At 41.5% G+C, this 60,948-nt stretch overlaps 1 protein-coding gene across 1 annotated transcript; it reads right to left on the reverse strand.

The window, feature by feature from the left end:
* Positions 1 to 15,684: 15,684 nt before the first annotated feature.
* Positions 15,685 to 60,728, reverse strand: Panx1 (pannexin 1). The gene is made up of 5 exons (XM_003468542.5): positions 60,148 to 60,728; positions 36,807 to 36,946; positions 22,585 to 22,808; positions 20,907 to 21,565; positions 15,685 to 20,373 (listed from the first exon to the last, which is right to left on the reverse strand). The coding sequence occupies exons 1-5, from the start codon at positions 60,326 to 60,328 to the stop codon at positions 20,294 to 20,296; spliced, it is 1,284 nt and encodes a 427-aa protein (XP_003468590.1). The 5' UTR covers positions 60,329 to 60,728; the 3' UTR covers positions 15,685 to 20,293.
* Between the last annotated feature and the right edge of the window lie 220 nt (positions 60,729 to 60,948).

The raw sequence follows: 60,948 nt of genomic DNA on the forward strand, positions 1-60,948 counted from the left end.
GCTGGATTTTTTTACATACTCCAATTCTTTTTGACTCCCTATATCTTTTTGTAGTTGGAATGTTTACTCCATGTCGTTGTATGTTGAAAACATTTAATTCTATTTTTCCTAGGGGCTCAGATTTAAGAGTTTGCCTTGATTCTCAGAGAAGACTTTGGACTTGCACTTTAAAGCAATAAGGGAACTCTTAAGACTTTGGTGATTCTTGGACATAGACTAAATCCCTTTTGCATAATGAGATGGGCATGAGCGTTTTTGGAATCAGGGGCAGAGTTTAGATATGAGATGTCTACTAAAGTCTCATACTTTCAGAGGCAAGGCTTTGGGAAGTTGATTGGATCATGGGGGAGCTAAGTTCAACAATGGATTGCTGTGTTTATAACTAGATGTGCTTTGGGGGGTCAGGTTGGAGGAGGAGTCACTGGGGGCACCAGAGGGTCTAGCACCCGCCCTGGCCCTTCTTCTTTCTCTGCTTCAGTCCCAGCTTTCCTCTGCCAGACTCCTCTGTGGTGATTGTGCCTAGGAGCCGGATGACCTTGGACTGAACCTCTCAAACTGTGAGCTCTTCAGCCAGAGATTCTCTTTTAGTTGAGAGATGTTGGGCATTTTGCCTAAGCAGTGAGAATTCTGACCAACAGAGTGCCTTATTTAGTCAACTTTACTGTTTTATAAAACTTCATACACTCTTCTGTTATAGATAACTAAAGCCTAGAAGAATTAGGGCGTGAAGGGCACAGAGCAGTCAGTGGGAAGCCAGGGACCAGAACTTGAACTTGGGCAGCTTGTCTTGAGAAGACACTCAAGTAGCTTAGTTAGTGCCCCTTACCTCAAAACTAAGGGGGCAGCTCTGAATGGGAAAGTAAGGATTTAATTGTAATTCTAGAGCTCAAAGTGGTATGCTTTTCTCTCTACATGGGGCCTCAGGTATGAAAAAGTGCTAGACCTGGCCTATACAGTCTCAAATCCTTTCCCACTTCTAGCTTAAAGTTTTCTGAAGTTTTCCAATGCTCAATCCTGCCAGGGTAGCATGGGGAGTATGCCTTTTATTACTATCTGGGCAGTAGGAATCTAAACAGCCTGCCTGTCTGAGAGGCATTGTTCTACAGCGTGATCTTAGTACACGTCAAACTCTGTCTCCATCAAAGCTCTGGATGGACTGAGAATGACTGAACTCTTGCAAGTTTGCATTCAGGGAAGTAAAACACACCTCATTGGTCACACATGGCTTTCCCTTAGCTTCCTCTAATCAACCTTCAGTTTGCTTTGTGCTCTGTGAGTGACTAGCCTAGATTTGGAATGGAATAGCTGACAAAGATTCTTCACTGAATTAAATTTTAGTCAGGCTCCTGAACCTCCTCCTAGACCCATCTGTGAACATCTTTGTAAACTCTATTTAGCAAGAATCCTGCTAACTCAATTTATTGACAACCCTCCAAATACCTTAATAAGATTTCTCATCCTCCATCATCTCCACCTATCTGATGACTCTGGCTCTTCCTCAGTAGGAATCTTGTTAGGTCAATTGAGCCAGAATTCCACTTTCTCTGATGAGCCCACTTAGTAATTTTTCACTATTGACCCCAACCCTGCTCCTTGGCTGTATATTCCTACTTATCTATACTGTATCTGGAATTGATCCCAGTCTCTCTCTGTCTCTGTCTCTCTGTCTCTCTCTCTCACTGCAAAATTCCACTGCTGTGGTCCTCATACCTATTGCAGTGGTCCTAAATAAAGTTTGCAATACAAAAGTTTAACAAAGTACATAAGATGCCTGAACTTAGCAGAGCTTACAACCTGTTTGAGGCTGTAGCAGGAACAAATAGCAGACAGACAAATCGAAGACACTATGGGGGTTGGCGAAGCAGCTGCCAGCTCTTACAATCTCTTATCCAGATTAAAACTGCTGCAGGGGCAGGAGGTATTTAATGTGCATCTCTGTGAGAAGATGGTAAGTACAGATTGCTGAATTTCAAGGTAGCAGAAAATATGCACCCATTAATTAATTCTGCAAAGAGGGACAAATAATCTTTTAGAAAGAAAATACCCTTTATGGGTAAAGAATCTCAGCCAAAAGAAAGCCACTGGCCAGAACACAGGGACATTACGATGCATGTCATCAGGTGGGAGATGATATGCATACAGCAATAACAATACGCTGTTTTGACCTGCATTAGCAATACAGTAGCCACACGTAACCACTAGGCAGTTTAATGAGGTTAGTCTGAAATGAGATGTGCTATAAGCAAAACATACATACTAAATTTTAAAAATTTAGTACGAAGTTTAGTATGTAAAATGTTTCAATATTTTTATATTGATTACATGTTGAAATCTTCTGGACATATTAGGCTAGTTAAAATAGTTAACGAAGTTTCATTTAGTCTCTTGTCACTGGGACACAATACTTGACACCCTTAATTTAGAGGAGGAGAGATTTATTTTGGCTGTTTGAGAAGTTTCAGTCCATGTTTCACCAGCCCAAATGCTGACGCGGCTGCTACCGCAGAGAGCTGTTCACATTGCGGCAGGGCAGCGGAGCAGCAGAGAGCAGAGGGAGAGCTGGGAGGAGACTACCCTCCCAGGCACCCGCCATCCTGGGTGACAGCCTCCTTAGAGCTGGGCGCACTTCCCAGCAGCACACTCAGCTGCAGAACTCATCAGTGGCTGAACCCATAGATACCATAATATCATTTTTATGTGGTTAGAAAATTTTAAATTGCTAAATGTCTGGCTTTATATTCTACTGGAAAGACTTTCCAGCCCACCCTAATTCTTTCCACGAATTAGTCTTTTTTCCTGTTCCATTTTGCAGTAGCCAATGCAATCTTTCCTCCCTTCCCCTCTCTTTCTCTATCTCTCTCCTTTCTTTCATTTTTTTTTTCTTTTCCTGAAATGAAGCTTCCCTGCCTACAAGAGGGTGACATTAATTACAAACTACTTAGTAAGATGGGAGAAAAGCCTCAAGGGCCTCTGAATGTAACAATGTTTTCTTTGTAGCAGACAGTTTTGATATTATTCAAAATGAACAAATGAGATGACTGTTAAAATCTTTGAGTCTTCTTAGCTCTGAAATTATACTCAGAACATTCGCTTTTATATTCCTGAAGTTTCCATGGAAGCATGAGTTCTATTAGATAATCTTTGCTTTCTTAAGTAATGCAAATTTCATTCTGAAGATCTAGAAGTGATTTTTGATACCACTTTAGTTTCTCTTGTTTTTCATTTCTTTCTGACCAAGAAAAGGCACACTGAAATAGGGCTGTTAGAAAATGTACTTGTGTTTTCCTTCATTTGACCTAGCTTGGCTTCTCATTTCCCAGAGTAAACGGGTTCCATTTCTTCCACCACATTTTCAGGGCGAGGCCCCCAGAACACTGGTGTTATTGGAGGGGGGTAGGATTTGAATCAGCAAATTTTCAGTTTTGCAGTATAGCTATTGTAATTCAGTTTCCCCAAGAGAGCCTGGGGAGCTATGGGTGCTCCCTCCTCCCCTGCCCACACACATGCGTAATGGTGGAAGGAGGCACAAGAATGGGGACCATTATAGAATAAGTCTTGCTTTTTCTGGATGGATACAAATTATGCACCGAAAAATTATGCACAGAAAAACTGTTCTCACTATAAAGGCATCAATATATCTAATCAGTGGTTCACCTGAGATAAGATAGAAGAAAAAAATAGAGAGGAAACAGGGCTACCATATTTTTAAAATTGTACTTTTAAGAAAAAGCATAGTTACAGTACACAAAGGTACCCACAGTTATAATATCTTTTACCTTCTATGAAATTCACTTCAAAAAATATTCCTAAGGGCCTTAAAGATATAATAAGGCTGTCAATTGAGCCTGCATTTTTCTTCCTATAGACTTTTATTTCAAGCAGCTATTAGGTGGGCAGTATATCACTAAACATGAAAAACATGCAAATGGTTTACATGCTAACCTAGACCACCAAATAGGTAAGATGACCATAAGATTACAGTACATATTTATTGTAGTTATTTCCTTTGTTGCTGGGATAAAATCTCTAACACCAACAATTTAGGTAAGGAATGGTTTATTTTGGCTCACATTTTAGTCCATAGTTGGCTGAGTCCAAGGCACGACACAGGCAGAGGTGCATGGCAAGGGAGAGCTGCTCCTGACAGGCATAGTGAACAGAAGAAGAGAGAATCAAGAGAAAAGATGGGAGGGAGATAAATCTTTCCAGGTCACACGCCCAGTGACCCATCTCTCTCACTAGACTCTACCCTCCAATAGCAAGCCAACTATTCTCCCTCTGTACACCAGCTGCCTTGCAATTACACAAAGTTTTGGGGACCATTTTGATCTAAACCATAACAATGTCCTATAGTCCATGATGCACCTCTGAAGGCCAACACTCATTATGGGTATGTCACTTCTTTAATTCTGCATACTAAACTCTTCTGTCATGTGAGATAGTGTCCACAGGGACTATGAAGGGGTGGCAAAAATATTTGCCAATATACAAGGAATATAAAAAGTCACACGTATATTTAGATCAGGCTATACTGCCAAGGAGAATAGCAAGCAAACTTCCAAGAAAGGAATTGTGCAGTTAAAGTGAGATATTGGGTTTTTTTTTAAGGTTTGAGATTATGTTAAAAGAATCTAGGCAGTAAATGTGCTAATCTAAAGAATGTCTTTTCCTAGATCATTTAGCCCCTTGTAGATCTTTTGGAAGCATTTGTATTATGTTTATATTTGCAGTTTTGACAAGATCATTTAGTGTTAGGTAAGAAAGTGATAAGGAGGCCTGTGTTCAAGGAAAGATGAGGTACTCCTTGGAAGGAGTGAATGAGCCTTATATTAAAAGGTTTGCTGCTGTCATATAACCATCTGCCATGTTCCTGGCTTTTCTAATTCCCTGCATTTCCACTGCACTTTTGCCTTTGCTCTCACAGCTTCACTCACTGCCCTTTTAGGGACACTGCCTGGCCTCCTAGGCCTTGCCCTAAAATCTGGCTGGAAGACTCTCTGACTCACCAATTCTTGTATATTGCACTCCTGTAAAACTAGTACCATATGAATAATGTCAAGGTCTGTTGCCAGCTGAAGTAGCCAGGCCACAAGATGCCTCTGAGTACTAAGAACTGAATACTGGGGAACAAATTCCCTAAGTAGTCTTTCTTCAGTCGAGTACCCTGGGGTTCTCTTCTCAAAACAAATCTTTCATTTTTGGATCCCTGCAGCTGTGAAGCATTGGGTCTTGGTGATTCCTCAAATGCTTTTGAGGCATCTTTCCTGTTGTCTTGATGTAAAGTACTTGGCTTCTTTATAATGCTAATCTTTTCAGCAACCAAGTTCTTCTTTGTGCCAACTTTACAGGCCCCAACTTTATTGGAATTTTCTGTGAAAGCAAAAATCTTCCAAATGGGTTTTTGGCTCCTGATTTTCAGTACAAACTTTGCTAAAAGCAGCAAACAGGATTCATGCTACAACTTGAACACTGGGCTACATTTAAATTTCCTCCATAAGGTGAGAGACCAAGATGGTGGAGAGGTAAGCAGCAGAGAAAATAGCCTCTCTGAGAGTTGCTGTCCAGACACTGGAATATAGCATCATGGGAAGACAAGAAGAGAAGTGGGTCCACTGGAGCCAGCAAAAATCTGAAGTACAAATTGAAGCTCACAGAAAGAATGAAGAGAGAAACTTCAGTGAAGAAGAAGGAGGTAGTTGGTGGCATCTTCTGAGAGGGGAATCATCGCATGAGAGAAATGGTTTGAACCTGTGGTTGCACAGTGACAGTGACAGCTGGTGACCCCAGAGGCTTCTGTAGAGAGATGTGGCAATGAAGCAGCAGACATGAAGGACTGCACTGGCTGTTGGGGAGAACTTAGTCCTCCCATGGGAGAAAGCTATTGGCCAGGAGCTATCTTGAAGACAGGCTGGCTGAGCTCAGAACTGCTGCCAGCTCCATATAGTGGTTACCAACAGGGCTCAGACCCAAGGAAACTGCTCAGACAGCAGCAAGCCCAAGTCTAGTCTTGGTGCAGGCCTGCTGAGATGATTCACTACCCTATCAAAAAGCTACGACTGCTTTGCTAGGATAGATCTGCGTAAATTTGGACTCTGTCTCCATAGGTTCTAGTAAACCAGAGAGAACTGTGGAAGTGAACTTTTTTTTTTTCTCCCCCTGCCTTTCTCCTTCATTGTTTGATTTTGTTTTTTGTATGAGTGAAATGTAGTTTCTAGCCTCCTCAATGCTGTGGGTCTTCTCTGCCCTTCCTTTTATCTCTTCCATCTCTCTTTTCCTTCAATCTGTGGGTGTGAACCCCTTTTGTTCTCCAACCTTACTTCTAAACTCTTCCTCTTCTTCTACATCTTTCTCCTTAATCCATTTTAAATTTTAATTCCGAGAGCAAAATTGATATATTAAGGACTTGTATACTGCATATAATTTTCTGGTATTTTAGATGTTGTTATATAACCATAAATCTAGTTCATATATTTAAAAGTTGCAAATTAAGGATTAGCGCATTTTGTCATTTTCTAGGCTGTGTTTGATGCTATTGGTGTCACTATAGCCAAACTGACATAACTGTTCTAAATAGCTAATCCTGTTATTCCATGGTTAATCCTGGTATTCCATGACTGACATTGATTAACAGTTACAGAAAATACTGCGGCACACTACCAAAGAACTAGGGGCCAGGCCAAATGAGCAACAACTTCTCATCTCCAACAAACTGAAGAGGTAAGATCTTCCAAGATTCAAAACCCCAAAATGAGCTGCATTAGAAGATATCTCAGAAAGTAGTTATCACCTCAGGGTCCTAAATACTGGCAACAAAAGCAATTTACAAACATCACCCCAGGAATTAAACTAAAAAAGGGAAGAAAACAAAATGAGAAGACATTTGAACAAAATGCAATTCCAGACATCCTGTTCACCAAAAGCAAATCCAGAGGGCAATGACGTGGGACAATCTGAAAGCCTCCCACCATGCCTATCTAAGGAATAACAGCAAAGCAACTGAATGAGGCTCTGGAAAACATGAAATCAGAAATAATCTCTCAGATAATGCAGAGATGCTGTCCCAAATAAAGATCATGCTTAGTGATTTTAGAGCAAATACAGACAAAAAAACAAACAAATAAATAAATAAAACCATGAGCTTAAAAAAAATTATGGAAGCTCAGCATAGGAAGGAAATGAAATCCATAAAGCAGATTCAAGAAGATATCCAGGAAAATAAAAATTCCATTGAAAGTGTTTGAAGTAGATTAGGCCAATGTAAGGACAGGATTTCAGATACTGCAGTTAGCAATCAGGATCTCAGATGTTGCAGTTAGCAATCAGGAAAAGGGAGATTTCTCAAAAATAGCAAGGGACCATGAGAAATCAATCCTGCAGCTGCTAGATGAGACAAAGAAGAATAACTTAAGATTGATTGGACTCAATTACAAAGCAGAAGATGCCATGAATGATGCTAAAAATGTTCACAGATGTGGCAGAAAACTTTCCTCATAAAGAAAAAGAATTTGACATACAAACAAGTGAGGCATATAGAACTCCAGTTAGCATGATCAAAAAATCTACAACCAGGCAAATCATAGCCAAAATTCCAGAAATTCAGCACACACAAGAATAGAATCTTAAAAGCTACCAGGAAAAAGAAACAAGTGACTTCTAAAGAAAAGCCTATCAGACACAGCTGTCTTCTCAGCACAAACCCTCAAGTCAAGGAGTGAACCTTTCAAATTCTAAAGGAAAACAACTTTCAACCCAGATTGATGTACCCCACAAAACTATATTTCAAAACTGATGGAGAAATAAGATATTTCCATGAAAAAGAACATCTAAGGAAATTTACAACCACCAAACCAGCACTCCAAAATGTTCTGAAGGACATTCTAGAAAAAGATAATAAGGACTGCAGCTCCAAGAACCCCAAAGTACGGAATCCACCAGGCAAAGCAAACAATTAGAGGGAGGGGGAAAAAGGAGGAGTCAACAACAGGAAAATAACATGACATAGATAAGTTAATACCTATCAGTTATAACCATCAATGTTAATGCTCTCAATTCACCAATCAAAAGACATAGACTGGCAGACTGTATAACGAAGCAAGATCCAATGATATGCTGCATACAAGAAACACATTTAATTCAAAATGAAATTCATAGACTGAAAGTCAAAGGATAGAAAATAATATTTCATGTGACAGTAACTCACAAAAAAAGCCAGTCTATTTGCAGACAAAGTTAATTTTAAGCCGATACTGATTAAGAGAGATAAAGAAAGTCACTATATCCTTGTAAAGGGAATAATCATAAATTATGATTTATGAGAAGAGGAAGAGGTAACAATCATAAATATATATGCAACAGCACTGGTACACCCAACTATATAAAACAAACACTAATGGATATGAAAAATCAAATAAGCCCTAATAAAATTGTATTGGGAGATCTCTATATTCCATTGTCACAAAAAGACAGATCATTTAGACAACAAAATCAACAATGAAATATTAGAACTAAACCAAACTTTTGAGCAAATGGACTCAGTAAATGTCTAGAGTGTTTCACCCTACAACATCAGAATACACATTCTTTTCAGCTGCTCATGGGACATTTTCCCCAATAGACCACATACTTGCCTGTAGGACATGCTTAAATAAATGCACAGGAATTGAAACAATCCCATGTGTATTATCAGACCACAGTGCAATGAAATTGGAAATCCATGGCAAAAGAGAACTTCATAAGCACACAGAAATTAAATAGCACCCTCCTGAACAACCAATGGGTCACAGATGATATTAAAGAAGAAATTAGACAGTTTTTACAATTAAGTGATAATGACTATAGCATTCTGAAACTTACAGGACACAATTGAAAGCAGTTTTTTAAAAAACACATTCAAATAAAAATTTTAAATAAAATAAAAAAACAGAAAAAGCAAGCAAACAACCCCTCCCCCCTAAAAAAACAAAAGCAAAACAACAATTGTAACAACAAATAATGATAGCAATATACGTTTTCAAAACAAGATGACAGAAATTTAACAATGGTTGTTACACTGCTCTGGTTACCAGATATACGAATAAAACATAACAGTAATATGGAAGAAAACATTGGATTTCAAAAACAGGACAGAAGGAAATCCCCCACAGTTACTATAATGTATACTGTTATCTTTCCAATAGATGCTCAGACTACCAGCTTTAGGCTTACAAAGTCAATCAAACAATACAAGCACTAAATTATGATTTTTAAGATGAATTTCAATTGTTATCATCTCAGCCAGTTGCTTAGGGGTGGTTGTGGGGGGCAGTTGCTCTTGTCTCCTTCCCAATCCACAGGCTGGCTGGCTCACAGGAAAGCATGGTTTGCCTTCTTCATTCTCTTCCTGTTTTCCATGGCTGCTGCTTGCTCACAGGAAGTTGTGGTTTGGCTTCTTGATTCTCTTTCTGTTTGGCTGAAAGCAATCTTAGAGAAATTTATAGCAGTAAATACCCATATTGGGAAAACACAGCAAGCACATATAAACAATTTAATAGCAAACTCAAATTTCTAGAAAAATCAGAGCAGCTTAAATCAAAGCTCATATGAAGGAGGAAACTTATAAATAGCAGAAATGAACACACTGAAGACTAAAAAACAATACAAAGAATCAAAGAGTTGGTTCTTTGAAAGATTAAATAAACTTTACAAACTCTTAGCCAACCTTATAAAAAACAAGAAAGATTCAAATCAGGCAATTAGGAATGAAAAGGGTAAAAATCACAACAAACCTTGCAGAAATCTAGAAGATATCTATACTTTGAAAACTTGTATTCTAATAAGATAGAAAATATAGAACAAATGGACAGATTCCCAGATACATATGAATTATAAAAGCTGAATCAGGAAGATATAAATATCTTAAATAAACCAATATCAATCAATGGAATCAAACATGCAACTAAAAAACTATCAACAAAGAAAACTCCAGGCCCTGATGGATTCATTGCTGAATTTTACAAGAAACTTAGTGAAGACCTAACACCACTACTTCCCAAACTCTTTAATGAAATTGAATGGGAAGCAATACTCTCAGATTCACTCCTGGAAGCAAGTATTTCCCAGATACCGAAACTGGAGAGGGACCCAACTAAGAGAGAGAATTACAGGCTAATTTCCCTCCTGAACATTGATGCAAAACCCTCAATAAGATACTGAAACAGACTGTAGCAAATCATCAAGAAGACTGTACACCATGATAAAGTGGGATTCATGTCAAGGATGCAGGGTTGGCTCAACATATGTAAATCAGTATATGTAATATACCATATTAACAGAGCCCAAGGACAAAAATCATATGATCATCTCAATAGGTTCAGAAAAAGCTTTTGACAAAGTCCAGCACCTGTTCATAATAAAAACCCATGATAAGAAAATTGGAATAGATGATCTTTATCTCAATCTGATAAAAGCCATCCATGACAAACCAACAGCCAACATCATACTAAATAGATAAAAACTGAAAACTATCTCTCTAAAATCAGGAACAAGATAAGGATGGCCACCATCACCACTCTTATTCAACATAGTCCTGGAAACTTTAGCTGTAGCAATTAAACTAGAGAAAGAAATAAAATTAATAAAGTTATGAAAGGAAGAAGTCAAACGATCATTATTTGAAGATGACATGATCCTCTATATAGAAGACCCCCCCAAAAGCTCCACTAAAAAACAAGTAGATTTAATAAGCAACTTTAGTAGCATAGTTGGATACAAAGTCAACCAAAAACCAATAGCCTTTCTGAATAAAAATAACAAACTCATTGAGAAAGAAATCAGGGAAACAACACCTTTCACAATAGTAACCCCCAAAAAAGAAAGAAAGAAAGAAAAGAAATACCTAGGAATCAATCTAATAAGGGATGTAAAAGACCTCTACATTGAAAAAAAGAGAATATATTAGAAAGTGGAGAGATATCCTGTGCTCTTCAGTAGAAGAATCAATATCGTGAAAATGGCTATACTTACAAAACTGTTATACATTCAATGTAATTCCAGTCAAAATTCCAATAGTATATCTCACAGAATTAGAAAAAACAATCTCAAAATTCATCTGGAACCAGAAAAGACCTACAGTAGCAAAGGCAATCCTGGGCAACAAAGACCAGACAGGGGCATCACAATTCTCAACTTCAAATTATACTATAAAGCTATTGTGATAAAAGCAATATGGTACTAGAAAAAAAAAAAACCCACAACAAACCAGATTCAAAGATCTGGATTAGAAGATGCAGAAACAACTCTAGACACACTAAACTATCTTAATCATTGACAAAGGTGTCAAACACATTCTCTGGGAAAAAAAAGTCTCTTTTTCCCTGGAAAAACTGGCTTTACACATGCTGAAGATTAAAACTGGATCCTTACCTTTCAACATGTACTAAGCTAAAATCAGAATGGATTAAAGATCTAAATATTAAAACACAAACAGTATATGTACAGGAAGATACAGTAGGTAAAATTCTCAAAGACATTGGTTTAGGCAAAGACTTTATGAAAAAACCCCAGATTGCACAGGAACTATCACAAAGAATCAACAACTGGGATCTCATCTTATTGAAAAGTTTTGCACAGCAAGAGAAAACACCAATGGAGTAAAGACACAACCCACAGTATGGGAGGAAATGTTTGACAGTTATTCCTCAAAGGATTACTATCAAGAACATATAAAGAACTAAAAAACAAAAAAAAAAAACCAGTCCTCCCAGGTTTAAAGACCTAATCCAAAAATGGGAATCTGAGACGAATACACACTTCTCAGGTAAAGAAATATGAACAGCAAATAAATATATGAAGAAATGTTCAACATCACTGGTAATTTGAGATATACAAATTAAAATACTGAGATTCCACCTCACTCCAAAAAAAGTTGCTAGTATTGAGAAATCAACCAGTAACAAGTGGTGGAGGGGCTGTAGAGAAAAAGGAACCTTTTCCCACTGTTGGTGAAAGTGTAGACTGGTGCAATCATTGTGGAAATCAATGTAGAGATTGTTTAAAAAAAAAACAAAACTAGGATTGGAGGTCCCATTTGCTCCAGCTATTCTCCTTCTGATATCTTCCCTCAAGAATTAAAAACATCGTATCACGGTGATATATATACACCATGCTGTTATCTTAGAAATAGTTGTTCAGGTTACAAGATCTAGGCATAAAAAATGACCAATCAATGACAGCACAAATTATTCTTTTTGATGAACTACCAGAGAATTAGTAGTTTAGTCATTTATCTTGTACACATATACACATGTATAGACCTATATACATATCATCTTTTCCTTTCTTCCATTTCTCCTTTCCCCTATCCCTGTTGTTCTTTCCTTTTGAGGATTTTCTTTCCCTTTCACTATTACAATATCTATTGTATATTTCAAATAATAAGATCCAAAATATACAGTAGATATTGTAAACAACTATTTCTAAGATAACAACATGCAATATATTAACTATATTTCTTTTTTGAAATTCTGTATTATTTCTATCTTCTTTTGTTTTGCTTTTTTAAAATAAAAATTAAAAAAATTATAAGCACCCATGTTTATAGCAGCACAATTTATAATAGCCAGATCTTGGAAATAACCTATATGCCCATTAGCTGAGGAACGGATAAAAAAGTTGTGGTATTTTTATACAATGGTCATAAAGAAGGATAAACTTGAAAATTTTAAGTAAAAGGATGCAAATTGAGATCACGTTCATACATGAAATAAATCAGACACGTATCTGTAAACATCGTATTGTCTTACTAGTGTGAACTGAAACAATATATACATGTATATATAAATAAAACATGCATATATATCATATATATGACAGTTAACAGTTATACTGTTGATTTCTCAGAGTTCATTGAAGAGAAAGGTTTATGCTAGTGTTTTTTAGATAATTAAAGGCAAGTATCTTGTAACCTGAGTAACTGAAGATAACAATGTACAACGTATATTCCATTGTCATCCCCTAATTGGTTTTGAAATTTTAAAAATTTTTCCCTCTTTAAAATATTTATAAAAATATAAATTTCCTCCATAAGATTAATCATCCCACCACCTTTAATCTGTTTCCTGCAAAGTTGCAGGACATACGATTTTTCTGCCAGCACCTGGAGTCCGGCTGCCAATGGAGCTTTTGTTCCCAGCTGCAACCTCCTGAGCCTGGTCTTTATCTTCTGCCTTTCATCACCTTACTAGTTTTCTGAGCTCCAACCAGAATCTCCCATTGAACCCTTCCAAACGTCCCATAAGCCCATTTTAAAGGCTTCTGTATCACACAGTTAGAGTAATGACTAAATTCCTGTTACGCAAATCTTAGTCACTTTTTTCACACTGGTACAGAATACCCAACACCTACAAACCAGAAGAAAAGATTTATTTTGGCTTACACTTTCAGTCCATAGTCCACTGGCTCCAAGGCAGAACAACATGGCAAAGGGACATAGCAGAGGAAAGGGTACCTATGTCATGGCCAGGAAGCAGGGAGCGAAGGGAGAAGACAGGAGGGAGCCACACCCTACCAGGTTACTCCTCCGGTGACTGCCTCTTCCTGCCTCCCAAGATCGCATCTATCAGTAGCTTCCTATGATTCAATCGCCTTCTAAAAGCCCTGCCTGAGTTCATGAGGCTTTGGAAGACATCTAAATATACACAAAGGGCTTTAACCTGTGCCAAATAAGCAGCCACTGTACTTTTTATAACCTTTCTTTATGCATCTTGAAATTTTTTTCTCTGTGACAGGAGTTATCAAACCTACAATTACCCCATGGGTAGGATGAGTTGAGGTACCCATCTCTCTTTGAGAGACCTTCTCAGAGACCACATGGATACACATACTCACATACACATACTCAACTGCACTCAAGGTGTTGTTAGATCCTTTAGACAATGAAGTGAGGCTGCCTACTTGAATATATGTTAGTGAGGATTTAAATAGATGGGGGAAATCACTGCCAGGGAAAGCTACTCAGCAGTATCTCACAAAGGTCCCATTTAAACAATTCCTAATAGTAAGGGGAGGAATTAGAGGATGAAGTACCTGGTCACTTTGAATTGGGCAAAATGGACAGAGTGGTAAAGGTGAACAACCAACCCAGGGCAAAGTTTACTTCTACAGTGACACTCCTCTATACTGGGCATTCTCAGCCCTGCTCATTGGGCTGAAGGTGCAAGACAGTGAGGGTGAATCTTTTTAGACCTCTCGATGGTAACCTGCTGCAGCACGTGTGCCGTAGGTTCACCATTGGTATATGGAATTCCTTGGTGTCTGGGCATCACGGTGTCCAGGGAACAGGTGAAGAAGGGCCTTCCAGCCTGGTGGGAGGTACAAAGCTGGTCACTGCAATACCACAGGTGCCAACCAAAAGAGGGTAATCTATAGATGGACCAATGGCTGGGCAGGGCATGAGGATGTCCAGCAGGGGATGTTGTAGTTGATTTTGAATAGAGGGTAGGAGGAACTGGAATCAGCAAAGAACACTCGAGAAGCAGAAGTCTTCAAGAAACAGCGCCTGAGTTGTATCAGGTAGGAGACTGGTGTCCACCTTCAAGGGTGGATAGTAGGGTCTGGTGTGCTATAGACCACAAGTTTGCTATTTATCCTGAAATCCAGGGCCATGGAGGTACTTAAAAGTGATGAAGAGGGTGTCAAAGCCCTGAAAAGAACAGATTTGCTTTCTAAAAATCCAATGACATAAAATGGGAAGATGGATTAGACACAAGCAGCCTGTTGGGAGGAATTCAGGAAACAAGAGCTAAGGGACTGGAAGACAGTAGTGGGAACGGAGAGGCCTGGGGAAAATGTTGATCTGGTGTCCGCCGCACAGACTGCGATTCAGGCTAACTTCTGTGGTAGATGGAGCTTGAGGTGACGCCACAATTCCTGTGATATATGTACCCCACATAATTTTCTCCCTTTGAATGGGAACAGGACCTGACTTGCTTCTAGTTATCTAAACAAAGGTCTGAAACCAGTTGATGTTGAATTAATTTTAGAAAAAAAAGTGAATTCTACCAACAACCTGAGGCAGTTTAAAAGCAGTAGCTTCAACAGTTGAGCCTCCAGCTGAGAACATGAGCTGCCTGCATCTTGAACAGAGGACAGATCTAGGCTGTGTCCAATGTCTTGACTCAGAAAACTGTAAGCTGTGTGTTGTTTTTAGCTGCTCAGTTTGCAACAACTTGTTATGGAACAATAGAAAATAAATAAGACTATCCAAGGACACCATGGACACCAGGTGCATCATCCTAGGAAACAGGATAACTGAAAACAGCAATTATGTAATACTTATATGCTAGGAACCGTACTACAATTTTGCATGGCCCTGGTTTATAACCTACAACAGTAAATTGCATTAATTGGCCATTGTGCAAAGTTCTCTTGAGATAAGTGGGCAGGACATTCATGCCAGCATCAAGCTCAGGGAAACAACTCTCAGAAAATGTGATTTCTGCTTTAGATATCCTGAAGCATATGGATGCTTAATCAAGGACTGTGTTCCGTTGGTTATTGTTAGCTGGATTTTATCAAGTACAAGGAGCCTACTAAATTTTATTCATCCAGCAATGACAAATGTGCCTCCAGACATTTCAGGACTCATCTCCTGCTATATTTTTTTGTGAAATGACTTTTCTAAAGAGAAAGGAAAAAGTACTAACACACTTTTTATTACCCAGAGAAGTTTTATTTAGATAGACACCATGATGCAGAACAAAAACACTATCTACAGACACAGCAGCTTTAACTTGAGCCTACTTTAAATGCAGGCAGAAGAACCAGAATGCAGAGGTTGGCCAGTGACTCCTTTGGAAATATGAAATACAGTAGTGACAACTACCGAAGTACAAGGCCTTCAAAATTTTTGTTTTCTGAAAGGATCATTTCTTAACATCATCATTTGTGCTCATCTTCAGTTACAATGAAATTAAATCCAGGACGATCTTAATTTTTAAAGTCTTTCTTCACATGTTGGCAGCATTCTCAAATGGCACAGCAAAAATAACACATATTTTTCTTCAGTTTTTTTTTGAGGGGGGCAGGGTACCTGGAATCAAACTCAGGACCTTGCACTTGCCGGCAGGTGCTTAGGCTACTGAGCTATAAACCTGGCCTTCTTCAAAAGTTTGGAAGACATTTAGTCATTAAAGAGAATTTAACTTACACAGAGAGTACCACTTTGGTGAATATCATTAAATTCTAATTATAGCTTTAAAAGGCAAATTGTTAAGGAGGAGCTGATTATTTCAGGCTTTGTAGGAAATGCTTCTAACACTGTAGAATCCTACAAGGAATTTCTCCTCTGGTGGGAAGAGAAACAAGCACCTTAAGACATGAAGACAACTTACAGGAACTTGAAACACAATTACTAAGCACACCGGTTGCTTTAGTCACAAAGGATTTTTATAGATTTTTAAAAGGGGACTCACCAACACATTTAATTTAAAGCATGCAGGTAAACCAATCACAAATCAGTATGTTACATTCCACATGTGACACAACAGTATCTGTGTTAGCACCTTTTTTTAAAAAAAAGGTTTCACTGTGCTTGCAATAAAGAGAGAAGGGCACCAAAGAGTGCCCCCAAAAGAGCCATTTCATCTCACTGCCCTCAGATAAAACCTCAATTACTGGTAATTGCACATTTCAATCCACATTTCCATTCAAGAGATTTATTCTGGGGAATTACTGAGACTAAAACCTTTCAAACTTCAATTTTCTTACTGCAAGACAACAGTGAACTTTTATTGAACTTGAAAAGTAGTCATGACTCACTCCACAATAAAAAGCACAAGACTGTCACTACTTATAATGGAAAGCTGTTCATTTGCCAAAACATTCCTACCAAGAGGCTAAATGAGCTTCCCCTCTCCTCTTCCCTGCCGAGGACTACATGCCTTTTAAAATCAAACTACAGTTGCCAACACACTAGGATTTATCCTAACAGCATTTACTCAAATATTTGTGGCCTACTGTATGTTGGTCACTGTTTCAGGAATGGGTGATGCAGCAACGGATAAAAGCTCTTGCCAGGCCTGGTGGTGCAGCTGTGCATGGTGGCACACACCTGTAACCCCAGCACTTTGGAAGCACAGGCACAAAGATCACTGTGTGTGCTACACAGTAAGCTCAAGGCCAGCCTGAACTACACAGTGAGACCCCTTCACAAGAAACAAAAAACAAAAAGCAAAACCATCAAACCCCAAACCCCAAAACACTCTCATCTTTGATCTATTCTGAACAATTCTTTCAATGGAGATGATGATGAGATGTAGGCCAGAGGGAAAACAGCAGTCAGTACTGGGAGCTTCGCTATGCCCAGACCGCGGCTTCCTATCATATTACTGACTTTGTTCCGTCCTAGGAAGTGAAGGCCGTTCATTTCTGACGTTAGCTTCCTTATGGGCAGAACTCTCTGCAGAGGAGCTGCTCCTTCGCTGTTAGAATAAATCTTGCCTCATATGCACAAGCTGTAACAACCTCTGGAATACATTTAAAATGGTGTATTTCCTGAGGATACCAGTCCATAGTTTTTAAAAAATATTTATAAGGGGGAGCTGGGTATGGTGGCATATGCCTGAAATCTCAGCATTTGGGAGGCTGAAGCAGAAGGATCACTGCAAGTTCGAGACCAGCCTGGACTACAAAGTGAGTTGAAGGCCAGCCTGAATTGCACAGCAAGACCCTGTCTCAGAAAGACAGAAAAATAGGTTGGCGGGGGGACTTGTAACTGCCCAAAGGAGAAGAATTTCTATGCTAGAGGTTTCTGTTTGAACTGGTGGTAAAATTAAAGGTGTGCTGGACCACTGCTCTCAGAATATTTGTTCCCCCCACCTCCAAAAAAAATCTGTTCCACTCCCAACTGCCACACTGCGTCTGCTTCAGCAGCCTTCTCACTAGGGAGACTTGAGCCAGAAACAAGGTAGTGACCCGCAGTGGTCATGTGCATTCTATGTGTACTCTTTATAAAGCAACTAGTGCTTATAAAAGCTCTCTTCTCGACTTTGGAAACCGGTTCTCAAGAGCAGTCCTCCAAGTCAACAACCTGGGATGGAGGAATTAACTTTCCAGGCCACAGTGCATCACCAGCTGTCTACCCCAGCCTTTCGGAGTTACGTCTGTTATTCATGAGCAGGGCCCAGTCCACACAGACTTTCTTCTTCCCACCCTGTGAAAGGGAAGGACAGGAGGCAACTGAGTCCTTCTACTGTTCAAAATCATTGCCTGTGCTATCATTTTGTGTGGATTTTAACCTACAACATCTGTGGCTAAAGAACCTTAAGAAGGTCATCTACCTCTGGAAAAATTGTGATTAGATTCTCAAAATCAGCAGCCAGGAAAAGAAGCAGGGAGACACATCCCCCCAGAACAGAGGATTTGCCGTTCTCTGGCAGGGCCTCTGTCACAGACACTTTCTCCTCTTGGTACTGTGAATGCCTTACTTGTCTTTTACTAGACTGTGCAGATACTGGCCTATCCTGTTTCCTGCCAGTGCCTGCTGAGATGCCGGGGTCCCTGCAGGCTCAATGGAACTCCCAGCAAGAGGTCAAGGACCCCGAGTACACAAATCTGACAGAATTACATATGGTAGGGCTTAGAGAGTTCTTTGTCTTCTTGAATAAAATATCCATTTTATCACTTCAAAATACCAATTAGGGGAGCCTACTGGGAAGATGAAGCTTTCTGGGAAAATAATCATAGCCTAGAAACATTTCAAAACTCTTCAAATTTTCGAATAAAAAGAATTGTGGTAGAACATCTCTGATACAGTGATATAAAAATGTAATGAAATGTTATTTAAATTACCACAATTTCTAAGTCACACATACTTCAACAGTAATACATATCTAAAAGAGAATAATTTATAGCTGATTGAATTGATATCACTTGCTTTTGAGCTCAGAAACTATCACAAAATAAAACACAAATAAAATCTGCTTTTCTGTATATTCTGAAAGGCAGACAGCAGCTTACATAACTTCTGCTCTACACACACACACACACACACACACACACACACACACACACTTTATTAGGTAAACAATTCTCCCTAAGGACCAAAAATAAACTTTGAGGTTCCTGAGGATTACTCACTTAAGCAATGTGTGAACTCTAAGAAAAAATGGGACGGTCAACAAATTAGTTAAGAATGTTCTGTATAAAATGTGAACATAAGGCTATATTTACACAAAATTTGGAACAGTTTTTAAAATTCTCCTTAGCTTTAAAGGGCAATGCTTGTATTTGTCTAAGCCATCCATTTATAGCATTATTTTATAATACCCCATCAATGCTAGAATGTTCTTCCCAAAGGACCTTAATTCTGACGTTGTATAAATTAAAATGCATTTTTAAAAGCTGTGCTTACTCTGGTAAGCTGTTGTGGCTCCAGGCATATGGCAAATATCACTTAGGTGCTCAGTTCACATTAGGCAAAGTGTTCCGCACTGTAAACTTTGTTAATACATTTAAGCAAAGTTTGTTTCGTGTGCCTTCATGGCATCTTGTAAACAATCTCCTTGAAAGTGACTGTATTAACTTCTATAAATTCAGATTTTGATTTGCTATTGGGCTTTTTCTTAAAGCTTTCTTTCTTACACTGAAATCACTGTGGTATGAACTGAATATCCTTTAGATTACCTTTAAGTTTTCAACTGGAGCAGTACCTGAGCCTGCCGCCCTTCAGAGCAGAGTTCAACGAACAGTGGCTAGAGGACTGCAATTAGCTAAAGGGCCAACACGGCGAGGAGAGCTCAAGTGTACGAGAGCAAGGCACCAGACTGACACCCAGTTAAGACCCCGCCAGGTGCAGGCTGGCCTTTGACTAAAAAGCCAACGAATGCTTTTCTTGTCCAAATATCAGTAAGGGCACATGAAAAATGTGTATTAAATTATATCCTGGTATGTTTATTGTTTCACAAAATAAAACAAATCTCCTGAAGTACTTGTTCTCTGTACAAGTAAAAGCTCTGGGCCCCATCACACGTGGGCACTGTAAGATGTGTCTCTGAGATTCCAAACACTCTACTTTTCATCAACATGGACTTCTACGTATACAGCTACTACATTTTACTTATCTCCACTTGCTTATAGTTAACCAATCCTCCATAACACTTTGTAGACCATTATGTTCATTAGGGGCTCAATAAGACATGCTCACTATCACTACCGAAAACCATTTACTGCAGACCAACTGTGAACCCAATGGAGTGCTTTAGTCAAAATGAATCCTGTGTTTCAGAAGTCAGAGATTTGAAGTTCAAAAACAAAATCGTCAGCAAGAGGAATTCAGAAGTCTCTGTCGAGCATTCTTCTCTTCGCTATTTGCTTTAGTTTCACTGTGTATGTCCAAATCTGCAGAAATTAAAAACAAGTATTTATGACAGAGATGTAGCAGAAACTATCAGTACTAGTCATCTTCTCTTCTGCAAAAATCCTTCTCATCTATTTGTTTTACCAGGTCCTGCTTCTTAGCTTAATTTCCAAGCACAGTGAAGTCAGGTCACGGCAATAACTAAACTGATAAACCCTCAGTTCCTTTTAAAAGAGAAAAGCTGGAAAATAAGAGGTAAAAGGACCAGAGGTACAGAAAGAAAAGCCAGTAAGACAAAACAAATGTAAAGAAGAAAATGTGTAGAAGGCCTGCTGAAACAAGAGGCAGAGATAATGAGAGAGTGACAAAAGGAAAACAGAACAACCAGAAAATTATAGCTTTCCTTCTCTGGAAATTTAGGAGTAGTACCCGCCTCTCTCCCCGCCTTGGGTTTCCCCCTAGGCTCAAATGCTATGACAATAGCTCAAATCCATGCTAGGCAAGGCCACGCTGGTCAGTACACATGCAAAGGCATCTGGGGGCTTCCACAGCCTCTGGTGAAAGCTAATCCTACCTTTGAGCTCTGCCATCTGGCTCCCCGGCTCCTCTCCCGTGGTCACTGCCGACATGGGAGTTTTGCCATCGATTATGTCCATTTTGATCATGCCAAAGTTAGTGAGGAGCAGCAGTGGATCAATCCCCTGACCATTACTTTTAATATTCTCCAGTACCTTCAGACACTTGTATGACTTGAGTTCACTTATATTCTCTTCCAAGAAAAGGTTGTAGAGGCTCAAGTCATTGTACCCTTCGGATCTGAAATGCATAACATCAAAAGTAGGCAGAATTTCGTATACTTTGAGAACATCTGTCTTCTGTCGGAATGGAACAAACAGTGTGTAGATGACCACAGGCGTCAGCAGAACATATACCATAAGGTTAATGAAACTGAGCAACTGGAAGACGCCAACAGCAATGAGTTTGCACTGAAACTGATTAGGGACAGTGCTGTCATTTTTCAGGATCCCTGATTTGATGCTGCAGACAAATTCGTCTGACAGTGAAGACAGGCTAAAATAATAGCCCAGGTAGATACACGCTAACAATATGATGGTGAGTGTCACCAGTCGGCAGCTAATATACTTGATGATTAAATTATTGGAGTTTTTCTTCGTCTTCAAATATTGCTCTACAATTGGGTACTTGAAGTGGCTTTCAGATATCTCCCACAAACTAAAAAGAAAGGGAAACACAAATAATTTATACCATTAGGAAGATCATCAAATATCAGAAGACAATAACACATCCAGTAATATCACACTGAAAATTTCAAACACCTAAACTCCTCTACCTATAACTTCATTAGAGTACTAGGGAATAAAATCAGGCTTACAGAAAAAAGGAAGAAAAGTAATAATATAATACTTTTCCCTTTATAATTTAAAGTAAATTAAACAAAATAATATTTAGAAATTTTTAGAACAATGCCTGGCTCCTAGCAATTGTTAAATAAATGTACCAGTTCCTGAATACAAACTGTTGATTTTTTTTAGCTCTACAATATTCCTTGAAAGTATACAGTACAGGATGTATTTTCAATTCAACTGGAAGACATATACCTTCCACAGGGGGTGCTTAGGGCACTGGGGGGGGGACAAGGAAAAAGGCTGCACTAACATGAAGCAGCTCCCACTTAGAGCTCCTAGGAAGCTTTTATCTGGGGGACGGGGTGGAAAGGAGAGATAAACAAATACAATCAGTTAATAATGTCCTAGAGCTGGGGAAAATAATGCATTCAAATAACTCAATAGAGCATCTGGGAAACACTAAGTATTTTAAAATGATAGCAATTAACATTATTATTGTTGTTGTTGTCAATAACCAGAGAAAGAATGTGAAAAGGCATAGCAGTCACTACTCATTCCGTATTCAGCTCACATTCTTTCTCTAAGCTTGGTAGCTTCAAAACCCTGTGCTTTGCCGTCATGAAGGAGACATCAAAGCTAACTCCTCAACCTGCCAGCCCTGTAAGAATTTCAGAAGAGCAGACCGTGAAGTTTTACAAGGAAAGGCGCCATCAAGACAGGTGCTGGAGAGAGGGAGGGAATGCGTCTAGGGAGATCAGATGTTCCTGACTGTCACTAGGTGGATGACGTCCTTCCTCTCTGTTCTACCAGCAATAAAAGCTCGAGTCCCAGACTGGCAGGAAAAAGGGCAGAGAACTTGACCTACAAAAATGGGGACCAAGTTACCTTTGCCCTGTATTCTCACTGACAACTGGAACCGTGCAGGCACCGTCTCTCAGGTCAAGGTCACGGGCACTCTTTGCAGCCTTAATTGCACGGTTGTAAACTTTGTCAAGTTCTTCCATGATAAACTTCAAGTCTGAGCAGATATGAGGAGCAGCAGCTAAACGCCAGAACAGGGGTGGCAGGTACAGGAGGATGGCGAACAGCAACAGGATGTAGGGGAAAAACTGAAAACAAGAGAGCAAATCATAAAGTTAACAGGGCCTTCCCCACTGCGGGAACCTCACTCTGGGAAGAGCTTCGCTTGCTTCTTGTCATTGTGAGACAAACATGTGTGCCCATGTCACTTGTAGAAACTGGGCTCATTACTTAATAACTACTATTTATGGCTCAACTGTCCTGCCCAGGTAGCTAAGCAAGCCCTGGCAACTGCCTTTTTAAATTACATTACATTACATTACATTTTAATTACAATATACATTAATTTGAGGTAATTGGTAACTACATGGTGACACACAGTATTTCCTTTCTAAGAAAAAACAACATAAAATCACCCCCGAGTCTTGTAGAACAATCCCTGAACAAAATCCTAATTAAGAAAAAAGTATATGTCACAATAGCCTGTGCTTTTTTTTTTTTTTTTTTAACTTGTGGTTTTAAGAGACCACGAAACCTTAAACCTCTGATATTTTCTCTCTCTTGAATTTGACTACACCCAAAAGAGATCAGAAGAAATTGTGGCTTCAATGATTCAGTAATTATCCCAATATGACAGCTGGGACAAGCAGATAAAATTCACAGAATGTGAAAGGTCCATCAGTGCTATAGCTGATCTCATAGCTGAAGAGTCTGAAGTCCACAGACACCAGCCGCAGTGGGCAGCAGAATCACGAAGAGGCCTCCTGGAGCTGAAGGGCACATGAAGCAGACAAGAGAGGAGGTGGGAGTCAAGCAGAGAGACGGTCACTTGGAACGCATCCACCAGGAGGGTGGACCCGTTCCCAGGGCTCAGGAACACCTCCAGCTGCAGCCAGCTCTGAGCTCCCTGCAAGCTCAGCTCTGCAGCCTTAGGCAATGAGGCAGTTAAGCCCCGGTGCCTTTTCCTTACCTATGAAATGGTCCTGTCATCCAGGGGTCATGAAGATTAAACCATATGGTTTGTGAATAATGCTAAGTACCTAAGGCTAAGCTGACCCTAAAACACAGGCGGCAAAACTAACAAAAGGGCCACTTAGGCAGGCATATTACCTAGCAAGGTCTGTGTGAATGGTTCCATTCTGCATAAGGGAAGAAGAACTCAAAACAGTTTCTGGCCCCAGGTCACAAAGGTGGTAAGTGACAGTGTCAGAACAGGATCCCAAACAATGCCTTTTCCATCCCAGTACACTCTGCACTACTCCACATCTCTGTTACACCTCTCCTTTACCTCTGGATTGGCCTATCTCCACGGTTTCTTGGAGTGGTGACTGGAAGAGTCATGATGGCCTTGAGTTGATACAAGACTTCCATCCAAAACATCCCTGGGAGTGGTCAATAGAGCCCAAGCTATGAATCTCACTGTAACTGCAGACCACTCTGCAAAACCCACCCTCAGCTGGCTCCACTGCCGAGAGCACCTGGCATCTCCTGGCATACATATCTAGACTGAGGAACTGTCATTGATAAACTATAAACTGAACTTCAGACTTACCCTGAACTTGACTGGTTTTTCATTGTTGTCCTTCTGTTCCAGGGCCCAGTCGGGCAGCCACTGCAGTGAGCTGTCATGTCTACCTGGTTCTCTCAGTTTGGGAAAAATTTCTTCATCTTTCCTTGCTTGGACTTTTGAGTTGCAAACTTCACAAGGTCTTGTGTAAGACTGACCTTGTTGGGTTCAAATGGATCTGACTTACAAATGTACTCCCAAACAAAACTTGTTCATAATTAGAGACTTTCTGTAAAATTTACTGAAATATTAAAAAACAGCTTTACATGAGGTCCTACACTAACACATCAGAGGAGTCACTGATGGTCTAATAGTAACCCTGAAGTAGGGAAAAGTAATGACAATATTCTAAGTTACCTGCAAGTTATGTGTATGACAATATCACTATGTACTGTTGGCCTTAAATTTTAGTAAGAGGTGAATGGAAAGGCTATCATCTGTTTTCCTATTCCAGTTCACGGCCTCCTAACACTATCAGGATCCATCCATATTAGAAACCCCTGCCCAAGAGAAAAGAGAAAAATAAATAAAAATGAGCCTGAAATTCTGTAAAGCCCTCTCACATCAACAGCTTTACTTTGGGGTCCTGGCATTGGACAGGGCTTCATAAAATTATGAACCCAATTCGCAGAGATCTGATACTCACAATGCCACATAGGGCAGTCTGTGATTAGCTGGATTTTGGCTATGTAAATCACAGTTGGGTACAAGAATAAGCCAGGCTCTTTAATCCCTGCCCTCCCTGACAGTTGACCTGTATATGAAAACGGAGCTGCCTGAAGAACTTGTACTGCTTCATGACTAAGAGAGCCAGACATTTCCTCTGGAAACCATGGGGGTGAAATTAATTCTAACTTGGGTTTATGAATTTTTTTTTGTACCAGGAATCAAACTCAGGACCTTGCGCTTGCCAGGCAGGTGCTTATGCTGCAGAGCTATATCCCCAGGCCATGAAATGCTTTTATAATCACTTTGGTTTTAACATTATTTGATTAACAACCTTTTACCTCAAACTGTTCCCCTAAATTAAGCAGTGACTGCTAATGGTCTGTGACAAGTTTTCTAACATACCCAAGCGAAGCAGTAATTAGTACCGATGAATAGTTCAGCATGACTCACTAATTATAAAAATAAATGTTCAAAGGTATTGCGTATTGAGTTTTTTCCCTAAAATATCCTCATACCCTGGTCACTGCAATGGAAGTATTAGTTGAATGCCCCATTTCTTGTTTACTCAGACTTCTTAAACTTCTTCCCTGCTCCATCAAAAATACAAAGGCCTTTTTGAGTCTTTCACAAGGTCGTATAATTGATTTGACTGAAGTAGGAATCTCAAAACATTAAATTACAGTCTTCACACTTGTTTTGTCCAAATGAGAAACACGGACAAGCTCCAGCACTCTGAGTGCATCTGCTGGACAGCACCAGCCTGGCTCCTGGCTCTGTCCACTCCGGTCAGGTCTGAGACGTGTGGCCTTGCTCAGGGTCATGATCCCATCATCCTATATGAGGCCCCTGACAGCAATGAGTTCTTCGAAAGGTGGTGAGAACCAAGCAGTTTCTTTCAACCACAAATTTTGGACTATTTGCCTTAAAACTTCGATGCTTCTGGAAGGAGCGCAGTGAGAAGAGCAGCACCTCTGGGTGGGAGGAGACATGACGGGATTGGTGCCACCTCCTTCCACGGTTAAGTTACTTTTACCTCATCTGAGGCGGAGCATCATTCACGCAGGACTGCACAGCCCCCTGAAATGCATGTGATTTTGTTTTATGGGATTAAATGCAGGTGGGTAAATTTATTCTCAGATACCTGCTTTGTAACATGCAGCAGGCTGAATGCAGGCTAAATACATGGTCTTCACCAAGATCACAAAGTTCTAATAATTAATCAAAACATGGATGTGACAGCCATATATGTATGCTCTAAGCAAAGAGGAAACAGAATCAGTCCCTGAGGAGATCCACAAAAGAAACAACACCTGAACTGGGTCCCAAAGTGCAAGGAGATAATAAAAAATAAAAATAAAGTCAGATATGGTTATGCACACCTGTAATCTCAGCACTCTGGGAGGCTGAGGCAGGAGGATCACAGCTCCAAGCCCAGCCTAAGAGAGACCCTGACTCAAAATTGAAAAATATAAAGTGGGGAATGTAGCTCAGGGCAAAAGCCTTGTGTCCAGTCTCCAGTACAGTAAAAACCAAACCAAACCAAATCTAAACTATTCTGACACTCAGCTCTATTTTCATCTCCTCTGTGGCCCTGTGGGAATCTACTTTCCTCCACTTCAAAGCCTTTTATCCCTGTCTGCCTGTGAATTTTCACCCACACATGGCATCAGACTAAATGAACCAGCCCATGAGTGAGGAAAGAGAAAAAGCTGTAGCTGGAAGGGTGCGCTGGGTTGAACAGTATCCTTGAAAAAGTCACATCTACCTGCAACTTCAGGAAGTGCTACCACCGGGAGCCAGGGCCTCCCCAGATGTAACTAGTTAAGATGGGGTGGCATAAATTAGGAGGGCCGTAATCCAATCAGTGTCCTTATGTGAAGACAGTTATGGGAGATGGGAGACATGGAAAGAAAGAGACTGGAGAGGCACATTTAAAATCCCATTACACACATTACAATCGTAGGCTCGCCAGCAACCACCAGAAACCAGGCAACAGAAACCCCAGACACCAGGCAACTATCTTAACAGCAAAGGCCAATGTCAGCATCTTCATTTTGGACACCAGGCTTCCAGAACTACAAAGCAATACACTCCTGCTGTGGTCATTTGCCACCATTTATGGCAATTTGTTACAGCAGCTCTGGGAAACTCAGAGACTCAATTATGAACAGTCCCAACTCCCATACCATACAATAGGATGCCGCTGGTTTAAGGCTGATCAAATTTATGTGGGAAATCACGACATTCGCAGAAAGGAAACATGGGAAGAGGTGCAAGGCAAGTCAGGGAGGCAGAAAGGTCAGCAGTGAAGGCACGTAACGAGGACAGCAGCAGTGGAGAAAAGGACACGCATCTCAGGTGGGAAAGGGAAGACTGAGGGTATCTGGAACGCAGGCCGCACCTTGCTGTGAGTGACAGGAGCTTTCAGGCCGTGCTCTGCCCATGGAACTCCATTTCACAAACAGCAGCTCGTTCCATTTTCAACACTGAGGCAGAATAATTTGGGACTTGGTGTGTAAACAGGTAACTACGCAATGTGGGACCCACCCAACTTCCTGGCTAAAGCAACTCCTCGTTGCACTAATTATACAGCTTAATGAATTAGCCATGCTAATAAAAACTATAAACATGTCAAATGGAATCAACACACACACATATGATGTATCAGGAAAACACAAGTTGGTAAGCTTACCGGGTACAACAGTACAACAACTACTCCAACCCCCTCCTCTGACCATATGAAAGAAGGAGCCCTACCATGGCTACAGCAGCCTGGCACTCATCAGACACCCGGGAAAAGCATCAATGGGCTGATAGGCCATGAACTCTGGATCACTGTTCCCCTGGTGTGAGCTCGATGCAGACCACTTGTACTGCCTGCATCTAGACAGGCTTTGACCAGTGCTGTGTGCTCAAGAATCCTGTGCCTTTCCTGCCGCATCTCTGCCGGACCTGTAGTCTTAGCTAGTCACCTGCGGCAACTTGCCTCATCACTGGAGACTCTGCCTTGGTGGTCAGTTCTTCCTCTTAGAATCTTATAGCCACTGTTAACCCTTTCTTAGTCATTCGGTAACTTACATATGATTGTGTGAAGTGTGATGTGACTTATGTATTAAAATAAATGAATCTGTGACTGCCTGGCTCCCTGACTACCCAGGCCAGCGAAACGTATGTAGCTCGTGAATCTACTCTCACTCAGTAACTTGTGACACCGGGAACAGAAACATGCCTGCTCTGTGTTACTGGCAGAGTTCCCTCATGACAGTAATGCTGAACTAGTTTATGCAAGGACATGTGTGATGATGGAATAGTTATAAACACACAAGGAGGATCATATTCAGAGTAGAGGGGAGGGAGGTCCGAGGCAGACCTGAGAAGGAGAAATTCTGAACATGAGATACCCTGTACTCAAGAATATCTTGATGGAGATAGGTAGTAGGAAACCACAAACAACAGAGTCTGGCTTCCTTAGGATTCAGGACTTGGTAGTACACAGATGGCTGAAGCCAGCTGCACATCTGAAATCATCCACGGACAATGGCAGGAGACAAGACCAGGGCTAGAAGCCCTGGAACATTTAAGGGTCAGACAGAAAGCAAATCTTGGAAGAGATGGTGTTATCATTCAGATCTAAACTGTCCCCCAAAGTCTCTTGTGTTAAGAGACAGAGTCTTTGGGAGGTAACTGGAGTGCTACACTCATCGCCAGACTGATCCCCTGATGATTTTCTAGCGCGATGCGCTATTAGGAGGTGGGGCCCAGGTGCAGGAGGACATGGCTGGAGGCGTCCCTTTGCAGGGGATATCCCTTTTCTCTGGCTCTTTTCTTCTTTCTGTCTCTTGGCTGCCATGCTGTTTCTGCCTAAGGGTATGCAGGGACCAAATTCTCTGAAATTGTGAGCCAACATCAATCAATCTCACTGCCTTTCAGTTTCAGGTGTTGAATATTTTGTCCTAGCAAGTGAAAAGTAGCTAGCAGAGAAGGAAAAGAATGGCCAGAAAGTAGGAAGTAGGTAAAAGAGGAACCCTGGGTTGGGGAAGGGAAGTTAAGAGGCATGAAAGATGTCTGATCTGGCGCTATGTTGTTCAAATAACCCACTTACAGACAATGCTAGATAGGGGAAATGAGAAGGGTGCGGGTCACCCCAAACAGGTAACGTATTCCCTAGGCACTTTCAGATGGCAAGTAACAGGCAGTGCCCTTTCAGAAGGAAGACGTACCCAGGAATGCCAGCTGACACTGGAGGAATGCTCATAGCAGAGGCCTTAAGAAGAGAAAGCTGAGTGAAGAATCAGTGGAAAGGAGAAATAACAGACTTCTGCCAGGAGAATTAAAACCAAGATTCAAGGAAACAAGGAATCGCTTCCCCTGAATCTGTATGTAAATAGAGTCAGAGCCAGGGAGTTTCCTTTGGGTGGATGTCTGATCATCACAGACGATAAACGTGAGAGGCTTTGTAAGTTATAGTTCCTGATACAGCGATTCAGCTCTGCCATTACAATGTGAAAGCACAAACAGAAAATATGTTAATAAATGGGCAAAGTTGTTTCCCAACAAAACTTTACAGAAAAAGGTTAGATTGGCCTGAGCGTGTGTTTCAGGTTGTCCATGAGTTTAGATTCTTGCTACCCAGAGTGGTCCACAGAGCAGCAACTTCATTTTTGACCTGGGAGATTGTTAAGTACAGTAAGTTCTTGACTTAAGAACATTCGAGTTAGGAACTTTCATAGATACAAGCAGACCTCAAATTACAAAGATTTGGAGATGCACACAAATTGTGGAGGTAGCTCACCTGCCTGCCAGATGTCATCAGCTGTACAACTGTGTGCTCACTGCACAGTGTGGTCATGTACACTAGTGCTCAATCAGAGCCCAGGATGTCTGGAATCAAAAGGAAGAGCAGTGCTGATGTGGAGGGGACTGCTGTTCACTGTGTATTTGTGTCAAAGGTGTGCAAGACTCACTTTGACTTATGAACAAATCCAACTTACGAATATTCTCCTGGACCGGCACTTGTTCACAGGGTGCGGATGCTGTAATGCAGAACACAGGCGCCCCTAGGCCCACCGAATTGGAATCAGTATGTCCACAAGATGACCTGCTGCTCTGCATGCAGAGTTTGAAAAACACAGACTTACCCCAGGGGTGCCCATAGCAGACTACAAGCATCAGAATCTCCTGAGAAGCTGACAAAAGCCGAATTTTTGGCCTTACCCTGAGAGGTTACAACCTAATGGTTTAGAGAAGCCCAGGACCCTTATTCTCACAAGGACTCTTAGGCAATTAAAAATCTCAGGTCTGGCAGCCTCAGGGATCTCTAATTTCTGAGAATCTACTTAAGAGAAATAAAGATTTGCTCCCTTGTTAATTATCATTTTTGTTGCTGTTCTTACTAGTTTTGTCTTCCAGTTTTCTTTTCAGACAGAAATCTTGCTAACTGTTGCCTACATCTGAATTTGAACCAGAAAAGTAGCCTAGTAGTCCTCAAGCGCCACCTGCTGGTTTCTCTGAATACACCCACATCAACAAAGACCTGGATCTTAAAGGGACTGGAGGCCATGGGTTTTGTGGAGTGGTGGAAAAAGAGGAAGACAAAAGGAGAAATGAAAGAAAACTGATTATACCAGAGTGTGAACTGTCTACACTGATACTCAAGCATTACGCTGAGTAATGCCTTTGGGGAGATTTGAATCTTCTGGTTTTAACTTTGGCATCACAGTTGAATTGAGAAGTGCTTAAGTAAATCCTGCTTCTAATCTCCCATCATTAGTCAAAATTCCCCAGAGATCAAAGTCTGGTTCTGCTACTTCATTTGTCTCTTTCTCCTACATACTTGTGTTAAGCACCCATTTGGGGCAATGTGATGTTCCAGGGTTACATGAGAAAAAGGTCATGGGCACAGTCTCCACATGCACAGAATTAGATTTATAAATAAATAATTAAGTAGCTTCAGGTGCAGTGGTGCATGCCTGTAATTCCAGCACGCTCGGAAACTGAGGCAGAGGGATTCCAAGTTTGAATCCAGTCTGGGCAAGTTAGGAACTAATTTTGAGACTCTTAATAAAAAGGGCTGGGGAATGTAGCTTGGTATAAAGGCCCTGGGATTGATCTGTAGTGCCATGAAAGAAAAGAAAAGAAAAGAAAAGAAAAGAAAAGAAAAGAAAAGAAAAGAAAAGAAAAGAAAGATGTAATTACCAGGAAAAGTACAAGACACTCTAGGACTGCACAACCGGAAAATAGCCAATTAGGGTGGGCACAGCAGATACACTGCCGGGTTGGCACCCTGTCTTTCAGGTCTGAATGTCTCTCAGAGGGACACTGCCCTCCTGCTCACACAGCATCCTGCTGTCTTATTCCTAAAGGTTTCCTATCCACCTGACTGGCTCTTGAAGTGATGCATCAAACAAAAACTGGTCAGTCTCGAGGTTCAGAGAAGCTTCCAGGTGGAAGTGACATTTTAGCTGAGACAGAGGAATAATGCATTAGGCATCAGCCAGATAAAGGAAGGGGCCAGGAGGCTCTTAAGGAGATGGAGGTGTACGCTTGGGAGGGCTAGTGCTGAGGGCAGGACGGTTCACAGAAAACAGAGCAGGGGTCTTATTAGCCAGAATATTTTAAAATAGATATAAAATTTCATAGGAATAATTCAGGGTTTTAGCTGTGATAAGACTACTTGTGAGTACGAGAAATGGGCACGAGAAAAGGAGACTGAGAACAGAGGTGAGGAGAGCTATTTAGAGATACCATAGGAAACCAGGGAAACCCTGACATGAGAATGAAGAAGCAGATGGACTGCACAACCAGAAAATAACAGCCAATTAGGGTGGGCACATTCAAGAAAGTAGAACGAGTTGGTCATGGCACACCTGGGTGTAATCCCAGTACTCTGGGAAGCTATAGGAGGCTGTAAGCTGGAGCTCAGCCTGAGCAACGTAGCAAGATCCTGTCTCAAAACAAATGCGGGGGGGGGGGGATGGACGACCTGTCTGGGGCTGTAGCTTAGTGTGAAGACCCTAGGTTCAATTCTCAGTACCATAGTGTGATGGGAGAGGTCCCATGCTTGTGGAACCTTAGAAAAAGCATTTATTGCTCTGGCCTTAGGGGTCACCTCTGGGAAACAAAGAGCCTGGATGAAATGACTCCCACAAAGGGAAAACCCTTTTGAAATTAGAAAAGAATTCAGCAACTTCACTCCCAAGTAGATACCCAGAAGTTAGAGGACAGGTGCAGACAGATGTTCATGATGCCAACAATGGACAACAACTCAAAATGTCTTTTGATGGATGGTGGATAAACAAAACACGGTGCAAACTAACAACGGAGTATTATTCAGCCTTAGAAAGGAATGGACGGTCCTCACTGAAACCATTATACTGAGAGTATACAAGAGAAACAACAACAAAGGGTAAAGGTATAACTTATATGAGTTGTCTCAAGTATGCAGATTCTTAGAGGCAGAAAGAATGTGGTTGCCAGGAGCTGCAGGAATGGGGAGCTATAGGTACGAGGTTTTAGTACGGGAAGATCAAAGAGCTCAGGAGATGGATGCTGGTGATGGTATTTGTTATACAGCAATCTGTACTACATGCACAGAACTGAAAATCTAAAACTGGTTAAAATGGTAAACCGGGGACTGAACTCACAACCTTGTGCTTGCAAGGTAGGCACTTATTCCACTGAGCTAAATCCCTGGCAAAGGTAAAACTTTTGTTGTGAATACTTTGTGCATGTGCCCAAGAGAGAAACAGACAAGAGCAGGAGAGAAACTTGAAAAAGATCAATAGAGAAATAAAGAAGTTCTGATTACTGGCTTTAGCCTGGCTTAAGAAAGCAACACCAATATCTGGCTCAGGTTTATTTCCAATCAGCCTGATCCTGATTTCTCCCTAATCATTTCCCAGGGCCATCCTAACCAAACCCCTCAAATTAGATGGCTTAAAACTGAAAACAACTTCTCATGGTTCTGGAAGCCGAAAATTGGAAAACAAGGTGTCAGCAGGGCCCTCTTCCCTCCAGAGCCTCCGAGGAAGATCCTTCCCACCTTTTCCAGCATCCTTGGTTGTGGCTGCACATCTCTAGTTCAGCCCCAGTGGTCACATGGCTGTCTTTGCCTTGAGGATCCTCACACTGCTGCCCTGAGACAAATCTGGCCACAGCCTACCGTATATATGTTGTCGATCTCCACAGAGTTGAGCAGCTACAACAGTGACTGCGTAACCTGCAATGTCAAGACAATCTAGCCCGCCACAAGGTGTGCTGGTCCCACGTTTAACCATCTGATATCACTCAACTATCTTTAGTGTAATCTAATAAGACATCAAGTGTTGCTTCTTTGTACTTTGCTTTCTCAAAAAATCTGCTTCTCTTCAGTTCCCTAATTGCAGTCTTCCCTTTGTGGCTCTCTCTCTGCCTCCATCCCCTCCTATATAGTACCCTAACGATTAACACCTGGACCACCAAGTTCAGATCTCAGATCTCCCAGGCTTCCAGTCAGTCCAAGCTTCACAGCCCCCCAGAAGAACGAGTCTCTCCTGGAAAATGCTGCACCGCCCCAGGCAGTGTCTTTGTGCTTCTCTGGTCCTGCAACTCTAGCGCCTTCTCTATCCTATCAGTGTTTGAATTTGTACAGATTCATATTAGAAAGCCTTCCTGGACTCCAACCTTCCTTCAGGTTACCACCCAGCTTGTTATTCATTCTTCTATTTACCAAAGCAAGATTTTTCCGTAAGGGAAGAAGAAACTGTCTATTCTCACCATTTTTTCCTCCCCTCCCATTCACTGCTCACCCACCACCATCTGGCTCCTGCTTCTCTACTGCAGTCCCTCCTCTGCCAGCATCATTAGTGACTGCACTAAACTTAAGTCAGTTTGGCTCTATTGTGATCCCAGTGGCAGAAGGTGACAGGGTTCACTGCTCTGTAGGGAAATGCTTTCCTTGGTTTCTAGGATAGCCATAGATAGCTCATCCTTTTCCATCTAGTTTTCTGTTTATTCCTTTGCAGTATTCTCTGGCATGTGTGTTCTCCCTCTAGCTTTTTCAGGAAGGGACTTGTCATCTGTGGCTTTTGGCTGTCTAGCATAAGGAGGACCCTGAATGTCAGCTACAACAAACTTTCTGTTAGTGTTTTCGGCCTGAAATTTTATATATCAGTATTCTATGTAGTTTCAAGTTATCTGTGAAATTCTCCATATTATCACAATTCTCTGAACACGATTAATGATTCTTTCAAATAGGTGTCTGATCTAGATCTCTATGGGTCTGTTTCTATTTCTGATTTTTTTCCCCCTTGCTTTTCCTGGTATTTCTGAGTGACTACTGATGACCACCATCCATGAAAAAACAGAGAATCATTCAAAGCTCCAAGCCAAGCAGGTTCAACCTACAGCCTCTGACCCACAAGCAGTCCAGGACAGCGAGAAATGCAGCATCAAAAGATGGTAAACTTTTAGTATAATTATGTGATTTTCAGTGGCATTTTTCATGACTTAATTATAGTGCTGCAATGTCAACTGTGTAGGTAACAAAGGAGGAAAAGCCCTGCACAGTGCTGCTGACTGCCTCCTGTGCCCATCACAAATCCATCAAACATTCTTCTAAAGTTATAATATTAAAATACAGGCAGCTTTGTTATCACACACATTAACTATATTTTATATTATATGGTCCAAGGTAACTTTCTTTTTTAGACAAGGTGTTGCTATGTAGTTCAGGCTGGCCTCAAACTCATGATGATCTTCTTGCCTCATCCTCACAAGTGCTAAGATTACACTTGTATGCCAGCATGCTTGACATGCCCAGGACAGTTCTTCACATACTATAGCCAAGGTAAGCCAAAAGATGGGACACCCACACCGAACTGACCTTACCTTCTTCCAGAGAGGATGCAGGTATGTTTCCGGCAGGAAGGTAGTGTCGCATTTGCTTTATTCACTGGTACTCAATGAGTCACACCAGTACTCTAGTCCCTGTGCGGGCTGGTTTAACTCTGGAGAACTCGCCTACACCGAAAGAATGACCCTTCAAATTCCCAATGAAAAGACTGGGTGTTCACACTCTCACCACATTTTCCCTTCCGGGACTGGGGCACAATGGGCAGTGAGTCTGTAGACCCCAGTTCTTGCTATAGCTAGAAGTCCTGACTCCTCGGCCTGATCTAACACACTTCCTCTACCCTTATCATTTGGATAAGGACCTTTGCATTTCCTTTCTCCAAAGGTTTTACAACAGCTACCAATCCTATAGATTCTGGATTTTGTTTTGTTACTGGGGATTGAGCTCACAACCTGACGCCTGCCAGGCAGGATCTTGTGCCATTGAGTTAAACCCCCAGTTTGCTCTGGTGTTTTGTTTTGTTTTGTTTTGAGGCAGGGTGTTGCTATGTAATCCAGGTTGGTTTTGAACTCACCATATAGCCCAAGCTGGCCTAGAATTTGCAGCAATCCACCTGCTTCAACCTTCTGAGTGCTGGGATTACAGGCCTGTGCCACCACACCCAGCTCATCTCTCTAGACTCTTACACTACACCATCCCAATTACACCATTTGTCTAAAGCTTTATCACTGACTAGCCAAGTGAGTGGTTACATTTTTGTGTTTCTGCAACCACATTACAACACATGGACTTCAGTTACAGCAACGTAGATTGAGATTTACAAACAGAGCTATTGAACTTCTGGAACCGAGCCTGTTCATGGTGTAGATTCTTACGCCACCTTGCCCTAGCTCCAAAACAACGCAAATCTGATCAGGACCCACCCAAAACTAAAGCTGAAATCAAAGAGAAAAGTCCAGCCCAAATCAAAACAGGAGTCACAACAGGGCATCTCTATGCCAAACTGAATGCAACAAACAAACACAGAGGAAAACATTCCTGAAATTGTTTTCTGAATTTTAATTTTTCTTGAAATACTGACTGGGGTGTTCAACAGTAGCTTAAAGCAAGAAAGAGTCAATAATAACTTCAATCTTCAGTTTTTCAGAAGTTAAAATTTTGTGCTTTCTTCAACAGATGAGAATACAAAATGACACACACAAAAGACCAAAAGAACTAGTAGCAAAAAATGACAGGCTGAAACAAAGTCCTCTTTCACAGGCACAGAGAAGATCAATACCACTACTTGCTCAGAGAATGTTCTTCTTCATACTTGATAATACCAGCTCAAGTTGCTTAACTTTCCAGACTCTACGCATCCCCCAGAGCCTCACAGCACTGCCCCAACCACAGTTCCTGACCTGTATCTCTTCTCCAGATGATACAGAACCTGCATACTGATGTGTCTTATGTAGTATCTCTTGGTCCTTGCAGTATCTGGATTCATCTGAAAGCAAAGGAATTTACTCTAAAATCTGGCTAAAGCGAACACCTCTGCAGTGAGGCACCATAGGCTGCTGGATGCTCTAGTGACACACTGGCTGGAGGCAACTGAACTCTCTGTTGGGTCTTTTTCCCAAAAGACCCTGTGTGTAGTAGAAAAAGTAGCAGCCAAGGAGCTATGCTTGGATTGGATTGCTCTGCTCTGCCGAAGCTCTGCTTTGCAAGGATCTAAGCTCTGCTCATTCACACATTTCCAATGTCCTGAGAGGCCACCATGGGCCAGACACTGCTGGGTATTAATGACAAGAAGCTTCTGCTACAAAGTGAAATCCGAAGAACACCTGTTTGCACATTTGCTACACGAAGATGCCAAAGTAGTCTCCGAGATGTCTTTGAAAGTGCTACAGTTTTATAATGTAAGCCACAACCATACCCATCTCTGATGATGGTGGGCCATACCTACCCGTGACTCTGTATGGGCACAGCATTTTCATTTACAAGCAAACAGGACAGACTGAAAAATGCCCCCCTCAGTACCTTATGCAGCCACAGTGGGAGGTTTCCAGAATCGCTCTGCAGGGAGCCCTTCTGCTGCACAGCAGCCCAGCAGTAAGAATCCACAAAGGCAGCCTGACGCCAGGAGAAAGAACTTGGAGAGAAGCAGCTTATTTGGGTACCTGAAAAGCAAAGCACATTGTTCCAATTGAATGAAAACACAGGTGCCTCTCTGTCACTCATGTGTTTCAAAGGTTTTAAGTCATGGAGCAACCAGACAAGAGGTAGGGACAGCAGGGAGGACAGAACTAAGAACACAGACCCACGATCATATAAAACTGAGCACTGGAGAGGGAGCTTGACCAGCACTGATTATGACAATAACCTGGGCTCACCTGGAGGAAAACTCCTGAGAAGAGTATCATCACCATAGAAAGAAAAGAGGAGCCAAAAAAGAACCAGAACCAGAACCCAAACATATGAGGCAAATGTTGACATAAGTGGTTTAGTGCGAGGCTAGGCATGAGAGACTGGGGTCTTTTGGGTGGGTAGGCCATGCAGAGGGGAGTCAATGCAGTAAATCAGACCTTTTAGAACAAAAAAACAAAGAACACACAGCTTGAGGGACAGAAGGCCGAAAAACAAAACAATAGATCACTGGATGGCAAATAAGCCATTTTCTGTCTCCTCTAAAGGAAAAAAAGTCCTTAGACAACGCTGCAGCCAAAGTGGTTTACCTTTGGAGGGTACGTGCTTGAGACCTCAATTCTCCCAATAGATGGGGACAGTGAAACCTGGGTCCCACTCGGCGCTCTACTGTGACCACCCTTTTCTGGAAAGGAACTATGGGACTTCGTTTTCTCTGCAATGCGCTAAAAACTGGGATGTGTCCGACATTCTCCCTTTCCATCACATGCAGAGGGACAGGAGCAAGGGAAAGACACTGAGTTGGATTTGCCTACACCCTGGGACATAAAAAGCCACACACAAAAAAATCACCTTTTCCTGGGAAAAGGGTAGCTTGCACACTGGTAGGAGGAGAGCAAACTGGGAGATGGTGACAGGACAGTAAATTTTTGTAGCAGAAAAAGTCACAAACCATCACAAAGTATCCTATGATAGGGACAGTTCTGTAATCCAAGCATGGTTCACAATGGGTAAGAAAGATATTTCAGCCTCTTCTGACAAACAGAACTTTGGATCCTGCCTTTTACAAAACAGAGTGATCAGAATGGCGCAATGGTTGGGGCCAACCTCACACTGTTCTTGCATCATGTAAGTTTGTCAAGGGTTCCCGGGCCAACATCCATCAATACAACAGCCACAAACATGAGGATGAGCAGCCACCAGATTATACATCTTGGGGTCTCGGGGAACATTCCTCAAGGTAGAACCGCTTGGAGAACAAACTTAATGTTAGCTAAACATTTTATATCAAAGCTTTGACTAAAGAGAAGGGAGAAAAGTACCACTGGGACTGCAGAGAGAGATTTGAGAGCATGTTTAGCTCCTAAGATTATGTTCTTTATCTAGAATAGAAAGACAGCAGAAAAGACTGCGAGCAACCAGTATTCACTGGTTACTAACCAACCCTTCCAGTCATCACCTCATTTAAGTCTCACAGCCAAACAGCAACAATGAGTCTATCTTCCTTTTACACTGAAGAAACCAAACCTCAGAGTAGACTATCTTCCTTTACCTGTCTCTCAGCTCTCTGCTGCGGACATGCTGGGACTACGGCTCTGTCAGAACAGGAGTGGGATGGTCTCAGGAGCAGTTCCTTCAACCAGCTGGGACAGGGACAGTTTCCTGGAAACAGTCACGGACAGTCCAGGAAGACAAACACATCAGTGTCCAGTATTGGCTATTTTCAGCCCAAGAATGGAAGTAAGTTACAGACGTCAAGAGCCAGACAGGAACAAGAACCAAATCAAAACCAAAAGCAGAGTCAAGAGAAGGGCACCACAGGAGGGTACAGGGTGGGCACTTCTGGGCCATGCAGGCCTTCATTTTCGCCTTGTTGACAGTCATCTTACAGGCACTACTGCAGGAGGTCCCTCGTGGCCTTGCGGCTGGGAATCCAGAGCACCCCGACTCATGTCTCCAAATGTACTTTCCCACCCTCTGTTTCACATACTCTTTAAAGCAGTAATTGGGAGGTAAACAGATGTGATGTTCAATGTACTTGCTTAGTTATACTGTCTTCCACTAAAGAGAACCTCTTTTTATTCCACCCATTTCAACTGCTGCCAGATGAGTCACCCTAAAGCTGCATTTTAATCTTTACATTTCCTTGATTCAACATTGCTCACAGGTTCCCACCACTCTACAGAGTAAATCCAAACCAATGCCCCAGAGCAGTTCAATGACTGCTGTGACCTGTACAGGCCCGATAGAATTCCAGACCCGTGACTTTCCTCACATTCCTTCTCCCTCTAAAACCTGCTTAAATTACATCCACACTGGCTACCTCAACAGGCAACCTTTCGAATCCCAGCTCAGACACCAGCCTTCCTACCACGTCCTTTTCACCACTTTAAGTCACCAGAGATGGGCAGAAAAACACCTTTCACTGTGTCATGTACACATGAGCGCACACGTGTGTTACCTCCCTAGGTAACAACTGCAGACTTCACAGGCATGACACCCCCCTTCTCTCTCAGCTTCACATACTACCCTGTACCAAACAAAGTACACACAAACAGCTGTCCTGTGCTTCAAAAGTTCCAAAGTACTACCAAAAATAATGTCTAAATTAATCTCCAAGCACTGCTGCCAGTTGTCCCTTCCATCGGGTAGTTGAGGAAACAGAGCCCTGTGACACCCTCCAGCTAAGTATCATGTTCCACAAAAAACTGTCATGGCTGAACTGGCACATTAGTTTCCAAAGAATGGCTTTAGTGAGACATGTGTGGCTTTTCAAAAAGCACATAGGATAAGATGCGAACTTTAGGTTTATAGCTGTAATGACAAAGAACACTCCTCTTTCCTAGCTGGCTGCAGACAGCTCTGAGCTTTACATTCATGGGTCTGGTGAAATGAAGGATCACGTAGAGGAAACATGTGTTCACTGAGTCCCATGGATGTAGTCACCTCGTCCACTATATAAGTACCCAAACCCCAGAGACCTCCAGGTACATGGCCTGAAGCCCATGGCACAGTTACACTTTCTTCCAAAATGACAGTTCAGTGTCCCAAGCGCAGCCTACACCTGTATCTGTCGCTGTCAAGTGGAGAACTAAAGGGCAGCACAGCCTGCTAAGAAGAGGCCAGGGCAGGGAGAGCAGGGAGCCAGCAGAATCTCAGTGACATCAACTTTGGCCACTGCCCTTTTCTGGCTCTCTTTCCCCCGTTTTCTGGAAATAAGCTTTCTTTTAGTTCTTATGCATTACATTAGATGGTCAGGGAGGCACTTGATGAGCTGCAGGTCTGGGCCACCCCCCAGCTGTTTCTAGCAAACACATCCACCCTTCCATAAAGATCCTGAATAAGGGTTAGGTTTCCAGTGTTGCCTCCTCGGAGAGGTGCTGTGGTGCCCCACAGGAATCAGGCCCCATAAAGAATTAATGGGACTCGTCAAAATCACCATTTTAACAAAAATAGAAACAAAGAGAGCTTTGGCAGCTTAGCAAGACTCTATCTCAAAATAAAAAAAAAATACAAAGCGCTGGGGATGTAGCTCAGTGGGAGGAGTTTGCTTAGCATGCCTGAGACTCTGGGTCCAACCCCTAGTTCTGCAATTAAATAGCAAAACCAAACCAAACCATGACTAGAAAGATTTAGCTAACCAGCTGGGAGACTGGAAAAGGGATTTCTAGGCTGAAACGTCACATTCAAGACACCACAGGGAGCATAAAAAGAAGGCTAGCAAAGGGAACTGACCCTTGCTGTGTAATTTTATCCTCATGGCAAAGATAAGAATGGGACACAGCAAGGTCTCGTGGCCAGTGCGGCAGAGCTGGGATACCAACTTGAGCCTCTTCAACTTCCAAACACAAGAAAGGGGAGGAAAAAAGGCACAGGTTACTGAAGAAAAGGGGGTCAGAGAGGGGGGGATAAAAGCCCTGGAGAGTTTCTTGGGAAGAAAAAATAAACCCTGGGCCTGTTATTCTGACAGGCAGAAAAAGGTATAACGACTATATCAGCGATCATACCTAAACAGTACTTTAAACCTGCAAAACATTTTCAGTTTACAAAAGAAAAAAACTGACTAATTCATTCAAAGTAAATTATACACACACCCTCATAAGTATAGGATCCAGATAGATCATCAAACAACCTATAAAGTACTGAGTTTAAAGGTACTGGTTAGCTTTTGGTTGTCAGGAAATGTGAAAACCACTAAACTCTGAAGTTCAGTGAGAATAATCAAATAAAAATGACTGAAGGTGTGGTGTAAAGAGATGAGTAGTGACTGGTTCTTAAAAGTAAACACAACACCAACAAGCCTAGAACCAATGAAACATGTCTGAATCTACTTAAAGTGCCTTTGACTCCAACACAGTAAGTCCAAATGACATGAGATTTATGGGATCACTTCTTGCTAAATTCTCATCTCCTGATCATCACAAAGCATAATAAAGTTACAAAAATCTCATAATAACTCCTCTTCCTATAGAAACAGTCCAATTTCTTTATCTTTCTAGCATACTTCACCCCAAAACCATCTTAGCTTCAATGACAAGCAAATTAGTATATTCTGTAGTCCCAATTCATCGTGACAACCTTCACTGTTCCTTTCCAGGAAGTGACTCCAAGCCACACATGTATTTCAAATGTAAGAAAATATAAGTACCTGTTGCACCCCAAACTAAAAAATAGAATGAAAACAAGTTTTTATTCCCCTTAAATCATGCTAGTTCACCTAGTCTCTTTCTTACATAGCTCAGCCTGACTTTTTACATTTGATTCTTTGCTAAGATGAGAACTCAAATACTACCTTCTAGAGAGTTCCACTGAGGTTCAGATACTTCATTACCCATCATTTGTTGTATACAGCAACAAGCAACTCTTCAGCATCTAAGAATGGAGGGATTTCTTCTAACAAGACTAACAGACTAGACAAGGCTCTGTCGCTGCATGGAGAGAATAACAGCCATACCTATTGACCCCACAGTTCAGGATGTCTGCCACTTAGTCTCACAGACCACCAAGCCTACAAACTTCAGCAAGGGACTCAGAAGGCAGTTTACCTAATTTTTCAAGAATGATGGTTTACAATATGACTTGCCACATGCCAGAGACAGGGTGAAAAGAAAATTCAGCAGCCATAACCAACCATGAGCCCAGACTTACATCCACAGGAACAAAAATGCTGCAGAACTAAGCAACAGCCCAGGGTTTCTTTGCTGGGTGGCAAGTCCAGCTGCTTTCTGATGGAAAATGGCAGAATGGCAAACAGCAGAGACACGGCCTCTCTCAGATTTGGTGTTTGGATACTGCAACAAAGCAACATGAGATAGTGAAAAAGGAGAGAAGTGGGTCCCCAGGACCTAGGAAGGATCTGTAGCAAGAAGTAAAGCCCTCAGGGAGAGCTAAGAGGGACATCTGGATGAAGAAAGAGGTGGCAAATGGTACTTTCTCCTTGGGCCCTAACTCACTGTGAGGAAGGGGCAGCCTATAGTTGCTCAATGACTACTAGCAACCCCAGAGGCCTCCACCAAGCAATACACTAGTGGAACAGAAAAGTAGACATGGTACATTGCAGTGGCTGGTGATTACGTGGGTGTAGAGGTCCCCCAAGAGAGGGGAACTGGCCAGCAGTCATCTTAGAGAAGGACCAACTGAGCTCAGAATTCAGAATAGCTATGGGTTGGTGCTACTTAGCAACTCTAAGAGTCCGGGTGAAACAGAATGTAGTGCAAACTGGTAGGAGGTCTAGAAACTGAGTTCAAACTCGCAGATGCACATGGAATACTAAGGGCTAACCAAAATGGGTTCGTGCTTTACAGCCAGAACCAGCCTGAACTTCAGTGAAACTAAACATGCAGGCTTGCTGGCATTAGCTACTATCCTGCCACAAAGCTACAACTGGCTTGCTGGAGTTAATCAACAAGGATCTCTAGATCCTGTTGATAAACTCTGTTTATCAGTGACAGCAGAAACATGCTTTGCAGTGGAAAACCTTTCCAGTCATTTTCTTCTTTTCTTGTTTTTGTCTTATCTTGATTGTTTACTGTTGTTTTTATGTGTGAACCTGGTTTCTCATTTTTTGTTGTTGTTCTGTTCTATTCTGGTTTTTATTTCTTCCTTTTCTTTCCTTTCTGTCTTCTTTACCAGTTTCCCAAAGTTTGCATAATCTTCCTTTGTCATCCAGCCTTGCTTCTAATCTCTTTCACTTCTACCTCTCTATTTTCTCCCCTACCCTCTTTTAAATTTATCCCATAAGGGTAAAATCACTATATTGAAAGCTTATTTACCATATACAATTTTTGGGTTTGTTTTATATTGTGTTATACGATCACAAATCTAGTTCATATGGCTGAAGGTGGCAAATTAATAGTTAGCACAGTTTGTCATTTTTTATGCTGTATGTATTGCTACTGTTATTGCTCACTGTACTTCTTTAGCCAAAGTTACATAACTGTTCTTATCAGCTACTCTTTCTAGTATGTCAAGACACATATCTAAGGGTCATAAACAATAATACAAGGCCAGTGTCAAAAAATCAGGCCCCCAAGTAGGTAACAACTTCTCATACCCAATAAATTGAAGAGGTAGAATCCTGTAACAGACTCAAAACCCAAAAGCCAGCTACGTCAAGAAGACATTTCTGAGTAGTCATTTCCTAAGGGTTCGAAATACTAGCAATAAAGCTACTTGCCATAAGCAATTTGCAAGCATTGAAACAGGAATTTAAAAAAAAATAAAAAATGAGAAGATACTTATGCAAGATATAACCCCAGATTCTCAGCTCACTATAAGCAAACCCAGAGGGCAGTGAAGTGGAACAATCTGAAAGCTATTCATCTGGAATCCCTGAAGTGGTAATAGTAGAAGCAACAAAGCAGAGGGATGAGGACCTATAAAAAATTCAAACCAGAAATAATTTCTCAGGTAACTGTACAGATGGTAACCATAATGAAAACATGCTTAGTGACTCTTGAGCAGACCCAGATAAAAATAAAAAATAAAATAGAGGCACTTAGGAAAATAATAGAAATCATGAACACACAATACAGGAAAGAAATAGCATCCATGAAATAGACTTAAACAGACATCCAGGAGATTAAAAACCACTGGACATATATGTAGCAGAACAAGCCAATGTGAGGACAGAGTATCAGATGCAAAGGACAGAACTGCAGTTGGTGATCATGAAAAGAAAGATTTCTTAAAAATAGCAAGAAACAATGAAAAACTAATCCAATAGTAGCTCTATAATACAAAGAACAACAACAAAAGATTGATTGGAGTCAATGAAAAATGCATGAGATTGCACAAGTAACAACAACAACAAAAAGACTTCTTCACAGATGTCATGGCAGAAAACTTTCCAAGCAGGGTAAAACAATTTGACACACAGATAAGTGAGGCATACAGTTTCCAATTAGCCATAATTAAGAAAAAAAATAGACATCAAGTCATGTAATAGTCAAGACATCAAGGTTCCAGAAATTCAACACAAAACAGAATACAGTGTACACTGGAGTTAGGACTGCTTATCATATGAACAACTTGGTTTATGACTAGAATTTCAGTTTCAACTTACAACCAAAGTCTTGGTATGACTCGAATGCTGTTTGTGTTTTTAGATGGTCGCAGATACAGACCTAACCCTTAAAGAGTTCTGCAAGGAACAATACAACATCTATTCCTGTATGGGGTTAATTGAGAAATCCTGGGCCAGTGTCTCTCTAAGGACACTAAGATCTTCCTGTATTATAGGAGATAGACTTTGAAGGCTGTGTAGAGGAGTCTAAGCCTTCAATTGACAACTTAAGTTACAACTAAAGCTCAGGAACGAATTGAGTTCATAAGTCAAGGGTCCACTCTATTAAAAGCTATTTGGGAAAAGAAACAAAAGACTTATAAAGGAAAGTGATCAGAATCACAGCAATCTTATCAAGACAAACCCTTAACTCAAGGAGAGCTTGCTTTAAAGTATTTCAAGCCCTGAAAGAAAACAACCTCCAACTCATACTGATGTGCTCCACAAAATCATCCTTCAAAATTGATAGAGAAATAAGATACTTCCATGACAAAAGAAAACCTGAGGAAATTCATGACCACCAAAACAGCACTTCAAAATATTCTGGGGGCTGGGGATTTAGCTCAGCGGCATAAACACCTGCCTTGCAGGCAGGCAGTCGTAAGTTTGATCCCTGGTACCAATAAAAAGGAAAAAGACAAAAAAAAAATATTCTGAAGGGCATTTTATAAAGAGAAAAAAAGAACTACAACTCCATGAACCCAACAGAATGAATCTACCATGTAAGGCTAGCTTTTAAAGAGGAATAAAAGGGAAACAACAGAAAAATAACATGACAAGGGTAAGTCAATACATAAGAGTTATAGTTGTCAATATAAATGGTCTCCATTTACAAAAGAAGAAACAGACTGGAAGAATAGGATCTTGGATCAAGAAGCAAGGTCCAACAATATACTACATACAAGAAACATATTAAAAATCCTAAAAGAAATTCATAGACTGAAAGTCAAAGGGCAGAAAACAATATTCCATGAGACCGTAAACCAGAAAAAAAGTAATACAATCTATTTGTAGACAAAGTGGATTTTAGTTCACGACTGATTAAGAAACACAAAGACTGATTAAGAAGATTACTACAACTTTGTAAAGGCAACAATACAAGAAGAGGTAACAATAATAAATATATATGCAACAAATACCAGTGCATCCAATTACATAAACAAATACTAACCAACATCAAAAATCAAGCATTAATACAATCATAAAAGGGAACTTCAACACACTACACTCACAAATAGACAGATCAACTAGACAAGAAATCAGCAACAACAAAAAATCAGAACTGAATCAATGCAATGAAACTGGAAATCTAAATAAACCAGTCAATGAAATTGAAGATGTAATTAAAAACTTACCCACAAAGAAAAAAGCCCAGACCCTGCCAGATTCATTGCTGAATTGATTCCACAGGCTTCACATGCCCAGAAGATCTAAACCACAGAACCTGTATAAATGTACTATAAAGCCTGGAAATCTCATATGAGCTTTGGGCTTCTCTTGTTCTTTATTTTCTAGACACTTGAGGCTCAATATAAGGTTGTTTATTTAGGCTTGTTCAGTTTTTGTGATATGGGAATTCATCACTATAAATTTTCCTCACAGGACTGACTGCTTTCATTGCGTCCCATAAATTGTGGTATGTTGTACTGCCATTATCATTTAATTGTAGATGCTATTTAATTTCTTTAATTTCATCTGTGACCCATTATGTGTTCAGGAGGATGTTATTTAATTGCCACATGTTTGTGAAGTTCTTTTGACTTCTTTTACCATTGATTTCCAGTTTCATTGCACTATGATCTGATAATATGCATGGGATAATTTAAGTTCCTTTGCATGTACTTCTGTGAACTACTATGTGGTCTATTTTGGAGAACATCCTGAGTGTGACTCAGAAGCAAGTGTATTCTGATGTTGTGGGTGAACATTCCATAGACAGTAATCCATTTGTTCAGAAGTTTGATTCAGTTCAGCATGAATGTCTTCAGCCTTGTCAGGTATAAGTTCTTTAGCCTTCCATGGCAGATTCATGGGCCTCCTGACACAGACTTGCACATTACAACTGCAGTGAGCCCAGATATTGGACTCAATCCTTCAGTCTCCAGTGTGCAAACATCCTTTGCACACTTCTGTGGGTGACCATCGTAAGCCAAGCTTATAATTTCTTACACATGTGTATATTTCATGTTATACCTGTTTCTCTAAAGGAACACTGACTGATACACAAAGGCTGTGGTTTTCCTTAGGACTTGTCCCACGACTGGTAGTGTCATCTACAGTGATCAAGCTGGTTACAGTGTTGTCTGCAGGTCTCTGTATTATGAAATTCCTTTTTATCCTCTGTGAAATAAGAGGCCTTGTGAGGAAAATTTTCAAGAGTGTAAATATTACATCAAGTGCATTCTATACTTCTCTTCAGTTTGCTCCATCCAATGTTCTTACTTGATGGTACAAATCATTCACATGCTTGAAAAAAATAATCACATGAACTAACAGACTCTCAATTTATGCAACATCATTTCCCTAAGTACCGATCATCTATGAGCTTCTTCCCAACACAGAATCACCTATCTGAAAAAGACACAGTACTTACTGAACACTACTATTAGATTAGAATTTCATACTCTGCTTCAGTCTGAAAAAAGAAATCCTTGAACTCTCATGACTCTATTTTACAGATGAAGAAAGAGGTTCAGAGAGGGTAAGTTAATAAGTCAATACTAACACTAATATTAATACTAATACTAATAGTAACTGGCAGGGTACAATTCAACCTTGAGTGTGTGGTCATACTCTTTGTCCAACACCATGATACCTGGAAATGACATCAAGGAAGAAAGAAAGTAAAGGTAGACCTGGGGTTGGGTGGAAATGACTAGATACTGCAGAAAGCAAGACTGGCTAATACACAAGAAACACCAGGAAAGAGCCAACATCCATCTACTGGCATCTAGTTCTGAGCTCTAAGCCCAAGTTCATTAAAGTTATTATCAAATACTACAAAACCAGTAAGACCTACACTCAACAGTTCACATGTAGAGATCTTACCCAGAGCACTTAATGCTAGCTGGTGTAGAGTCAGAATGACTATTGGTTAGATGGTGGTGAGTGCTGACACAGATGTCACTGGGTATGGACAGAGGCTGGACTCATGAAAGGGAAGGCAAGATAGAAAAAAATATTACCAAAAATGTCACAATAGGAATGTGACATGTGAAAGACAGAAGATAAATACTTGTAGTAATCCCAGACCAATCACATGTCTGCAGAGGAAATGTGTTTGGAGTTAGGCTTTGCATCATAAAATAGTTTGGGAGAAACTGGATAGTCCCAACACAAACATAAGAAACAAATGCTACAAAAACTACTGCCAAGGGTGGGGTGGGGACCAGGGCAAGAAAGACGTTAAAGGAACAGGCTGCTATGGCTAAGGGGCAACTATGATAGATGCCTTTAAATAAAGTGTTAGAACAAAGTTACTGTTCGCTGAGTTTTCACTGACAGAGTCCTAATTCGTATGAAAACAACAAAGAAGCCCACTCTTGGGGATATGGGGATAAACTGCAGCATGCAAACACAGGGAAAAATCAGGGAAGTCTTTATAAATTATTTTCTTCAATGTCATTTTAAAAAATCATCCCATTATATTCAGTAAACTTGGGTTTTCTTTTACTTCCTAGCAAGTTACTTAACTCTCTAACCCTAACTTTTCTCACTGACAAAACCTTGTAAAATTCCTATAAGCATTAAAGTACTAGCCATGATTCCAGTGTCCAGTTAGATCTCAATAAATGGTAGCTAGGATCTTTTTATTTCTATGTGTCAGGCACCATGATACAAATACAAAGGGCTCTTCTGTCATATCCTGTATTATTTTCTTTAGCATACTTGTAACTATTTAATTTCTCATTTACATACTGTTTTTTAAAAAATGTTATTATCTAAAACTCTAGAAAAAACACACCACAAAAGCAGCCTTTGAATAACTCAGAACAGTGACTTTAAAAGACTCAGTCTTTTTACATCATCGCTCTTAAAGATGCCTTTTAAAAGCTAGAATTGCAGTTTCAGAAACAAAGAAACTCTTCTGTATAGAAGAAGGGCTTGAACATGTAATTTGGTACTGAATCAGAATAGTGACCACAACAAAATGAAAAGCACTTACAAGGACTGTTACCATTATGCAGACAACTGGTCATGAGATTCTTTGCAAACACAAGGGCATTCTAAATAGACCATCATGAATCCCACGTGATAGATGTATACGGCAAAGTGGCAAATGCTCTTTATTTTCAAGTCACCTCCAAAAAGAAAAGGGACTTTCAAACTTTTCTTCACAGTAGCGTATTTACTACCATAAGCTACTGCACCTGCAGCATACCAATGGCAGCCAAGGACTCTTGCCCTTCTGTGGGATCCATTCTTCCCATTTCCAAATAAGACAACGGAGCACAGCCATTCTTCCCAAAGGCACTCAGACTTCTACACCGCTGAGCTTAACTGCTAAACATTTGCTGGGTGCCTACTATACATAGTACTACAAGAGTCAAAGATAAGTGGGGATTGGTCTCTGCCCTCCAAGAACTGACAATCCAGTGAAGAAGACTAAGAATACAAATCGCTAATGATAACAGACTAAAAAGTTGTGTAAGAATATAACAGATGGTCATGTTCAAAGGGAGAAGGAGGAAAATAGCATGAAAAGTATCTTGAGTCTTTGGAGTAGTTATACCATTTAGCACACCCATCCTTGGAGCACAGTCCAGCTGACAGCAAAAACAACATGGGTTTGAAGCTAGAACCCTGACTTGATGCAATGAACAGCAAGGAGGAGGCCTCTGCAGGGTGGAAGGACAAGCAAACCTTGTTTCAGCATCTTCAGTACTGTAGTTCATGTGCTGAAGACTAGCTGGGGTGCAGGATTGAGCTGGGTTGAGGGATCTTCTCTGGTAGCAGTTCAAGAAATAGAATGATTCCATGACAGAAGAGCTAGAGACCTAGCACAAATCTGCAGCCTCTGAGCTGAGATATATACAAGCTCACTCTCACTCCGTTGCTCCTTTGTACACATAAAAACTAAATGCCCAACAGGACATAGTGGTGGCCAAGAATACAGGCTTTGGAACAGGAATTGCACTCTAGTCATTCCCTGTGTAGGTCCAGGTACATTATCTGACCATTATGGGCCGGGGCTTCTGTAAAGGGTTATAAAAAGTAGGGGCATACTTAGTAGCTAACCTGCACTGAGTGCATGAAAAATATCTTGAGTCTTTGGAGTAGTTATCCTGTTTAGGACACCCATCCCTGGAGTACAGTCCAGCTGACAGCAAAAACAACATGGGTTCGAAGCTAGAACCCTAAGCTCCAGCAATTGCTATGCCACTTCACACATGTTAATTCATTCACAGCTATCCCCTAGGAGGTTCTACTATGACCCCTTTTGCTGATGAGTTCTCCAGGGCATCATATTGAATCTGTTATGTACTAGGATTCCCAGGCAGTCAAGCTCCAAAACTTTACATCTTCAGTACTGCATATTCCATACAGTCTGTCCTAACTGGGAAAATAAAATATGTTTTAAGGAATTGGGGCCATGAAAAAATATCACACCTAGTTGATCTAGCACGCAGGTGCATCAAAATACAGTTAATACTGGTCCAAAGGAAAAGGGAGGACATCAGCAGTGACTGCCTAAGTGCTGAGATCCCTGGCAGTATTCCCCATGGCGACACCTTCCACCTGTTCAGATCCATCCAGCCAGGCCCTCCAAGATTCCCAGCTTCTCACAAACTTTCAACAGACAGGCTCTGCCAAGTAACAAAGGCCAACTGCTAGGGCCCACATGAGACAACAGTCACCCTACACCAGGTCCAGCTTTATACTGGCTGGGCTCCCAAAGCAATCATGAAACTCCAGGGCACACTCACAGGTGACCAGTTCAGGTTCGTCCCAAATCAACTCCAATGACCTAGGCATAGCAGAGAGGCACCAGGAATGCCGGAGGAGCCCCAGCAATGACCCCTGATAAGCTTTTTTTGAAAAATCTGTCCAATATAATGTACTGTGGCAACTCTAGGGTATACATAATGCTGCTGTCCTCAAAGTGCACATATGCCTGAAAATAGTGGCCTTTAACTACTCTCTCCACATCTACTCCTTCTCCACCAAGTAACTCGGGAGGGATTTTAAGATGTTCATAGCTAAAAGTCCTCTGACTAATTTTTGGATAAACTCTAAAATCCAAATCCAAGTTTCTCCATGATCAGATCCTGCTCATCTCTTTACATGATTCATTCTTCCTCCCTGTTCAGCAAGTCACTCTAACAATGATTGTCCTCCCATTTCTGTACAGCATGTAGCCTCTAGGAGGCTACATACATAATATCATGTCACTCTGCTTAAGTTTCCCTAGCAAAGGCACTTCTAAGGCTCAGGTTGGACAAGGCTCCCCATATTCTAAAGCACCTATCCCAGCCAGAATTCCAGCACTGTTGGAGAAGCACTACCCCTGCAAGGCTGCTGCCTCCTGGGACCATGCCTGCTTCTTAACTGATAGGCACAGCGATCAGTGGGTACCTTTCCAATGAGAACCTAAACAAATGGAGAGAAAAGACCAAAAGGAATCAGTATCGTAAGGTGGGTGTGAACTATAGTTCTGAGTCAGAAGGGCAGAGAAGTTCGTAAGATACCTAATTTTAGTCCACTACTCTCATGTCACAGGGTGATTCTTCTGATCCCAGGGGAGATGCCTTCTCTCACATGAGCCACACAGCTGTTCCTCGCTGTTGAACAGGCAGTGGTCTCTCAGTTCTTAAAAAGGCAACAACTTTCTATTCCTTTATTCACTTCAATGTGCTCAAGAAGGAAACAAACAGAACACAAAAGCTGAGAGTGTTTTCAGAAAAAGAATGAAGCCTTATTAGTGAGAAGAAGGTAATAATAGTCAGGCTATGGGTCCTGGGTTCTTTTTCCTCCTAGAATATGAGGGACAGAGGGAGGAAAGTTACAGTCACCATTACCCAGACTCATTCAGCTGAGCCTCCAGAGACTACTGAGTGACTCTGACTCTGAGAGGGGGCTCCGGAGGAGCTGAGTCTACCTCAGGTCTACTCATGGCTCACAGTTTGGCAAGGCAGCTTCAAATCTGAGAAACCTGATTTACCCTCAACTCAACACCAACCAACATTTATTGAATACCAACTCTGTGTCTGGCCTCTTTCCACATAATCTCTTACTTAATGCAACCACCATCTGTTCTGCAAATGAAAAACTTGTGGCTGCCAGAAAGCGGACTGGGCCTTACCCATCAAGGCAAGGCTGAGGAAGAGCTGTTCTCTCTAAAAGGCAGCCTTTGGGAGCTGCTATGCTTCATACGAACTTGAAACTTTTACACTAGAGCATAAAATATCAAGCAGATGTTAACTAAGACTTTATAAAATCTTTCCATATTTTCTAGTAAATGATATTCTCATAATCTATGAATTGGCTAAAAACATAAGTGGATACAGGAATGGACTAAGATGGATTTCAGAGGGGCAGGAAGAAGGATTTCATAAACCAAGAACATCCTGAGAGCTGTCAGTCTCTCTAGGCTCGAACACTTCAGGATAAAAGGGATGAGTAGGCAGCTGGAAGGGAAGCAAGACGTCGGATACTAACAAAACTGGTGAAGAAAGCCCAGAAATATGTCTTAAGGAACCCGAGTTCATAGAGAATTACAAACCGAGACCTTCAGATGTCACTTCAATCACCAGAATAGCAAATTAAAAATTCAAAATGTATTCTGAAGCGCCTCTGGAAGTATTTTTTTCAATTTAAAATGTGCATCCCTTTTGACTCTCTGGCTTCAAACTTGATCCTGGAATCTAACTTCAGGGCAGTGGTTCTCAAGAGTGTGGCCTGACATCCTTAGAAAGGAGATTCTTTTGCAAAAGGAAGTCTGCAATTTTAATTCACAGTAACACTGTTACTTGCTTTTATATTCTCATTCTTTTGTGAGCATACAAAGGGAATTTTCAAGAGGCTATCAACGTGGGACATCACAATATAATACATGAAAAACAAATGAGAGTATCAGTGGTCCTGTTATAGATTTGAAAAGATGAAAAATAATAGTTCTTTCTAAATTTTTGTTTTTGAGGTTATTTTGAATTGAGGAATACATTACTGTATAATATCTATGTTAACATGCAAGGGGCTTTTTATTTTTAATTAGCTTTTAAAATTTTCTGTTTTAATTCCTAATATATGTATCAACAGATATAAAAGCCTTTTGGATTCCTAAAAAGTTTTAGGAGCATAAAGGGTTCCTGTAACCAAAATTGGAGCTCCACTACTCTAGAGGAGTATGTTTTGCACAAAGTGACACATATAAGGGTATTCACTGAACCACTGTTTGTAGCACAAAAAGGTGGAAGGAACATACACATCCATTAATGGTACAAGTAAGTGAGCTGAGACAGACCATCCTATGGATAGTTAATTCACATCTTAAAAGGATGAGGTGATCTACACACACTAATAAAGAAAATATGTCTAGGTCACATTAAAGATAAATAATCCAGCTGCAAAACAAGGATATTTGTCTAAAAATGTTAATTATGTAGCTGGGTGTGGTGCATACCTGTAATCCCAACACTTGGGAGGCTGAGGTAGGAGGATCACCATAAATCAGTGCAAGGCCAGCCTGAATTATATAGCTATACCTTATCTCAAAAAAAAGTTATAATGTAAGAATGCTGATAAAATAGTGTTTTCTGTAGGAACACACCAAGAGTATAAAAGCACATACACTAAACAGTAGACTAGCTACCTCTAGGGAAGAGACTGAGATTAGGGCACAATCAAAAGAGGACTTTAATTTTCCCCTTATCTGACCTTCAACAGCAGCACACACAGACAAATAGACACAGAGATAAGGAACATTTAACAAGTTTAAATTAACTTTAAAAATTCACTCCGCTGCTACAGCACTGGAGTGGTGGGAGGCAATCTTCCCGCTGGGGCTGACCTCTACCCACAAAAAAAAAAAAAACAAAAAACAAAAACAAAACTACTAAAACTAAGAAGGTAAGACTAAAACTATAGATCATTAAGGTTAATAACGTCATCCCTGCACACTTGCTATGTGATTTACTTCCCCACTGGATCTGTATTACCTAAGCAGCTATACTAGTAATCTTAAATGGTTGATCATGATTTTGCTCTATAAAACTTCCTTAGAGAAGCAGGCTTATTGGCAACCCATTCAGGAGTCCTCCTGTCTCTCAGGAGCTATTCCTATTTCCTATTCCTTTACTCCAATAAAATTTTCCTACTCTTAACCTCTGTTGTTACTTAGAATTCATTCTTTGACTTCCGGGAAAACAAACTCGGCATATCAGACATCTAGCAGGTTGGGACTTACAATATTTCCCCTGTATTATTTGGAGATCCTGTATCAGTAGCAGCAGGGAGAGAATTTCAAAAGGAGGTGACCTTAAAGACACCCCAGTGTACAGACATAGAGTATTCCTCAGCACTATCACACACAAAAAAATGCACAACAGTTGAGATAATCTGACAAGTTCCCAATAATGTTAATAATGGACCTTCTCCTATAATTCAATAATTTTTAAATATGTGATATACTGTGAAGAATTAATTTCCTAAAGAGATACAGAAACTGTCATAGGCATGCAAGTCACTGTAACTGCTGAGCTTCAGTTTCATCACTCATGGTTCCAATATTGATTGATGATGAATGATTACATTTATTTAAATAAATACACTCATATATATAAAAATATTCATTATACTCGGGTACCTCCTAATATCTAGAAAAACAATCATAACAGCAATAATGGCATGGTCAGGTACTTTTATAAAAATTAACAGCTCTACATGCAAAACAATACAAATAGCCTCACTTACCTACAAGTGGACTATATGATAAGGGATCAGTCAGAACTGAGTCTGCAGTAAATGACAATAAAGGAATTCTAGTCTTGACCTCCCATCAAAAAATCAACAGATTGATGTGGTAAACGTTTACATAAAATGATTAAATATGATTAGGAAAAAACAAATGGACATTAATCTGCTCTGAGAATGAGCTGTCAAATCATATTAATGAAACTGAAAAAATTAAAATATGTACACTTTTGACAAAAAATAGACCTCAACAAAACTCACTATAAACAAATTTCAAAGCTAATTGAATTCTGATACTACAAATATTTTCTTCTTTTAGGTGCGCTAGTATGTTTTTAAATTGCTTTTCATCATTACTAAGTGTTCCTTTATTATCTGCTATTTCATAATTCTTGGTCTATTAGATTATTCTAACTGGCTTCAATGAGACTACACAGAATTTTTAAGTGCTTTTGATGGAATTTTTTAAAAATATCAACTCTTTGAATACACAAAAAATTCCTATTAGAGTGAATATCAGTATCCAAAAATTCTAAAATCCTACTGACATCCCTGTTCATTTGCACAAACTTTACCAGTTGCTTAGTTTCAAGAAGAGACGGTTCCTACCTTAAAGAGTTTATAGCCAGAGGGGAGACAGAGTTCAACTAATAATTAATACAAGTAATTACCTAACTTCTGTCTGGAGGGAAACTTACAGCCGATGATGAGACCATCTATGAAGAAGTTCAGATAGAAGTTGCAACTGTACTCCTAAAATGGGTCATTTCTTTCTTTAAAATGACAGTCCATCAAAATTATCCTTCTAAACCACTGACAGCAGCATTCTAAATGAATGGGGAACCTAAACTGACATGCCCTGGGTGCTGTTTATCTCCACTTACTTGGAAACTCAAGAAAATAAATCCATCGTGGAAAACGATTTCATCTTTCTGAAAACTGATCCTATTCTCATCTCCTTCCCTTTCAATGCTGGCAGGAGGGAAGCTTATGTAAAGATTTATGTACAAACAGATATAAGTGTAGAAATCTAGAAAGAGTGTCAAGCGAAGAAAAGCAATCTACTATGGCATGACTCTATTTCTTTAAAACAAATATTTTCTTTATAATTATTACATAAGTTATATAGTAAGTTCTATGAACACAAAAATGGTACAGTAATATTGTGCAAAGTGTCTATTGTGGTTACTTCTAGCAAGTGGTACAGGAGGTTTATAAATCCTTTACCATAAGAATGTATCTAGATACTACTTAAATTGTGTACACCAAAAACAAGGAAGATATTTACATGCTAAAAGACCTGTGTGACAGCAGCCTTCTCTGCACAGAATGTGTCTTCTCTTGGCTCTTGGGTTCTGAGTAAACTGAGGACATGCTGTAACAGGAAACCTGAAGTACTAGCCCCTTATAGAAAACTCTAAAAAGAATCAATCCGCTTAGCTAGGTGATACTTGCTGAAAAGCGGCCTGAGGATACTTCCAAAGATTTATTTAAAATCAGTTCAGAAAGGTGTCGGACAGGTGGTACCTGAGCAAAACAAAATCATACCTTTTTCTTCCCCAGGGCAGCCCTTCAGTGTTTGGAACACTAATCTTTCAAACAAAAATATCCCCCCCAAAATGGAATTCGAGGTATTTAGCATATAACTAAGCTTATAAGTACAATGGGAAATTTGCTTCCCTCCCAGGATGATACGCACCCTATACATCCTTTATTAGAGGCAGACATCTGAGCACAACTGTCCTGACACATAGGATCACACTGGTCAGAGGACACTGGACTGGACTCAAGTGACTGGTTCTCCTCGTCCTTTCCCTCGGGCAGCCACCTTCCTGGGGACAACTCAGGAGAGGTCTCCACGTGCTTTAGCATCTCCTAAGTTCTTGCAGAGCACATGCTGAATGGGAGATCGATACAAAGTCAGGGAAGGGGAAAAGGGAGGCTGGTGAGACCAATCAATGCTGATTCTTCCTTCTGACCCCCATCACAGAGCCTTCCAGCTGGGTCACAATTTAAACTGTCTTCTGCAGTATCTCAGGAATATGCAATAGGATCCATCCACGTACACACCTATGGGGAGCTGGACCCACAGAATTTTGGGAGAGCTAAGTAGACATATCAGGCCCAACCAGATCAGGTGCACACTTGAGTCCTTATATGCAACCTAGCTGTTAGTAACTCAGAGGAAGGCTTCAAAATACCAGCCACAACACAGAAGTTAAGAGATCACCTAATCAGTCCATCGGGAGTGTTCTACCCACAATTCACATCTTCATAGGGGCCAGGACTAAATGTCACCAGACCCACCTTCTACTCTGAGTGCAGCACCAAGGCCATTCTGCCTCTCTACACCACATGGCTTCTTTGATGACCTACAATCCATGGGCAGGGCAAGGTCAGTAATGCAGAGTTCCCTCTGCTGTCAGCCCCTACCTTGATCCGCATCAGCCTCCTGGCCCCACATCAATGCCCACTAACAGTGCTGGGCTTGTGTGAGCTGCTGCAAAGGCAAAGAGGCCAGAGACAGCCCCAGTGAAGTGGTGATTTTAGTCACAATTGACTATCTTATAAATATACTAGCTTATAAATTTCAGTGGAAAAGAGATGTCTAATGATTCTAAAGGTGATTTCATTTCTAATGTTAGACATATGCACCAACACAGATTGAAAAGCAAGGTGAGTTCCTGTACCCACTTCCCTCTGAGCACCTGCATACTGACTTTGACTCTCACCTTTCTGTGCAACCGCCCCCATCAAGTTCAGATAGGCCCGCACTGCCTCACACTTCTCCACTTCTGCTATTGTAGCTTCATATCCTTGGAATCCTGCCTCGGAGTACAACTCCAATTCTTCTCTACCCTGACCTTTCCCTGATCCTTTGCTATCTGAAAAAAATCCCTTTTCTGCCTCCCCACTCGGCAGATTTTAGTACATACAATACCTCTGACATCTCCCAGATCCTGTGAATCTTGTATTGGCAGGGTTGTGTGCCTAACTTCTCCATTGGATCATGTCCCCTAGGGACAGATTCCGTGTCTGGAGTTTATCCAACAGCCAAAGACCAGCACCATTCACACCTGGCTCAGTAACTATCTGATGATCCCCAAAGCTATCACCTTTCCTTCAGCAAATGTCTGCAGAGAGGCTCCTATGGCTATGATCTAGCTCCCAGGATTCAATAAAAGATTATTTGTAGATGAGGCAGCCACCTGGTCAGGATATAATGCAAGATATAAAATACAACCATGAGAGTATACCAGACACTACAAGGATAGAATGCAGTTATCAGGAGAGGGAGGAAAGAGCCTCACCTGGAGTCTGTGGGCTGTTTCACACTTCTCCATTCAACGACCAATCAGGTGGGCAAAGTACCCCATCCATTTAAATTACTCTACTCTGTTATTATGACTCTATTTCTCTTTTTAGTTTGTTTGACTTTGTCCGAGGGCATATAACTAAATTACGCAAATTTTAATACTGCATGACAGGATCTCATATACCTCCTCTCTCCTTTCCTCTGGTTTGATGTAAAGGTACACTCTGATAGGCCTCCTGGCTCTGTCCACTGCATCCCACAAGTCTGTCTTGTCTTTGGAATTCCTAAAGTACTTTAGAAGACACGGAGATATCTCTGGCAGTTCTTCACCCAGGAACCTGCCAATCTTCACCTTGTCCGTGCTCAGAGTTCAACACCTGTCTTGCCAATGAACCAAACACTGGTGAATGATGTTACCTGCTAGCACGTCCATTCTAGTGCCCATCTATGAGTAAACTCCCACAGGGTGGACACAGGACCACGTCTCCAAATCTCAAAGCACTACCACGCTACAGACACACCATAAGCTCAAACTCTTGCTGGGTAAACCCACTCCTGACCCCACAAAATGTCTCCCAGTCACGAACGTGGTAATATCTAAGGCCCTCATGGTAGAGTTAACCCAGGAATACCCGGAGGAGGTACACCAGAGTGGAGCTGACCAGATTCCCCCTCCTGACTCTCTGCCTCTACCAGGTGTCCAAGACAGGGGACTATGCTTTACTCATTTCTGGGTCTGTGGCACCTGTCACTTGGTTCAGCACACAGCCAGTACCCAAAGAGTATTTTCTGAGAGGAGAGGTTTATCTCCAGGACCAATGCAATTTGGTGGTTTCCCTTTCTGCTGGAAGCCTCAGTTCCCTATTATCAAGAAGACCAAAGGAAGCCCCAATGACTATGCCTCCCCAAGTATTGGAAAAAATGAAAACTTGCTTCCTACAACTATTTGGCAACCTCCCGTCACACTGAACAACTTTGTGCTGCTGATCATAAAGTCAAACTCATCACCCTTTACTACTTAACTCTCCCTCAACTTCAGTATTTGCATCAACAACACCTCCATTCTCCATTCTCAACAAATTCAATCAGTTCTTTGCGCCCTGTTAAAATCTACACACCCACTAGTGCTTCTTGATCTCTCAGAAATAATTTTTCTTCCCTTCTTGGCACCATTCATTCATGTACAAGACCTCAATGATGTCTTATTAGCTCCACTCTTTCCCCTCCCCTTTACACTCAGACCCTGCATGTCACCATCTCTCTAGAATTTAAGTGCTGTTTCCGTTCAGTCTGTCCTCTCCCTACACTTGGGATTGCCAGTCTGTGCTGTTCTATTCTGTGGTCCACATTTGCTCTCAGATCCCAGAAATCCTGACTAATCTTCCTGCCTTGGCCGAGCAGTCTCTGCCTCTCCTTTTCCCAGAATATATAATATTGTCTGCCATCTCAAAATCTGGGAAATGGTCTCATCTCTTCTTATCCAGCTCCCACCCATGCACTGACATAAGCTTTCCCAGAGGTCTAGCCCAGTAGTGATGACTCTATGACACTCATGCCACAGTGGGCACATACAGCCCTATGTTGGCATGTAAGCCAAGTTATCCCAGCATTCTACCAGCATCCAAGCAATGGATAACAGTAAACGGAGGGCCAGTGTTGGCACTTCATGTTTACAAAGTGGGGTTCGGGTTGCAGTTTGGACACTTGGTCTCTAAAAGGTGCACCACCGCTGGTCTAAGGCCTCACCTGGCCCCATCTCCAGAACAGTTAGAGCCTTCCTCCATTACCTTCCTGTTGATGCAAACACATCCCACCCCTCTACTGTAAGGCAGAACAGATGATGAGGAAGACCAGCCACTGAGACATGGGATCCTTCCCAAAGAAAGGATCGAACCTTACAGAACTGTTAAGATGAAATGAGAATTTAAACAAAGGATATTCATCTCACATTCACCAGACATGTAAGTGGAGGCTCTAACACCTGTCAAGTGGTTATTACCTATTATTCACAGTCCTGCATAACTGAAGCAAGTATCAAAGACAACACACTTTTCATGGAGCACTTGGTTTCTGATCCTCCGTTCAGTCACTCAAGAAGTTCTCTGCCACAAAATTTTAGATGAATGGGCAAATATCAGGAGGGGGCTTGACAGGTGTTCTTGGGTAAATCTGGAGGCAAGGGTAACAGAAGTATGGGACAAGAGCTCTAAACCAGTTAAATCAGTGTGGCAATAGGAACAAAAGAACTGAAGTACAAATAATGCACATGAGGCTCACATCTGAAGCCACTTTTCTTCCCTACCTTTATGCTCAGGAGAGCTTTGCGCACTTCCTGGGCCGTGCCCAGGCCAGTGTGCCACAAAATCACCTCCAGATCAGGTCAGGAAGGCCCTAGGTAACGGCGCCCCGCCAAGGCCGCCCCTCCGCGCGGTCCCCGGGCTCACCTATGGAGATTTCCTGCGCGAAGGCGAGCGAGATGAGCAGCAGCGGCAGTCCCACAGCGATACACGTGACCATCTTGTCCACGGCCAGCTCCAGCCGCAGCCCCTTGAACTTGGCCTCGGTGGGCTCCTTCAGCAAGAAGTCTGAGAACACGTACTCCGTGGCCAGGTGGGCGATGGCCATGGCTGCCGCGTGCCGGGCTGGGCCGGAGGCCCGCGAAGGCAGGTCCGGGTACCGCCTGCTTCTGGAGGAGTGCGCGGCGCCTTCACCGCGTCACCGGCCCGACGCGCGGCTTTCGCTTTCCCTTTCCCTTTGCGGAATCCCGAGCGGGCCCCGCATTCCGCCTGCCTCTTCTCCCGGCGGCTCCCAGCTGGCTGCCCCGGTTCCGCGCCGGGCGAGGCGGGGCCTGGGTGGCGCCGGGCGCAAGAGCTCCAGCTCTGCGTGGAGACCCGGGCGCCCTGGATGCGCTGGGAGGAGACCCGGGCGCCCTGGATGCGCCCGCAGCCCGCCGAGGGCCCCGAGGGCTCGCGACTCAGGGCCGGCGCTCACCGCGCGCCGGGAGGCGAGAGCCGAGCGGGAACAAAGCGCTGCCCGCTCCGCCCCGCCCCTCCGCGCCCCCGAGCCCTCCGCGCCCCCGAGCCCTCCGCACGGCGCTCTTCCGGGACCACCCGGGGAAACCGAGCTCCTGCAGCACGGAGTTCCGGAAACCCAGCGGCGCTGTGGGCGCGGCTCGGTCCTGCCCCCGTCAGGTGGGCGCTGGCGGAGAGACGCTCCCGCGGGGCTTTTGAAAATTCCTTGGTGCC

Source organism: Cavia porcellus, unplaced genomic scaffold (assembly GCF_034190915.1).
Source record: "Cavia porcellus strain 051 isolate PalLab524CR breed Dunkin Hartley unplaced genomic scaffold, mCavPor4.1 scaffold_9, whole genome shotgun sequence".
In the NCBI taxonomy this organism is placed as follows: Eukaryota; Metazoa; Chordata; class Mammalia; order Rodentia; family Caviidae; genus Cavia; species Cavia porcellus.

What these genes read in the sequence shown, in the direction of transcription:
- Panx1 (XM_003468542.5), bottom strand. Translation starts at nt 60,328, where the DNA reads ATGGCCATCGCCCACCTGGCCACGGAGTACGTGTTCTCAGACTTCTTG. An exon ending in TCCCACTGTGGCTGCATAAG is followed by an intron (nt 22,809 to 36,806) that starts GTACTGAGGGGG and finishes TCTTGTTTTCAG; the next exon opens with TTTTTCCCCTACATCCTGTT. An exon ending in CCAGATGGCAGAGCTCAAAG is followed by an intron (nt 20,374 to 20,906) that starts GTAGGATTAGCT and finishes TAATTTCTGCAG; the next exon opens with ATTTGGACATACACAGTGAA.